The sequence below is a fragment of the Capricornis sumatraensis genome, chromosome 8, assembly GCF_032405125.1.
Source record: "Capricornis sumatraensis isolate serow.1 chromosome 8, serow.2, whole genome shotgun sequence".
Taxonomy (NCBI): domain Eukaryota; kingdom Metazoa; phylum Chordata; class Mammalia; order Artiodactyla; family Bovidae; genus Capricornis; species Capricornis sumatraensis.
The window spans coordinates 1673155-1740483 of record NC_091076.1 but is presented as its reverse complement, the minus strand read 5'-3'; the positions used below and the strand labels follow the sequence as shown (position 1 = coordinate 1740483).

The following is a 67329-nucleotide window of genomic DNA, read 5'->3' as shown; positions in this document are numbered from 1 at the left end:
CCTCGGGGTGTCTGGGACTGGAGTCACCCCCAGCTCGCCGGCTGGCCCAGCAGTGATTGGAGGAGTGGACCGTCCGCCCAGCTGGGGGGCGGCCGGTGCAGGGACGGCCCACTGGCCGGTCAGACTCCGGCCTGGTGGTGCTGCCCCATGGCCCCCTCGGCCCAGGCGGTGGCCACCACCATGGGAACTCCCGCGGCTGCCCAGGGGTCCCTGGGGGACAGTCATCACACTGGAGATGGTGACAGGCAAAAGACACCTGGCGGGCCGGGGCTCCGCCCAGAGGCTCCGGTCTTCGGCGACTTGGGCTGAGGAGGGAAGGGGCCCCAGTGTTGGTGATCCAGGGTGTGGGGCAGGCCTCCACCCGTGGCTCCTTGGCCCGCCCGACAGTGTGGGCCCCCTGGCACGGGCACTGGGCGGGCAGGCGGCAGGGTGCAGGGCCAGCGAGGCCTCATGGAGTGGGGCTGCCTCCAGGAAGGACCAGGCTTCTGGCTGTGCAGGGCCCTGGGCTCTGCTGGCCTCCCGCCCTCCTGCCGTCCCAGCCAGGCTCCTGCAGGTCTGCAGACCAAGTGCAAAGATCTGAGCTCCGCAGAGCCTCCACCCGCCCCCAGGCGGAAGCCCCCGGGGCTGGGCCGAGTCTGATGCTTCTGCTCCGAGAGGTATCCGCAGTGGGTGCCCGGCAGCCGCAGCAGGTGGCAACAGTCCCCCGGGCTGTCCATCTGCGGCTATCAGGCGGCCCTGGGCAGGTGGGCCCGGGCAGAGACAGGCTGGGCTGAGGCAGTCAGGTCTTGCCTCCAGCTGTGGCCAGGATCCTGGGCTGGGTGTGCCTTTGCGGAGAGCTCTGGGTCAGCCCTGGACAACCAGGAGGGGACTGTGGACGTGGGTGACTTTGGGGCTGACAGGGGCCTGGAGCCGAATGCAGGGGGTTGCTGCCCCCCCACCCCTGGGACGCGATGCTGGGCTGGTGAGAGGTTCAGAACCTCGGCGGCTTCCCCCTCTGTCCTCCCAGGACTGGACGGCCCGGGCTGAGAAGAGCCATTTGACAGGCCTGGCCCCCAGGTCCATGAAGTGGGGGTCGCCCTCCTCCCCGGGCCGTTGTAAAGAGAGGTACACCTTCTCTCTGGGACCTGCCCCTGGTGGGGGCCCCGCCTTGTTCCCGGAAGGGCACGGGCCTGAGCCCACCCAGGCCCTGAGAATCCCAGGAGGGGCCACCTGCCGCCCTCCGGCCCCCGGGTAAGCACTCTGGGCTTGAGGCTGCCTCTGGGGATGGACAGCTGTTCCCCAGGTACGTGTCCCGTGGGAAACGATGGGGTCCCTGCATTCCCCAAACTGGGCTCTGCTATGGGAAGGAGCGGAGCTCAGGGGGTCCTGCGGGGGCCCGGGGGTGGCCTGGCCCTGCCGGTCCCCCACTGGGAGCCTGCGTGGGTGCCTGGTGAGCGGGGGCCCGGGCACAGCCCCTCCCCCACAGCCTGGGCCTCAGTCTTCTGCCGTGTGAGTGAAGGGCCAGTGTGCGTCCGTGTGTGTGCGCGTGGGCACACGTGTGAGTGGGCACGTGGTGTGTGTTGGCTCTGCCCCGGATCCTCAGGCCTGGCCCCGGTTATCATCATGGCGACAGTGGAGACGCGCAGCCGTGAGGTGGCCCTGGGCTGGGGTCCGGGGGCGCCCCGACCTGTGCGAGGCTGGGGGGGCTCTTGGGCCCCCTGTGCCCCACCTGCTCCTGGAAACAGGGGTGACCCTGTTCTGCCTGGCCCCACGCCTCCCCTCAACAGGTCCTCCGCCCCCTCCCGGGCACCTGTTGACCTCTGACCCCTCCCATCCCCCTCCCAGCACCCAGGAAGCCAGTGCCTCCTCCCCGTTGCTCTGGGCCACTGAGTCCAGAAACGGGGCCAGGTCTCCCCCGTGTGGCCACCAGGCCGCACTGCAGGGCAGTCCCCTGATCCAGCCTGCAGCCCTGGTCACTCACTCCCTAACTGTATGTATACATGTGTGTGCCTAACTGTATGCATACATGTGTGTCTAATTGTACGTATACACGCGTGTGCCTGTTTGTATACACGCGTGTCTGTCTGTATACACGCGTGTGCCTGTTTGTGTGCATGCACGTGTGCACCGAGTTGTATGTAGACATGTGTGTATGACAGAGACAGGGAGACTGTCGAACTGGCCCCAAGCCAGCTGGGCTGTAGCGACAGGACACAGATGGCCCGCCCTGCGCTAGCCGGGCCTCCGCCCAGCCCGGCCCAGGCCCCCCCACATGGGCCAGGTGGGCACGCGTCCCTGCAGCCTTATCACCTGGGTATGAGGATGGACGCCACCCACCCCAGCCGCCGTCCCACAGAGGCAGGACACCGCCTCCCGCGACGCCTCCTCCCCCAGGTAGCAGAAGAAGCTGGTCCGGGGGGTCCGAAAGCTGGATCCCACCCCCACTCCCTGGCCCTGTGGACCCCGTTTTCTCACCTGTCAAGTGAGGGTGATGACAATGGAGCCCCCAGTGGGCAGTGGGGCCCTCAGACTCCCAGGGCTGGTGGGGGGGGGAAGGGGGGGAGGCGGGCAGCCGTCCGAGGACCTGCCTTTGCTCAGATCAGGTCAGGCTCGGCTGGCCTGGCTGGCGGGGCTGTGGGGGTCCCTGGGCAAAAGCTGGTGGCCTCCTGCTCCTTCCTGAGTGTCTGGGGCTGCTTCTGACTTGTGCTGCTGACCCCAGCCTGAAAGGCAGCACCTGCAGGCCGCCAGTGTAGGGGGTTGGGGGCCCCGGGAAGACTGCAAACCCGCCTCCAGCCCTAGGATCTGAGATCTGGGGACCTGGCCTCTACTGTGGTTCAGCCCAACGCCCGTGGCCTTGAGCCCCAGAAGAGCCCAGACATCTCCCTGGAGACCTCCGGGCAGGGCTCCCCTGACACCCAGGCCCCTGCCAGAGCCTCCCGCGCGCGGGGCTGCCCATCTTTCTGCCCAGACACCCCCGCCCTCTGCGGCCCTGGGTGGTGGGCCAAGAGGGAGGCCACGCCGCAGATGGCCACGAGGGGGCAGCAGCGCACAGGGCACGCCCGGGAAGGCGGGACCAGGAGGGCGGCGGCTGATCTGCTGGACGGAGGATGCTCCTGCGGCAGAGCCTGGGCCCCAGGCCACGAGACTGCCAGGTGGGCAGCCAGGCCCGCGTGTGAGGTGCTGGGGTCCACGGCACAGGCTCCGGGTGGACTGGGGGCCCTGGGAGAGCCTGAGGAGCCCGGCCCAAGGCCCTCACCCAGCGCGTGCACACACGTGCCCACATCCTCCCCAGAAACCGCCCACCAGCTCAACCGCACAGACCCCAGTGTGCACGCAGAATCCCCCCAAGGACCAACCACACACTCGCCCCACACAGACACACCCACTGCACACACCTCTCATATACTCACACACACCAACTGCACACACCCCTCATATACTCACAGACACGCCCACTGTACACACCTCTCATATACCCACAGACACCCCACACACACACCCCACACAGACACGCCCACTGTACATAACTCTCATATACCCACAGACACCCCATACACACCCCACACAGACACACCCACTGCACACACCTCTCATATACCCACAGACACGCCCACTGTACATAACTCTCATATATCCACAGACACCCCATACACACCCCACACAGACACACCCACTGCACACACCTCTCATATACTCACACACCCCACACACACACCCCACACAGACGCACCCACTGTACACACCTCTCATATACTCACACACACCAACTGCACACACCCCTCATATACTCACAGACACGCCCACTGTACACACCTCTCATATACCCACAGACACCCCACACACACACCCCACACAGACACACGCACTGTACACACCTCTCATATACCCGAAGATACCTCCCACACACACCCCACACAGACACACGCACTGTACACACCTCTCATACACCACAGACACCCTCTGACACACACCCCTCCATGGACACACCCACTGTACACACCCTTCATACCCTCACAGACACCCCCCAAACACACCCCTCTCGCTGGTGGGAGAACGTCGTGCCCAGAGGGGCCTCCAAGCTCCTGGAGGCCGTGGCTATGTCCCCAACCCCAGCCCACCACTGCTGGAGGGCGCTGGAGCTGACGGCCACGGGTGGGCCCAGGTCCTGCTGGGCCACAGGCCCGAATGCCCCACGCCCGCATCTGCTGTCCCTTCCCCTCCCCTGGGCCTGCTGGGAACCTCTTGCTGCCGCTGTCTTTACTCTGGGCAGGAGCACGTGCGTGCACACACACCCCCACACCCACCCACCCCCCAAAACCCACCCCCACACACACGCAGTTCAGGAAGAGGATGGCAGGGTCCAGGATCCCACAGCTCGTTTGCCCAGGGGTAGGAGCCCGGGGCTGAGGTCCAGAGGGTCACTGCCCCCTTGTCTTGGACGGTCCCAGAGGGGGCAGTGTCGGGGAGAAGGGCCTCCTGGTCGACCTCTTGTCCTCCCTGGCACTCAGGGCAGCAGAGCCTCGCTGTGGCCCAGAGCTGGCGACAGCCAGCGGGCCTGGGCTCAGTCCCTGCCCCGAGCCCCCGGCTCCCGGCCGTTGCCGTCTGTTCCTGCTGCTCGCCTTGCCTGCCTGGGCCTCTCCTGCCCCCACCGGCCCCCGCCCCCGGCCCCCAGCCCCTGGCCCCGGCCCCCACCGGCCCCCGGCCCCCGGCCCCCAGCCCCTGGCCCCGGCCCCCGCCGGCCCCCAGCCCCTGGCCCCCGGCCCCCGCCGGCCCCCGGGCCCCGCCTGCACTCCGTCCTCTGCGGTGCTCCCACTGACCTTCCTCCCGCCCCCCTGCCCCCCCCCGCCTGCGGCTCCTGGTGGAGGAGCAGTGTCACCTGCCAGGATGACACAAACCAGGGCCAGCGGGTGGAGGGCCGGGGAGCGGAGCGGCTCCGAGGTGCCTGCAGGCAAGGTCGGGACGTGAATGGGGAGGCAGCGCCACATGGCCCGTGCCCGCACCAGTGGGACGGCCGGGGCTGGGGGTCACTAGGCGCTGTGAGCCGACTCAGAGCGCCACCCTGTCACCCGCCAACTCCCCGCAGCAGCCCCCAGGGCCCCTGCAGTGGGGCCGCGGTGGCCCTTTCCTGAGTGGCATCAGAGCTGACAGTCCACGCCTGGGAGGGGCCCGCGGGCCTGGGGCCGAGCCCACGCCCGCCTCTCCCTGTAATACAGGCAGACAGCCCTCCCCAGCGCCCCTCACCCTCGGTGGGCAGGGACTGTGGCTGGCCCCGCGAAAGTGAAGCAGAAGTGGGGAGCAGAGCCTCTGCCCGCCACCAGCCCCCATGAGCTCCACTTGCCCGGGACGGGGGGACCAGTTGGCAAGACACCCCTCCCCTCATCAGGCAGGGGCGTGTTTGCAGGTGCCTGATCTTCCTTGCTCCTGCAGGCAGGAGTGGGAACTGGAGACAGGCCTCCTGGGCAGGGACCCTCACCCCACAGGGGCCTTCACCAGGCGCAGGCTGGGCGGTTCCTTGCAGGAACACCCCTGCCCGGGGCTCTGGCCCACTGGCCATCGCCACCTCCTCCCTGCGATGCAAACGTTCCCCTTGGGTGTGGAATATGGGTGCTGGGATGGCGGGGAGCCCTGGTCTCTGGGTGGGGGGCCGTAGAGAGTGGGATCGGGTCAGCTTGGAGGGGAGCCCCTCAGCCAGGGCCCTCCATGCCGGGGGTTTATTAGGAGCTCCCTGGGCTCACAGTCAACACCAGCATCCGCTGAGCCCTGCGCCTGGGCCCTGGGACAGCCCATCGCCTCCTGCCTTAAAGAATAAGAAGCAGGAAGAGCTGAGGGCCAGCGTGCCCCCTCCCCCAGGGGGGTATAGCACCATCCTGAACAGGGGTGCCTCTCTGCGCCCTGCGCATGGGGCATCCCCGGAGCACCCCAGTCTACCTGGGCCCCTGTGGGCTGTTACACATTTGTCTGTCTGCATTAGAAGCATCTATTATTTTCTCCTTCATGCATTTCTGTACCTTTTCAGTTTTTCTAATGAACACGGATTGTTTGTCATCAGGAAACATGAAAAGAGGCAAATGTGTAAAAAAGAGGGGATGGGGGAAATCCGGTCCCTCTCTTTGCCCCTGCGGAGGGGCCCGGGGCCCAGGGCCCAGCTCTGAGAACCTGGGGAGCTCGGTGCAGACCCAGGCAGGGCCCTCCTCTCCCCGACCAGCCCTGGTGCCCACAGCTCCAGCCCACCCAGGTGGCCCAGGAGGGAAGCTCTGGGCTTTCTCAGCACCCAAGGGGCACCGCCAGCCTGGGGTGGGGGCTGGATCTCCATGTCCCTGCAATGATTCCCTGGAGCGTGTGCGAGGACTCAGCAGCCAGGCTCCACGTGGCCCTGGTGCCGATCCTGGACTGATAAAGGGGAAGATAGCCGCCTGCCCTGACCGTTAATGCGCAGCTGTTTCCGTAGATACTGGGTGAATGTGCGTCATGAGATGGGCGATTTCCAAGCCTTCTTAAATGGCAGTTCGGGTGAAACCAGCCCCTCACCCTCCAGGCAGCGGCCGCGAGGGGCGTGCTCCCGCACCCTCTGGGTGGTGTGCGGGCACGCTGGGCCGGCTCAATCGTGCAGGCGGGTGGTGGCGGGTGTGATGCCCTGTGGGTCCTGCTCTCGGATGGCGCTGAAGACTCTCGAGCTGGCGTGGGGCGCAGGTGGGCAGGGCAGCCGCGTGGGGGCTCAGCCTGGGCCGCTGTTGTTCCACTCTCGTTCACTTCACTGTGTAACAGGAGACAGCACGTCAGTATTTAGAAAATCAATAAATGGTCCCGACACTTTTAATGGAAAACGCAATAAATAGAAGCTGAGCCGGACGGGCTGGAGCAACAGAGCTCTGCGCCCTGCCCGCCGAGCTCCGGGCTGTGTCCGCCCTGGCGGGGAGTTGAAGCCCTAATCAAATCAGACCTGGTGCCTGGAGGCTGGCAGCCCACGTCCCTGAATCCAGGGAAGGGCCCATCCTTCCCTCTCTGCCCCCTTCTGTGACCCCAGACAGTGGCCCCTGTGAGGAGAGAAGGGCAGGGAGGGGCTCCGTCACCTGGCCCCTGGGGAGCCAGTCTGGGGCTCTGTAACCGGGGAACCGCCTGCCCTGGGACCCCACTCCACTGTCAGGGGGAGCCCGTCTGGGGGGCTCTGCACTCCGGGCGGTTCTTGTGCGCCCAGATGGGGTGTTTCTCCCGCAGGGGGAAGCCAGGCTGCCAGGGTCCTGCCTCCCTGACCCCTCACTGGACCCCCAGGGAGGGAGAAGGGTCCCACAGCTGCCCAGCTCCTGGGAGTGTGGCCAAGGGAAGGATGGCTCAACCCTCCCACTGACCTCTGGCCATTGCCCTGGGCTTGCTGATCGGATGTGAACCTCCAAATGGGCCAAAGAAAGTGAGCATGGAGTCAGCCCCTCCCCGCCGCCCGCTCCGGCGCCTCTCCTTAAGCCCTCTTTCCCCTCTGTATGTTGGAATAGGGCATCCAGGCACCTCACAGAATCCAGAGCAGGGTGCCGGTGGACAGGTCCCTCCCCTGAGACTACAGCTGTTGCGTGCGGAAGGACCCTTGGGCGCCTGTGTGTGCACACACGTGCACATGCCTCGGTGTTAATCTCCTTAGCAGCTTATCACAAGGAGCAGGCCCTCTGAAGCTGGCCCCGGGCGTCCCCCCAGCACTGATCTGTGGGCCGATCGTCAGGCCAGCCCACATCCTCCCTTCCTCTGCAGCTCCGAGGCCACCGTGTGTCAGCGGCCCCTCTGGGGACCTGAGCAGCTGGAGTCTCTTTCTTCTCTGGAGTTGGTGATTTCCCGGAGGACCAAGCCGGGTGGAGGTGCTGGGTCCCTGGTGATTTGGAGAAATATTGTCAGAGTGGTCCCAGTCTGTGTGGTGCCCACCTCCTCCTGCCCGGAAGCCCCGGGAGGGACGGCTGAGAAGGCCGTTTTGCGGGGCAGCTTATACAACAAGCACTTGCGGTGCAACTGAAGCAGGTCAGCGCGCATGTCCACCCTTACTGATGTTCACAATCACCCGGACATTTTGCTTCTGGGTCCAGGGAGGCCCCTCCTCTGGGCTCTGAGGATGGTGGGAGGAGACAGGCAGAGGAGAGGGGACGCTCTGAAAAGGCATGGCTGGGCGAGCCTGGGGGGTCGGGGTTGCCATGGCAACGGGATCACGCTGCCTCGGACGCGCTGGGAGCCACGGGAGGTGCTTGAGAGAGAGAGTTGACCAGACGTGCTGTGGCGAGACCACCAAAGCCCCGGAGTCAGACTGTGGATGGGGGCGGCTGGGCGGAGCCGAGAGGCCTGCAGACTCACTGTGAAGGCGCTGGCCCGCCGATGGGGCCGCATGGGTCTGGGCCTTGCCCTGCACACACCACGGCATTCGCCTGTGACCCCAGAAGCCTGTGGGCATGCGGGGAAGGAGACCAGCCCCCAGGCCGAGTGCTCGGAGCCCCAGGAGCGGGGCTGGGCTGACGGGGTGGGAGGCGGAGCCCCGAACGCCGGGACCTCATCTCGGCGAGAGGGGGCCGCGTGGGGGGGACAGTTCTGTCCTCGTAGGTCCCCTTCCGGGCACAGGGGAAGAGCACACACAGGGGTGAGCACACAGACCGCCCACGGCCTGGAGGGCCAAGGCCAGGCTTGGGGGCTCCAGAGCCCGGGAGACCAGGAGGCCAGGTGCCGACGGAGCTGCAGCCACATGGAAAGGACTTCCCCCCAGAGGGGGTCGGTCGGCATCGCTGACCCCCACCAGCACCCCAAAACGAGGTCCTGTGCTCCCCAGGCCACCTTGCCGCTCTCTCCACGCCCACCCCAGCCCCGCCCCAGCTCCGTCCCTGAGCCCCTGCTTCCCAGGGCAACTGGCGGGTGGACCCAGTTCCTGCAGCTTGTTTTGGAGGGGTTCTGACATCCTCAGGGAAGCAGAAATGACTCGACCCGAATCCCGGCCTACTGCACGAGCCCCTAGACAGTCTGAGGGCTTCTCACGTTACTGAGGTGGGGGATGGCTGCCTCCCTCCCCCTCCAGAAAGTGGGGCCCTGCCCCTCCCTCTTCAGGGTGCCTGGTGTATCTCAACACTTATCACTCTGCCTCTTGTGACCCCTGACCCTTCTGACGATCAAGACATCAGCGTCCTCCCAGGAGGTCACGGCCCCGTACCCCCCGCCCCAACCCCAGACCAGCAGGTCCTACCTGTGGTTTGCAAAAGAAAAGCAGCCGAGCCTTGACTTGTTCTTGTCCGAATGCCAGGCGGCACGAGTCGGTGAAATTGGGGGCCTCTCATGTGGGTGCCCAAGGGGCTGTGGCTCCCTCTTGAGGGGTCTCTGCCCCACTTGGGGTGGGGCTCCCAGGTAAGACCCAGACTGCAAAGACCATGAAGGGAAAGGCTGACCCCTCACATCAAAGCCAAACCCTCCTGGTGAAGAGGCTCCATTAACCAAGTAATAAGCAGACAGGTCCCATCACTCCATGGCAAATAGACGGGGAAACAATGGAAACATGACAGATTTTATTTTCTTGGGCTCCAATATCCCTGCAGCTGGTGACTGCAACCATGGAATTATAAAATGCTTCCTTCTTGGAAGAAAAGGTATGACCAAACTAGACAGCATATTAAAAATCAGAGATATTACTTTGCCGACAAAGGTCGTTGAGTCAAAGCTATGGGTTTTCCAGTAGTCAGGTTTGAATGTTCAGTTCAGTTCAGTTCAGTCACTCAGTCAAGTCCGACTCTGCGACCCTATGGACTGCAGCACACCAGGCTTCCCTGTCCATCACCAACTCGTGGAACTTCCTAAAACTCATGTCCATTGAGTCAGTGATGCCATCCAACCATCTCATCCTCTGTTGTCCCCTTCTCCTCCTGCCCTCAATCCTTCCCAGCATCAGGGTCTTTTCCAAGGAGTCAGTTCTTCACATTAGGTGGCCAAAGTATTGAAGCTTCAGCTTCAACTTCAGCATCAGTCCTTCCAATGAGCACCCAGGACTGATCTCCTTTAGGATGGACTGGGTGGATCTCCTTGCAGTCCAAGGGACTCTCAAGAGTCTTCTCCAAACTACAGTTCAGAAGCACCAAGTCTTCAGTGCTCAGTGTCTTTATCTTCCCTGGTGGCTCAGATGGTAGAGCGTCTGCCTACAATGTGGGAGATTTGGGTTCAATCCCTGGGTCAGGAAGATCTGGAGAAAGAAATGGCAACCCACTCCAGTATTCATGCCTGGAAAATCGCATGGATGGAGGAGCTTGGTAGGCTACAATCCATGGGGCTGTAAAGAGTCAGACATGACTGAGCTACTTCACTTTCACTATCAGTTTCTTTATGGTCCAACTCTCACATCCATACATGACCACAGGAAAAACCATAGCTTTGACTAGACAGACTTTTGTCAGCAAAGTAATGTCTCTGCTTTTCAATATGCTGTCTAGGTTGGTCATAGTTTTTCTTCCAAGGAGCAAGTGTCTTTTAATTTCGTGGCTGCAGTCATCATCTGCAGTGATTTTCTGGCCCCCCAAAAATGAAGTCTCTCACTGTTTCCATTGTTTCCCCATCTATTTGCCATGGAGTGATGGGACCAGATGCCATGATCTTTGTTTTCTGACTGTTGAGCTGTAAGCCAACTTTTCCACTCTCCTCTTTCACTTTCATCAAGAGGCTCTTTAGTTCTTCCTCACTTTCTGCCATAAGGGTGGTGTCATCTGCATATCTGAGGTTATTGATATTTCTCTTGGCAATCTTGATTCCAGCTTGTGCTTCATCCAGCCCAGCATTTCACATGATGTACTCTGCATAGAAGTTAAATAAGCAGGGTGACAATATACAGCCTTGATGTGCTCCTTTTCCTATTTGGAACCAATCTGTTGTTCCATGTCCAGTTCTAACTGTTGCTTCTTGACCTGCATACAGGTTTCTCAGGAGGCAGGTCAGGTGGTCTGGTATTCCTATCTATTTCAGAATTTTCTACAGTTTGATGTGAGCCACACAGTCAAAGGCTTTGGCGTAGTCAATAAAGCAGAAGTAGGTGTTTTTCTGGAACTCTTTTGCTTTTTTGATGATCCATTGGATGTTGGCAATTTGATCTCTGGTTCCTCTGCCTTTTCTAAAAACCAGCTTGAACATCTCAAGTTGTCAGTTCACATACTGTTGAAGCCTGATTTGGATAATTTTGAGCATCACTTTGCTAGCCTGTGAGATGAGTGCAATTGTGCGGTAGTTTGAACATTCTTTGGCATTGCCTTTCTTTGGGATTGGAATGAAAACTGACCTTTTCCAGTCCTGTGGCCACTGCTGGGTTTTCCAAATTCGCTGACATATTGAGTGCAGCACTTTCACAGCATCATCCTTTAGGATCTGAAATAGCTCAACTGGAATTCCAATATCTCCACTAGCTTTGTTCATAGTGATGCTTCCTAAGGCCCACTTGACTTCTCATTCCAGGATGTCTGGCTTTAGGTGAGTGATCACGCCATCATGATTATCTGGGTCATGAAGATCTTTTTGTACAGTTCTTCTGTGTATTCTTGCCACCTCTTCTTAGTATCTCCTGATTCTGTTAGGTCCATACCACTTCTGATCTGTATTGTGCCCATCTTTGCATGAAACGTTCCCTTTGGTATATCCTTTGGTATTTCCTTGAAGAGATCTCTAGTCTTTCCCATTCTGTTGGTTTCCTCTATTTTTTTGCATTAATCACTGCACACACACGTGTCTATGTGCCTGTGAGCACACGTGCATGTGGGCATGTGTACTTGTTGGTATTTGAAAGAGAGTCTGCTATCTGTATAGTTCAAATTAAAAACGACGACACAGATGTGGGCAAATGGGAGCCTTGTGCACAGCTGGTGGGAATGTACAGTGATGCGGCCGCCGTGGACAGCGGGATGGAGGGTCCTCAGAATGTTAGACATGGAATCCCCACGGGACCCAGCAATGCCGCTCCCGGGCCTGCTCTCGAAATAAGTGCAGACAGAGTCTCAAGCAGATACGCGCACACCTGTGTGCACAGCGGCTTCATTCACAACAGCCGAGGGTGGAAGCAGCCCAGGGCCCTCTGCAGGAGACAGACGCACAGAGCGTGCCCCACCCGTGCGATGGACACTGTGGCTGTGTCAGGCAGTTGGTCGTGCCGGACTCTCTGCGGCCTCATGGACTGCAGCCCGCCAGGCTCCTCTGTCCACGAAATTCTCCAGGCAAGAACAGTGAAGCGGGTTGCCATGCCCTCCTCCAGGGGACTTTCTCAACCCAGGGATGGAACCTGGGTCTTTTGCATCACAGGCAGATTCTCCACCATCTGAGCCACTAGGGAAGCCCAATGGAACATTCAGTTCAGTTCAGTTCAGTCGCTCAGTCGTGTCCGACTCTTTGTGACCCCATGAACTACAGCACGCCAGGCCTCCCAGTCCATTACCAAATCCCAGAGTTTACCCAAACTCATGTCCATCGAGTTGGTGATGCCATCCAACCATCCCATCCTCTGTCGTCCCCTTCTCTTCCTGCCCTCAATCTTTCCCAGCATCAGGGGCTTTTCAAATGAGTCAGTTCTTTGCATCAGGTGGCCAAAGTATTGGAGTTTCAGCTTCAACATCAGTCCTTCCAGTGAACACCCAGGACTGATTTCCTTTAGGATGGACTGGTTGGATCTCCTTGCAGTCCAAGGGACTCTCAAGAGTCTTCTCCAACACCACAGTTCAAAAGCATCAATTCTTTGGCGCTCAGCCTTCTTCACAGTCCAACTCTCACATCCATACATGACTACTGGAAAAATCATAGCCTTGACTAGATGGACCTTTGTTGGCAGAGTAATGTCTCTGCTTTTTAATATGCTGTCTAGGTTGGTCATAACTTTCCTTCCAAGGAGAAAGCATCTTTTAATTTCATGGCTGCAATCACCATCTGCAGTGATTTGGGAGCCCAGAAAAATAAAGTCAGCCACTGTTTCCACTGTTTCCCCATCTATTTCCCATGAAGTGATGGGACCAGATGCCATGATCTTCGTTTTCTGAATGTTGAGCTTTAGGCCAACTTTTTCACTCTCCTCTTTCACTTTCATCAAGAGGATTTTTAGCTCCTCTTCACTTTCTGCCATAAGGGTGGTGTCATCTACATATCTGAGGTTACTGATATTTCTCCTGGCCATCTTGATTCCAGCCTGTGCTTCTTCCAGCCCAGCATTTCTCATGATGTACTCTGCATATAAGTTAAATAAGCAGGGTGACAATATACAGCCTTGACGTGCTCCTTTTCCTATTTGGAACCAGTCTGTTGTTCCATGTCCAGTTCTAACTGTTGCTTCCTGACCTGCATACAGGTTTCTCAAGAGGCAGGTCAGGTGGTCTGGTATTTCCACCTCATGGAACATTACTCAGCCTTAAAAAGAAGAGGAATATTGACACCAGCTGCAACATGGTGAACCTTGTAGGCGTCATGTTCACTGAAAGAGGCCAGACACAGAAGGACCCCTCCTGCCTGCTTCCTCTTCTGAGAGGTCCCTGGAGGAATCACATCCCTGGAGACAGGACTTAGGTATGGGCACCTGGGGTCGGGCAGGGGCGGCAAGTGAGGGTTCAGGGCGGAACGTGTGGCCGTTGGGAGGAGGAGTGATTTCCAGAAGTGGCTGCAGCAACTGTGTATCACAGCGAATGGACTTGATGTCCCTGAGCTGCGTGCTGAAAATGGTTGAGACAGTAATTCTTGTTTCATGTGTATTTCACCACAATTTCCATAAATAAATAATTACTTTGCAAGCACAGTAATATAAAGGGCCTTTGGGATGGCAGCTGGGAGAGTGTGGGAGGTGGGGCTGGGGCGCACCCCCGGGACAGCAGGAGGGGTGGGTGGGCTAGAGGTGTTGAGACAGCGGTGGGGAGCCTGGTACAGGAAGGGAGGCTGGGGGTTCGCTGGCCCACAGGCCCCTGGCTGGTGGGGGGCTCCAGCCCCTCTACTTTGACACCTGGGGCCTGATTGAGCCCCTCACCCCCCCAAATCTGTCTCTTCATTTAACAGAAGCGAGGGCCCCGTGGTGCAGGTGCTGCGGAGACGAGCAGCCTGGGGACACCAGGACCACCCTCCAGGGGAAAGACACAGACTTATGACAATTAGTCACAGAAAGAGACGGCACAGTCACGGCCGTACAAGTGCTGTGGTGGCCGGGGTCCAGGAGCATCCCCTCGCCTGGGGAAGCAGGAGGGGTCCCGCGGCTGTGCCCGGAGCTCCCCAATCCTGCCCCTGCAGCCCAGCCCCCTCTCCAGGAACCCCCAAGGGCCGCCGTACACAGTGCCCCCCGTCGCCTTGTGGTGGTCCAAGGCAGGGGTCCGGCCTCCCCTGGGGTCAGCTGAGGAGAGGTTTGTGCCCAGGGGCTGGGCCCAGCCCTGGAGCCGCCGAGGGGGCAGGAGGGCAGGGGCCACTACGAGCGGTCACAGGGGCTGCTGGGGATGGTGGTCTGCACCCCTAGCCCTGCCCCGCTCCCGGCCGGCTGGGCTGGGAAGGGGCTCACCCAGCTCTCCTGGGCTCGGTGTGGCCTCACCCCAGCCTATTTTCTGAGGCTCCTCATGGCCCTCCCGCCCCTGGGGAGCAGCCAGGCAGTCAGAAGGACTCAGAGGAACCCCCACCCCCTCATCAGGGCTTTCTGAGGCCCAGAAATCAGTGGAACTCTCAAGAATTTGGAAATCTCTCCCAGAAACCTTGGGGTGAGGGGATGTGACCCCCCCTCTCTCCCATCCTCTGGCACCCCACCCCAGTGGGGCGACCCCTGGCTGCTGTCTCCGTGGAGCGTGGGGGGTTTCCCTCTGTCCCACTTCCCCCAGCCATGCTGGGTGTGGGCCAGGGACACGAATGCCCCCTGCTCCCCACTCAGGACTCGGCCTGGGGGCTGGAGGCCCCGGAAGTTTCACACACGCCTTGTCAGGACCCTCCACGGGCCTCTCCCAGCAGCCACGAGACCCCTGACGGAAAGGGCCCTGGTGCAAAGGCAGGTGGGCATGGGAGTGGGCAGAGGGCCTGGATGGAGGAGAGTGTGGCCTGCCCGCCCCGCTGGCCTCCCCTGGCGGAGGGGCAGGCAGGGATGGGGTGGCAGCCTCGGCTTTTGGGGGCTCTGCGACACCCACCCTGGTGCGGAGTCCCAGGCCCAGGGCGACGTCCCCAAGCACACGGGCTTCGCCCCTGTCCACCCACGCTGCAGGGGGAGCCGGAGCTGCCTGGACACGTTCATTTTATAAAACACAAGCTTAGATCCAGGTGAGCCAGCTCAGTCTCTGCCGAGCTCACCGTGGGCCCCAGAGGCATCACAGAGGAGAGCAAATAAACCCTGTCTAAATATCACAGCCAGCCAGGTCAGCGGCACGCGGCCTGGAAATGTCAGCCGGCGGCGGGGGCTCCTCTGAGCCGGGATTAGCCGGAGGCAACTGGGGGGGGGTTGGGTTGAGGCGGGGCCCCCTCCCACCCAAGACCCTGGCCGGAATCCGTGCAGAGGCGCAGAGGGTCACGGCCGCCTGGCCCCTGCTTCCAGCCCCTCGGGTCCCCAGAGAGAATGCGCACGGCAAGGGTGCGGGCCTTGGCCCGAGCGGGGACACACAGGCCCAGAGAGCTCAGGGTCAGGGGCGGCGGGCAGTCCCAGGGAGAGGTCTGTCCATCCGAGACACCAGCGGGGAGGCCGGTGCAGAGGGGCCAGCAGGGGCCCTGTCCCAGCCGTCTCACTGAGGTCTCAAGTGCACGGCTTCTCTGGGAGTCCCGGGCCCCCTGCAAAGGCCCCACCCTCCTGGGGGGAGGTGCTGTGTGTTTGGAGAGCCAGCAGGCCACACCCCACACCTCAGTTTCCCCACCTGGAGCGCCACATGCTGGTAACCAGTTCTGGGCTCTCAGAGCCAGAGGGAGCTCACAAGAAGGGAAACAGGAATTCGTGGCTGGACTGTGTCTCCCAAAGGACCGGGGAGCTTCCTGAGGCCGCCTGTTCGGGCAGGAGGCAGGCAACACCTCTGTCGTTGAACCCAGAAGATGTCCGGGTTGGGAATGAGGGGGGACCTCAGAGCAGCCTCCCCGAGTGTCCCTGAAGCAGGACTTCTGGGGAGGGAGCTGCCCTGCCATCCCCTCCCCTGGGAGGGAAGGCAGTGAGGCTGGCAGGGGAGGGGTGGAGTCAGACACAGGCAGCCCCGGGACCCCAGCCCAGCTGCAGGGAGCACCGGGGAGGCCTCCCATGGGCCCGGGGGGATAGGTCTGAGGGGGGCCCAGAGAGGCTGGAAGCCTGGCACAGCTGGGTGGAGCAGAGCCTGGGACACTGGCTGCCCAGACGTCCTGCCGACAGGGTCAGCTGCTGTGGCCTGGCCCACACTGACCACAGCACGGCTGTCTCCTCCCACGTCTTGGCCACGATACTTCTGCTGATACAGCCCCAGGTCACGGTGAATGAGGTGGTGCTGGGAGCCAGGCTCTCCCCACAGGATGTGCGGGAGGCTGGGGGGCGGAGACGCGGGATGGGGCAGCCCCGCGCCTTCGAGGGCTCTGGGTGCCCGAGCAGCCGCAGGGCCAGGTGACTGGACACAGGCCCGGGCCCCAGGGCGGGAGGGACTCTGGTCTTGCTGTTAGACCTGATTGCTGTCAAAGCACAGCTGCCTGGGCTGACTGATGCCAACTGAACTCGGCTCTTCTTGCTTTTCTCCGGCTAATTTGTCAGAGGGCTGAGAGGACCAGGGGAGGGGGCCGTGGGGGAGGGCCCCCGGGCGGGCTGAGTCACTGGCACGGGGACAAGGCGGAGGGGGTCTGAGATGAGAAGGGACCCGCAAGAGCCAACAGCATCTGGCAGGACCCGGGGCCATGGCTGTGACCTGCGGTGAGGGTCTGGAGGGCCGTGGAGCCAGGGGCCGCCCTCTGTGCCGCTGACCGCAGCTGGCCAGGCTTGCTAAGCCTCTGCTGCACGCCGTGTGCACACATGCTCACCTGCAGGCACTTGCACAAGCGCGCACGCACACACGCGTGGACATACAGGCCAGCAGATCCGCAGGTGCAGCTCCCGACTGGGACGCACACCGGCAGCAGCGTTTCGGCTCCTGGTCCCACCTCGCCTGCAGCTCCGCCCCGCGGCGCCCGTGCTCAGCGCTGGACCGATCTCTGCTGGGAGGGTCCCAGGATGGGGACCCTGGGGAGGTGCGGAGGGCTCCTTGGGAGACGTGAGAACACCAGCGCCCGTGTGGGTGGGAAGATGGGGTCTGGAGCGTGAGGGGCTGAGCCAGGACCTCTGCTCACCCCCTAAAGACATCTCCAGCACCAAACCAGGGCCCTCCTGCCAAGGCCAGTCCCAGCCATGAGAAGACACAGGAAGGGAGCTCAGAAAGCGGGCAAGAGGAGGGTGTGCCTGGCAGGCCAGGGGCAGCCACTGGGCCTGAGGCCCTGGCTGGGATGGGAGCTGGGGGGTGGTGCTCCCGAGCGGCGGGGACACGTGGCCCACTCTGCCGGCTCTCTCCCGACTTCCAAACACCCAATTATCCCTGGGCGCCTCGCATCGACCGGCGGGGCGGCCAGCCCCGGGCCCGGCTCTGCCGTCCCCTCTCTCCCTGCGACGCTCATCAGGGCTAATTGCTCTGACATTTCAGCGCTGACAGGCCCGGGTGCCAGGACATCACGGACCTTCTCCCCGTCTGGGTGGCGGTGGGCGGCTTTTCCGGGCCTGTCCCCGGGAGGGGTCCGGCAGGAAGAGGCTGGAGGCGGGCAGGCGGCTCAGGTGGGGTCTGCCCCGGACCCCAGGGGGGGGTGGGATGCAGGCCTCCGTTCCTGCAGCTCTAGGCCACCGGCCCAGGCAGCGGGGCACCCGAGGGCCCTCGAGTCCCAGAGGCGTGTGCGCCATGTCTGCGCGCGTGACACACAGCACTCGGGGGCCCAAAGACCACCTTGGTCACACCTTGGAAGTGACCTTTAGCCCCCAGATGACTGGGGACACTCTTCCTGGTGGCTCTCCGGAAGGCTCCTGTGCTTTCTATGGGGGCCCCTGCAGAGCCCCGGGATGGGGACCCCCAGAGCTGCGGCCCTCTGGAGAGGGTTTAGGGAGGAGAGGAAGGGCTGGGGTCCCACGGCGCTGACGCCTGCGCCTGGGGGGTCAGCCCGAGGCCTCGCGCTGGCCAGCGGGCAGGAAGTGGGGCTGGGTGCTGCTTGCCCTGGCCCTGCCCCCCGCCAGTGCCCGCCCGATGCCAGGAGCGGGTACACTATCATTACAGGCTATTACCTCCTCCGGGGCCTCGCTTGTTGAGAAAACACTCCAGCTCAGCGCCTCCTAATTGCCCGGCAAGACAGCTGTGATCACCCAGCGTGACTGCGGGGGTGGGGGTGCTCGGGGAGGTGGGTGGTTGCAGCAGCAAGGGCCGAGGCCCAGAGCCGGCTGGAGGGAGACCCACGGTGGTGCTTCGGGGGGCTCCGGAGAGCTCTGGTGCCACAGTGCTTTAGGTCTCCGTGCAGCGAGCGGCAGAGGGAGAGATGAGGAGGGTCTTATTCAGAAAGGACGCTGGTGAGGCTCACAGCTGGGCAGGCGAGAGGTGCCGCGCCCAAGAAGTTAGCAGGCGACGGTTTTCTAACCCAAGGGAACGTGGGGAAGGGGAGAAGACCACCCTCCTCAGTTGGGAGTGGACGTCACGCCCCCATCTTTAGCTGCTCCTCCACGTCGGGCAGCTGCTCCACTTCACCCTCCATGGCCCGCCGGGACTGTTGTAGCACTGGGAAAATATTGTTCCAAGTCTCAGTGCATTGAGGGTCTTTGCTTTGAAATGTCACCTTTCCATAAGTTATTGTTTCCTATGTGTGCAGAGAAGCATGTCCTAGAGGTCACTGACGTCCGAGCTCACCGGCGGGATGCGGGTCTCCTGATGACGTTGTGTTCCTGTCTGGGGGCATCCCTCACGCTTGTGAGGTTCTGTTGTTCAGCCAGCCTGCCTGCTTTTGCGGTTAAGCCCACCTGCTCTCTTAAGTTACTATTGACTTAACGGGGGTATCCCATAGCCTGTTCTTTATTTACCATCCCCTAGTGGGATTAGCTGTTTAATTACCGACTTTGTCCCTTCACTTCACCCCTGTCGGAAGGGTGGAGACCTGGCCTTGTACCACATCCCTGTGCCCCTCACCTCCACACCTCGCCTCTCTTCCCAACTCACCCCCAAGCCCGGCCTGCAGTGCTCAGCTCTCTCCCGCCCCGCGGACGTGTCCAGGCTGCAGGGCTCCCTCGTGCCTGACCTCCCCTGGGGACCCCTGTCCAGCCCCACCCTCCTCTGGGCTGGCTGCCTGCCCAGCTTGGGTCCCTTACATTTCTCCCCTTGGGGCCGAAGCCCCCTTAGCCCCTGGGATGGACACCGCTGAGTCCTTAAAAGAGCCGTATCTCAGGAGATGGGAAACCTGGGCTCGAGACTCACTGTGTGATCCAAAGAAATCGCTCACCTCCGTCTTCCTGTCTGCAGAATGGGCCTGTGAAGGTACAGACCCATGAGCAGGCAGGAGAGCAGGGTGCAGAGCCAGGGAGGAGGTTGGCGGGGGCAGGCTTGAGCGATCCTGGGTCCCCTTAGCATCCGGGACGGGGGAGGGTGCTGCACACAGTGGGGGTCACGGCTAAAGGACAGGGGGCGCCTCTGTGCTCTGGCCTGGGGGTGGGGGAGGGCAGGTGAACGGGAACGGCTTCCCAGGACAGGAGGGCAGATGGACACGTGGTCAGGTGTGGACTGGGGGCCAGAGGGCCCGACCTGGCTTCTGGAGCGTGTCCACTTGCCTGCTGCCAGGGGTCTCACCTAGGGGTCACCTGGCCCCAAGGCAGGCCCGGAAAGCTGGCTCCACACAGCTTCCACGCAAGCACTGGCTCAGGGCGGCAAGGGGATTAGAAAGAGCATTCGTATCGGCAGAGACATTTGCCGAAAGGTTAAGTCCACGCCCGGAGGCGAGGCCGTGCTCCTCCCGTGCAGCGTCTGGCGGACATGTCACCTCCTGGCCCGGGGCCCCCGCTGGGCACACGCGTACCAAGGGGGGACACGGCTGAGCCCGCGGGCTTCTGGGGGAACAGGGAGCCTGTGCAGGGCTGCAGCCTGGTGCTGCGCGTGGAGGCCGGCCACCCCAGAGACCACCGGGGACCTGGGCAGGGCGGCTCTGGCCTGCGGCAGTAGGGCGCCCACAGCCTCCACCTCGTCCCACCGGGGTCTCGGGCAGATCCTTTCAGCTCCGCCAGGAGCGCACATCCCCGTGGAGCCGCCTCTGGACGGGGCCCTGGGGGCTGAGGCCACTGTGACACGTCCTCCCGGAGCGCAGGGTCTGGGAAGTGAGACAGGCAGCGGCCGGCGCGAGCGACGGGGACACAGTCACGGGCCAAGCCAGCAGGGCTCCTGCCTTTGAGGAGTGTGCGGAGGGGGAGGGATCAGCCAGGAGAGCAGAGAAGGGAGGTGGGCACGCGTCAGGGGCAAGAAGGGGCAGGCACTGCAGAGTGGATCGTAGCTGAGCCGGCTTTGTGGGGTGTGTAGGAGCGCGCCAGGAGAAGAAATGGGTGGGGGCAGCATTTCAAACGGGGCACCACGGAGCCCAAACTCTTCTGGAGCCGGAAACGGGGATTTTGGGGAGTGAGACCCACAGCGGGGAGGTGAGGAGGGTCGCTCAGGAACTTCCAAAGGGCAACGGGGAGTCACAGAAGATTGTGGAGCAGCAGAATGTCACGGTCAGACCACTCGGGGAAGCTCGAGGAGGCGAGGGGTGTGGCTGCCACTGTGATGAAGTGGGGTGCTTCCTTGGGGCCCGAGGGGTGCCAGGGAGGTGGGTGGAAAGCACTCGGTCACCAGCCAGGGATGGGCCTGCAGGAGTGGAGAAAGGGAGTCCAGGGCAGCCGGCTCCTCTGTGTCCAGAACGTCGCCCTGGGCGGCCAGATTTGAGAAAGTCCGCCTCCGGAGGCTGCCCGGTCAGGCACACCAGCCCCCCAAGGCGGGCCTCCCTTGCTCCCCACTGCCACTTCCTGGAGGCCCTGGCACAGGCGAGCCTTGCGGAACCCACAGGGCCCAGGGGCACGGGGAGACACCCGCTCCAAGAGTTCCCTTTTCAGAGAGATGAAGCCTTCCTGAGGGGCCCCGGAGCCGCCCGTGGTTGGGGAGTGCTCACAGCCAGGAGGCCCTCCAGCCCACCCAAAGCTGAGTCTAAACGCGCCTGGGGACGGGCCAGGCTGCAGCGTAGACACCGCAGTTCTCGCGCCGGCCTGGCGCTGAGGTGCGTCCCACCTGGTCCCCTGGCCTCTGGGGTGGGGGGGTGGTCCCACCAGAGGGGCCTCATGCCTGGAGCTCAGGAGACGCTGGGCGGGAGCTGTCCCGGGAGCCCCGTGGTGCAGGGACTCCCCCGAGAAGGGCCGCAGGGGCCAGAGCATGGTGCTCATGGCTGGGGTGTCCCCGAGGTGGGGACCCCCCCCCCAGGAGAAGCAGTCAGAGGGCCTTAGGGGGACACTGGAGGGCCAAAGGTGGGCTGGGGGGTGGGGCTGGGAGATGGCCGTGAAGGGGCAGGTGTGACAGTTATTAGAGGCTGCATGGCCTTGCCTCCCTCACCTTCCTCCACACTGGAGGACAGGCCCTGCTGGAATGTTCTGGGCCCTGCTGGGCGTGCTCGGGGGTCCGGGCACAGCGGGCTGGCGTGGGGGCAGAAAATGCTCCTGCCGAGGGCATCGAACAGAAACAGACCTCAGGACCCCGCTGGGAAATGTGGTGGGGTGAAGATCTTCCGGAAAAGCAAATTGCCTCCGGACAGCTGTGGTCTGAGCCTGCGTATCTGGACCGGTGACCACCAAAGGTCACGGTTCTGTGTGCCGGACACCCTGGGGTGTCTGCAACGCCACCTCCCTGTGCAGCCGCCCGCCACCCGCTTGGGGTGGGCTGAGGGGCCCGGCTGCACCCCGCCCTGCAGAGCACGCCCCCGGAGCCCAGATGATTCAGAGGCGGGCAGGCCACCCGCCCGGGGGCCTGCGACAGTGGATGCAATTAGATTTAATGGGATAGAGCCCTTTCTCGGCGGCTCCGTGCTCCGCGCCCACCCCGCCTCCCTCAGGCGGCAGCAGCGGGAGGGAGGCGTGGAGGAGGTGGAGGTGGGGGACCTGGGGGGCTCTGACGTCAGCCCAGCCTATAAAGGCCGCCGGGCAGAGGGCTGCGGAGACGGAGCCCGGACCTCGCCGGCACCATGCCCACCCCCAGCGCCGCCTCGCCGCAGGCCAAGGGCTTCCGCCGGGCCGTCTCTGAGCTGGACGCCAAGCAGGCCGAGGCCATCATGGTAAGAGGGCAGGCTGGTGCCCACGGGCCAGAATGAACCTGAAGCCCAGGGGTGACCCCCAAAGTCTGGCAGGTGGCCCCAGGCTCAGGGTCCACACGGACACCCAGGCCAAGGCCTGGCATCCAGTCCTGGCCACGAACGCGTCCTGTGCCGGACCTGGGCGGTTGAATCTCTGTGGGGGTCCTGCTGGACCCAGTGTGTGTGTGACAGGGTCCCAGGCCCGGCAGAGGCTCATGGGGCGGGGGAGGTGGGCTAACAGGGTGCAGCCCCCGTTCTGCTGAGCTGAAGACAGTCTGCGCTCAGGGCCATTCCCACCCATGACCTGCCCGTCCACCTGTCCACCCACCATTCTTTCATCCACCTCCCACACATTCTGTGTCCCACGTGGACTCTCCAGTCTTGAAATCCCCCTCCCTGTCTCCAGCAACCCTGAGCCTCTGTGGCCGCCAGGAATGGCCCCCAAGGCACGGCCCACCCCATGGGAGCCCCGAATTCCAGGGAGCCTATGCTGGGAAGACACACTGGGCCAGCCCCCTCTCTGAGACTGCAGGACCGGGGGCTTCCCGGGCTGGAGGAAGGGTCTCCAGTTCACTCTCAGGGATGGGCTGGGATGATCGGCTCGTTTACAGAGCTTTAGTGAAAACGTGGGTGGAGTTCTGGAAATTTAATTTGCAGGCACTGTCTCAGGGGACCCCCTGTGCGGTAGAGGGTTGTTCCTTTTTCTAGGGGTCCCAGGGAGGTGCCCCCCACCACGGAGGCCCCTGACTCTGTCCATACCCTGCCTGAGGTCGGCTGGGGGGAGGGCTCCCCCAGGCCCGGCTGTGTTCCGAGACCCGAGGGTGCCAGGACCGTCTTAGAACTTCAGCTCCAGGTGGTGAGCCCAGAGGGGCTTCTGTGTTCAGGGGTGGACGAGGCAGACACACTGACCCCGGGGGCTTGTGATCTCAGGGACAGATGGTGGGTAAGGTGCTGTCAGGCCGGACTAGAGGTGGGGCCACGAGGAGGGTTATCCCAGACCCCCGGACAGCTCCTGACCCACCGTCTCCCGTCCCCTGACCTGGTCAGGTGGGCGCAGAGGCCGCCCTCGCCCCTGGCCCCAGGCGGGGCAGTGCTGGAGCCGGGCCCGGGGCTGCGGGCAGGCCGAGGGTGGGGGCAGCTGGCACACTTCTCCCCACAGTCCCCGCGCTTCGTTGGGAGGCGGCAGAGCCTCATCCAGGACGCACGCAAGGAGCGGGAGAAGGCAGAGGCTGCGGCCTCATCCTCAGAGTCCGCAGAGACGGGCAGCCTGGTGGAGAGGGACGGGAAGGCGGTGCTGACGCTGCTGTTTGCCCTGCGGCCCACCAAGCCCCCCGCGCTGACCCGGGCCATCAAGGTGTTTGAGGTGAGGGGCGCCGGGGGCCATGGGGGCCTCGAGGAGAGGTGCCCCTCCCGCCCTGGGGGCTCTCTGAGCCCGGCCTCCCGCCCACCCTGCACCCACCACCTCACTCTGGGTGGGAGGCGGCGTGGGTCCTGCAGGAACTGCCGGTCCCCACGCCTGCAGGAGGCCTGTCCCCGGCGGGGCGGGGCTGAGGCAGCTGCTCTAGTCCCAGCAGGTTGGGCGGGGGGCAGGGACTGGCTCTCCCCACAGACGCCCGAAGACTGGACCGCAGAGCCTGCTCAAGCTCCCGCATGGCCGTGTGGCCCGAGGGCCTGGGAGATGGAGGCTCCCTGGTTGCTGGCGCCGCCCACCTGAGGGGGAGGGGACCCTTCCTACCATCCCTCCCCCCCCCCACCCTGCTTGGCGGGCACCAGAGCCCCCTGACCAGGCTGCAGTGGGGTCAGCGCCCACCCTCAGCTGCGGGGGTCTGGACAGGGCCTGGACGAGGCCAGCAGGGAGGGATGTCAGGCCACCTGCGGGTGGCCGGGGGCACACAGAGGCCCCGTCCGGAACGCTGGGTCTGGGGGACCCTGAGACAAGTGCATAGGCCCGGTTTTCCAGACGAGACCTGCCAGGGCAGCAGGCGTCGCCCGAGTCTGGGTGGTGGTCTGTGTGCTCCTGGCCGCCTGGGTCCCGGGAGGGGCGGGGCAGCGACATGCGCCCCCTCCTCTGTCTCCACTGGTCCATCTGCGTCTCTGTCTGTCCCTCGCTCACCCCCTCGCCCCCAAGACATTCGAAGCCCACCTCCAGCACCTGGAGACCCGGCCGGCCCACCCGCCGCGGGCGGGTAGCCCGCCCCTGGAGTGCTTCGTACGCTGTGAGGTGCCTGGCCCCGTGGTGCCCGCCCTGCTGAGCTCCCTGCGCCGCGTGGCGGAAGACGTGCGTGCCGCCGGGGAGAGCAAGGGTGAGGCGGCCCTCGGCCCCACAGTGGGGCCGCGCGCCCCGGAGACGGGAAACCGCAGGGACCAGGGCACAGCCGGGGGTCCGTCCCTGCTGGCCCGGGGTCGGCAGCCTCCTGCTCAGCTGTCGGGGCCTGGGTCACCTCCAGTCCCCACCCCCATCGATGGAGCGGGAGGCTGCGGCCGCGGGCCTCTCCCCGTGCGCCCAGCACTCACTCCTGTCCTTCCGCCTCCCACCCCCTCCCCCGCGACCCCCCGAAGTCCTCTGGTTCCCGAGGAAAGTGTCCGAGCTGGACAAGTGTCACCACCTCGTCACCAAGTTTGACCCTGACCTGGACTTGGATCACCCGGTGAGCTGGCTTCCCCAGGGCTGATGGGCGGTGGGCGTGGGCCTGGCTGAGGAGGGCGGGTCTGTGGGCTGCTGCTCGGCCCCCCGCGAGCCCCGGCTGGGTGCAGGCCCCCAGCGCCTGCGGGGTCACCAGCTGCGTCGGGGCGGGGCGGGCGGCCCCCGACTGCGTCCATTCCGCCGCCAGGGCTTCTCCGACCAGGCGTATCGCCAGCGCAGGAAGCTGATCGCCGAGATCGCCTTCCAGTACAAGCAGTAAGGGACCCCCTTGGGGGTGCGCCCTCTGGGAGCCAGACCCCATCCTCGGGGCCCACACTAGCGCCCCCTCCTGGGAAGGGGCGGGATGTCCTTGCCAGGAGCACCACCGCCTCTGCTGTCCCCCTGGTCGCAGCAGGGACATCTCGGCCCAGAGAGATTAAGCCGCGCACCTCAGCCACGCAGCCGGCGGGCGCTCAGCCTGGGCCCCTCCCGTCCACCCCCACACGTCCTCCCCGAAGGGGCCTGGACTGACTGCAGACCCCTCCCCAGAGGCGACCCCATCCCCCACGTGGAGTACACGACCGAGGAGACCGCCACCTGGTGAGAGCCCGTGGCAGAGACGGGGCAGGGCGGGGACAAGGGTTCCGGGGAAGACCCACGAATCCCCGTGGGAGGCAGTGGCCTCCAGGAAGAAAGACTAAGTCCGAGTGGAGGAGGGACTTCCCGGGACCCCCCACAGCTCCCCCCAAACCCCCCAAAGCCGCACCAAGTGGCCGGCTTCATGGGCCAGAGAGAGGCCTGCAGCGTGAGACTGCCGGGGCCTGCAGGGGGCAAAGCAGAGCCCTCGGGGTGGGGGCGCTGCTGGGCGCAGGGAGGCTGGGGAGCAGGCGCCGGCCTGAGCCCCTGGCCCGCAGGAAGGAGGTCTACTCCACGCTGCGGGGCCTGTACCCCACCCACGCCTGCCGCGAGCACCTGGAGGCCTTCGAGCTGCTGGAGCGCTTCTGCGGGTACCGCGAGGACCGAATCCCGCAGCTGGAGGACGTCTCCCGCTTCCTGAAGGGTGCGGTGCCCGCGCGGGGCCCCCGGGGGCGGGCAGCGCGCCCGGCCACGCCCTCCGCCCCACCCCACCCCCCGGGCCCTGACCGCCCGCCCCCGCCCCAGCAGAGCGGACCGGCTTCCAGCTGCGGCCCGTGGCCGGCCTGCTGTCCGCGCGGGACTTCCTGGCCAGCCTGGCCTTCCGAGTGTTCCAGTGCACCCAGTACATCCGCCACGCCTCCTCGCCCATGCACTCCCCCGAGCCGTGAGTGGCCAGCCCCTGCCCCTGGGCCTGCGGAGGGGGGACGGGAGGGCGAGCCTGGGGTTGGGGGGGCAGGTCGCCCGCCCTGGGGGCCCCAGCCCCACCCACTCTCCGCCCCCAACACAGGGACTGCTGCCACGAGCTGCTGGGGCACGTGCCCATGCTCGCCGACCGGACCTTCGCCCAGTTCTCCCAGGTGTGTCCCGGGGCCTCGGGAGCCCAGCCACCCCCGGGGCTGGCCACCAACGGGCACTGCCGGCCTCTCCCACCCCCCATCCCCACCCCCCAGGGCTACACAGTGCCCACCTGGGCCGTGAGACTTCAGGGGGCGTGCGTTGTCCTGGAACAGAGGGCTGGTGGCCAGGCCCACGCAGGGAGACCACCTTAGCTCAGTGTCCAGGAAGAACCCTCCCAGGGAGCCCACGGTCCCAGCGCCCAGGCTGGGGGCCGTGTCCTGGGCCTTGTGCTGCCACCTGCTGGCTCTCCCAGGAACGTCGGGGAGCAGTCCCCCCTGGCCCCCAGCGGATCCCAGGAGGCTCTCTGCACCCTAGCAGCTTCCAGGAGACCCCGGGGCGGGGGCACAGACACCCCCAGCACCCTCACCGCTCCCCCCTCCACAGGACATCGGGCTCGCATCCTTGGGAGTGTCGGATGAGGAAATTGAGAAGCTGTCCACGGTGGGTTGGGTCCCCTGCAGGGCCCTGGGCTCAGGCCGGGCCCTCTTGTGCAGGCTGAGGTCTCCACTTCTCACGCCGTGACCCCCGCCCCCCCACCACCCCAGAGCCTGGCTCAGCTTTGCCTGGGGAGGGGGCGGTGCTGGGGCCTCGGTGAGCGGGTCAGCTGTGCTGACCACAGCGTTTCCTACCGACCCCATCAGCTGTACTGGTTCACTGTGGAGTTCGGGCTGTGCAAACAGAATGGAGAGGTGAAGGCCTACGGGGCAGGGCTGCTGTCCTCCTACGGGGAGCTCCTGGTGAGAATCCCCCTAGGGAGGGGCCGGGCCAGGTCCTGGCAGGCAGGGCCACCTTGGCCATCCTCCTGGACTCAGGCCGCCCAGGAGGCTGAGCAGGGCGCTGGCCTACTGGGGGAAGGAAGAAGCGGCCCCCACCCCTTCCCACACGCACTGTCCCCAGGCCTTGGGAGGACCCCCGAGGGGGGTGCAGGTGTGAGTCCGGCCCTGGGGCTCCAGTTGCCTCGGGTCCTGAGAGCCCGGCCCCCCGCCTCCCGCCAGCACTCCCTTTCCGAGGAGCCCGAGATCCGGGCCTTCGACCCTGACACAGCGGCCGTGCAGCCCTACCAGGACCAGACTTACCAGCCCGTCTACTTCGTATCTGAGAGCTTCAGCGATGCCAAGGACAAGCTCAGGTGGGCTGGGGCTCCCGGGCAGAGACCCCACCCCCACCCCCCGCAACACTGTGCCTCCAAACTGGGCAAGCCAGTCAGCAGGCCGGGCCTGCTGACCCATTTCACAGGGGAGAAAGCTGGGCTCATCTCATTTACAGCACCCCTCCCGCAGCGAGACCCCCTACAAGGCTGGGGAGGGGAGACCTGCAGGGCTGGCGGCCAGGCCAAGGCCAGACTTTCAGAAGGTGAAGTTTGACTCTGAAAGACAGTTGTGTCTGACTTTGTAAGATGGGTCCTTCCTGGCCTCCTGCCCCCTGAGCACCTGGGGCTGTGGTGGGAGGGGACTGAGGGGAAGGGCTGCTGGGATGGCTGAGGGCCAGGTGGGGAGCCTGGTGGGCAGAGAGTTTCCTGGGCTGGGGGCGCAGTGACCAGCATTCCCCAGGGGAGGGTGGCAGAGCCCGACACACCCCACCCGGTCACCCTTGGGAGGGGCCTCTTTCTAGCCAGACTCCCATTGTCACGAGGGAAACTGAGGCCCAGGATCTATTGAGCCTGGAGTACAGGGGCTGTGGCTCTCACACGTGAGCTTAGGGACAGGGACATAATAGACTCTCCAGAGCGCATGTCTGGAAGCCTTCCTGGAGGAGGAGGCCTGGCTGTGCCTCCCTTGGGAAGGAGCAGGGCGGGATGGAGTGCCTGGTAGAGGTTCGCTTGGAAAAGGCCTGTCCTCCCCACCGAAAATACCCCCAGCCCTTGCAGGATGTCTTGGTCCCCAGACTTGTCTGGGTGGCTGGACGGAATGAGCTTTGGGGGCCCAAGTGGCTCAGAAAAGTCCTGGGGTCTCTGAACCCTCTGTGATGGAGCAGACAGGCTCCCGCCCCCCAGCCCCACCCCACTAGTGACTGAAGGTCCCTGCCAGCTGTCCCCCCACCCCACAGGAGCTACGCCTCCCGCATCCAGCGCCCCTTCTCTGTGAAGTTTGACCCGTACACACTGGCCATCGACGTGCTGGACAGTCCCCACGCCATCCGGCGCGCCCTGGACGGCGTCCAGGATGAGATGCAGACCCTGGCCCAGGCTCTGAACGCCATCAGCTAGACACGGGGCGCCACCCGCAGGCCCCAGTGGGCTGGCCTGGGGCTCCCAGCCTGCCCCCGCCTGCCCACATGAGGGGCTGGCTCACAGGGTGCCCCAAGAGCCCGCAGAGAAGCCCCTGCCAGAGGGCACCTGCCCAGCGCTTGCCAGCTGCGTGTCGGCCTCCTTGTCCCGCCTGCTGCCCCTGTGCTGCGCTGCCTGCTTGCAACCTCAATAAAAGAGAGACTCGGCCCTGAGTGCCCGCCCGGGGTCTGTGTCCGTGCCGTGGGTTCAGCACACAGCCCCGGGCCCCCCTCACACTGCCCCAGTCCCGCTCAGAAGCTCCCCCGGAGCCAGCCTCCTCCAGGCAGCCCAGGGTCACCTGCTCACCCAGAGGACCCCTCAGAGGGCCGCAGGAGTCGGGCTGAGCTGTCCCGTCTCGGTAGGGTGACGGCCTGGAGGCGGGGGGCTGGTCTGGGTTCCAGGGGCAGGGCTCTCAGCTCTGGTCTCTCTGATCCTCCTACCCCACCCGCCTGGAGCGGGACCTGGGAACGGCCCCCACAAAGGACGTGCCAGCAGGGAACTCTGCTGGGCTGGCTCTGGGGGGCCTCTCTGGGCCTCAGTCACCCAGCAAGGCGGGCGGGTGCTGGATTCTCCACTCCATTTCGTTGCCGGGTCAAGACACAGTCTCCAGCTAGGACCTCCAGCTTTTCCTCCAGGACTGGCCCTCGGAGCCAGCAGCCTGGGGCTTCCCGGGAGGCGGTTGGCTCCTTACTTCCTGCACAAGGCAGACACCAGCCTATCTTCCAGGCCCTCTCACTCCCTCTGGTGCCCCCCATTGCCCCCTCCCACTGCCAGGACCCTGGCTCAAAGCTCTGGGGATGTTAATCCCAGAAATTCCTTCGCGTAACGCCCTCCCCTCTCATCCTCCCTGGGGGTCTGTCCTTCCAGCCGCGTCTCAAGTACCTGGTTTGTGACCAGCCCTTCCATAGTCATGTCCCACAGCCTGTGCGGCCCCTAGTGGGGTCACTCCTGGGGTGACGTGCCCCACTGAGACCCCGGGGAAGGACTGATGGCTGGCTCCCCTCCCTCCTGCCCCGCTGGGCCCTGGGCTTTGCCCTCCCCCTGGGTCTTCCCGCATCCAGCCCCTGCCCGACACACCCCTCTCAAAGAGGCCACGGGATCTCTCCTGGCTGCAGGGGGGCTTCCGGACACTGTGATGTCCTGGGAAGGCAGGGCCCAGCCCCTTCCTTGGAGTCGGGGAGCCGACAGGGAAGTCAGTGCCCTGGGGAGCAGGCCCCCCTCTCCAACTATAGACACGAAGCCCCAGGGTGGCCAAACGCTAAATAAGTAAATAAACATATCAAAAAGAAAGGGTCCAGCCGGGAAGAGGTGGGCAGGGGCTCCAGGGAGAGGGGTGGGGCCTAGAGGGCAGCTGGGCGGGCAGGTGGGGGCCCCTGCGGCCTCCGAACTGAAGATGAGAATCGGGGCCAGCCTGAGGGGCCTCACGGCTGTGGGTCCCTGGGTTCAGCCCCTCAGCGTCCCCTGGGAAGCCGGGGGTCTTGCCAGGCTGCTGTGCTGGGGTGGGTGGGTGGGGCTGGGACATGCCCGCTGCCCACCCCACGGCCTGAACCATCGCTGGGGCCTCGGGGGCAGCCCAGGGACACAGGAGGGGTCCCCCTTTCGCCCCACTGCCTGGACTAACGTGGATGATGGGCCCAGGCAGGGCCGGGCGGAGGACTTCGCCCCCAGCGGTGTGAGGGGACAGCTTGGTGTGGATTGGGCCCCTCATTAAGACTCTAATGACCCCACGGCCCCGAGAGGTGCTGACGGCCAAGGAGAGGCTCCCGCAGCCCTGGCAGCGGGGAAATGATCCGGAAACTGCAGCCTCAGCCCCCGGGCCATCTGCCGCACCCCTGGAGGCCCTGATGGCAGGCCAGGTGGCGGGCTCAGGGGCTATAAAGCCGGCAGGCCGCGGCAGCCCCCTGCCCTCAGGACCGGCTGCATTCGAGGCTGTCAGCAAGCAGGTCCGTCCTTGGGCTCTGCATCCGCCTGGGTCCGGGGCTGGCCCGCTGGGGCTCAGGGCATCGGGGCCCAGGTCCACCGAGCAGCAGGAGGATGTGCGCTCTCTCGGAGCACCCTGGTGGGGGGCACCCTGACTGGGGGCGCTGGGTTGGGGGCCCTGATTGAGATGCTGGGTTGGGGGCCCTGGTTGAGGTGCTGGGTTGGGGACCCTGGTTGAGCTGTTAGGTTTGGGGGGCAGGCACTGGTTGAGGGTGCTGGGTTGGGGGCGAGCCCTGACTGAGGGTGCTGGGCGCCCCGCCCCAGCCTCAGCCCCCGCTGTTGCCCAGGTCCTCGCAGCCCCGCCATGGCCCTGTGGACACGCCTGGTGCCCCTGCTGGCCCTGCTGGCGCTCTGGGCCCCCGCCCCGGCCCGTGCCTTCGTCAACCAGCACCTGTGCGGCTCCCACCTGGTGGAGGCGCTGTACCTGGTGTGCGGAGAGCGTGGCTTCTTCTACACGCCCAAGGCCCGCCGGGAGGTGGAGGGCCCCCAGGGTGAGCCCCCGCTCCCCCCGGTCCCCCCGCTCCCCCCGGTCCCCCTGGCCCCTACCCTGGCCTCCCGCTGGTGCCCGGCGGGAAATCAAGAGAGGTTTTTAAAAAGGAAAACCATGTCCTGTCCACGTCCTGGAAGTGACCAGCTCCCTAGGGGCTAAGACAGGATGACCCCCAAGGGGGCCTCACCCCATCTATCCTGCCTTCTTACCCGGGCCCCCTCACTTCCTCTCATGAGGGATGATGCGAGGCCAATCCAGGGGCCGAGGGTCTCGGTGGGCAGCCCTTGGTGGCGATGGGGTGGTGCCCATGGGAGACGCCCCGTCACCCGGAGAGAGGGCCCCGTCCCGGGCGGGCTGGCGGGGGCTGGAGGGGAGGGGGAAGGGCGCCTGGGCAGGGCCCCGCTCCAAGGCCAGGTAGGGCCCCGCTCCAAGGCCGGGCAGGGCCCCGCTCCAAGGCCAGGTAGGGCCCCGCTCCAAGGCCGGGCAGGGCGGGCGGCGGGGCGTCTGCTACCTAACCGCCTCCCCGCAGTGGGCGAGCTGGAGCTGGCCGGAGGCCCCGGCGCGGGCGGCCTGGAGGGGCCCCCGCAGAAGCGTGGCATCGTGGAGCAGTGCTGTGCCGGCGTCTGCTCTCTCTACCAGCTGGAGAATTACTGCAACTAGGCCTGCCCCGCCGGCAATAAAGCCTTGACGAGCCCGCTGTCATCTCTGTGTGGCCTGGCGTCCCGGCGCCCGTGGGGAGGGGGCGGGGAGGGCGGGGCCCCCAGCCCGAGACCCCTTTCTGGTCTCACTGCGTCGGCTTTTCTGAGCTGCCTCCACACGTGCTGGGTGCACGAGGCGGGGCCCTCCAAGGTGGCGCGCTCCCGTCTTCAGGGGTCCTGCTCACAAGGTGGGCTTCACAGGGCACCTGCCCAGGCCACCACCCGTCACACCCAAGAGCCCGGGGCTGCCCGGGTTGGCCATGGCTCTGGAGGTCAGCGGGTGACCTGGCTGTACCAAGGTCTGGCCAGCCTGCCAGCTGGCCAGGCCAAACCAATCTCCTCCTCTCCTGAAGGCGCCACCCGGGCCGGGACTTGTGGTGGCTGGGCCTGGGGCTGGGCACCTGGCTTCCCGTGGCTGCAGACCACTCAGATGCCAGCCTGGTGCCCGGCTGGCGGGGCAGTCCTCTGTGTACCCCAAAGGCTCTCACCCTGTCACCCCTCCTCAGGGCTACATCAACACCCCCCAGGGCCTCCAGAAGGCCCCGCCCCTTGGGGAAGGCCAGGGTTGTGCAGGCAGGTGGCCGGCCGGACACTGGACCCGGAAGAGGAGGGGGCGGGGGGCTGGGATGAGCAGTGATCTGCCCGTAGGCTCACGCAGGTGGCCCTGTGCGTGCAGATTGGGGCAGGGGTGCCCCGCAGGAGCTGAGGTATGTGGGTGCCTGGAGCGGCCTGGCAGGGGGCAACTGGGGCTGGGAAGTGGGCTGGTCATCGCCAGGCTGCCCTCAAGGCCCTGCCAGCCGGTGAGACCCTGGGGACCACCTGGACGCTCCCCCTCCCCCTCTGGTGCCAGCAGACTCTGTAGAGAGGGCAAGGAGGCCTTTAGGGTCCCGGGGTGCATGAGGCCGTCCCAGTATGCCCTGGTGCAGGATGCCCTGGGTGACGTGGGCTGGGGGCTTGCGGGAGGGGTGTACGGGGGCCAGGCTGTGGTTCACGGTCCCCCGGAGGGGCCTGCCTCCCTGCCGCCTCCTGAGACCCGTCCCAGCCCTGAGACCAGGGACCACCCCCCCCGAGTCTCTTCCACCAGCCCCTGGGCCTGGGTGATGTGGTTTTGAGCAGGAGGGCTGGAGGCCCTCCACACCCCTGGCGGGGACGAGGTCCCAGAGGGAGGGAAAAGTGGCTGCCGTGGCCGCCTGGGCCCCTGGGGCCAGGACAAGGTCAGGCTGGATCTCCTGTGCGGCGCCCCTTGACCGCTGAACCCCAGACGCCCCTGCTTCCCGGAGCCCGCACGCCCCCCGCGGCAGCCCGGCCCACAGACCTTGGCTCTGCCACCCACCCCGGCCCCGGCTCCGCCCCTTCTGGGAACTGGAGGCCCGACCTGGGCTGCCCTTGGGAGCTGGGCCTCACTGGCCCGCGGGGCTGACGGTGGCCGCCCGCCGTGTCCAGCCCTGTGTGTCACCCTGGTGTGGCCACGGGGGGTCCAAGGACCGAGTGCGGCCCCCCCGCACACGTCTGGTTCACTCCGTGTGTCTGTTCCGCATTGCACTGTCCACGCACGGCGGGGGTGGGGCTGCTCCTCCTGTGCTCCTGGTGGGGACCTGGAGGCTGGGGTCAGGCCCCCTGTTGTCCACCCACTAAGGACGTTGGCTGGGGTGGCGGCCTCCAGGCTAGACCCCAGATTGTGTCCGTGCCTGGCACAAGTGACCTGGCACCTACAGCTGGCCGTGTCTGCCTTCTCCGGGTGGCAGCGCATATTTGCTGTCTTGTGTTCCCCGGTGGACCCGAGGATGCTGGGGTGGGCCCCTGCCCTTGAGGGCCCCTGTGCCTACTGAGGGCCAGGCCGGGAAGAGGGAGAAAGACCAGGATATGGTGGCTTGAGGTCCTCCAGAAGGCCCGTGCAGAGCCCAGGCTGAGCCCCCAGCAGAGTCTGTGTCCAGCTAGACTGGGAGTCCTCACCTTGGAGCCCCCTTGACCCTGGGAGGGTGGGCCCCTGTGCACAGCAGGCGGGCAGTCAGAGCGGTAATTTGCAGGTAGAACCAGCAGAGGGCACCAAAGCCTCACTTTTGCGGCACTTCCTTTGCGCGGGCGGCAGTCCCAGTGGTGTCCCCTCTGCAGGGGTCTGTTGCCCCTGCCGCCGCCTACATTACCAAGGGCAGGCACGCAGGGGCTGTGCGGGATGCCCAGCAGGCTGGCTCCCGGGGGCTCTGGAGGCCGCAAATCTTAGGAAGGAGAGACGGTGCCCGAAGCCTCACCCCACCTGGTCAAGCCACCCCTCTAGAGCCCAGGCTCTCTGGGGGAGCAGCTGGATAAGGTGCCGGGTCCCCACCATTCTGGACTGTGTCTCCAGGAGAGTCTGACCCTCTGGCTTCAGAATCAGACCTGGGCCAGGAGGCTGTGGGGGTGAACTCCCCCTCTGCCCTCTTCGCGGCTGAACAAACTCAGCCTCTGCTGAGAGTCTCCTGGGCCTGGGGGAATTGAGGCTGGGGGCAAGGGGGTGGTTGTCGCCGTCAAAGCATCCCTTGCTCTGCTTGTAGCCACCTCGACCCCTGGAGCCAGAGGCTCACGCGAGACAGGGGCTTTGAGGATAGGAACCGGGGCCCAGGAGGCCACGGGCGGGGGGTCCAGCTGGGTCAGGGTTCTTTCTCATGTCCAGGTCCGTCTGCTGCCCAGTGCTGGGAGCAGAGAGAGGCCAGTTTCAGAGAGGATGTTGGGGGCAGGGGGTGGCCAGGGGTCCGGGAGCTGTGGAGAGAGCCAACAGAAAAGCGGGGGGGGTGGGCCCCCTCCCTCGGTGCTGTGGTTTCTGGCTTCAGCGCAGGGTGGCAAGGTGGAGGCCCCTCCCCACGGCCCCCTCCGCAGGCAAGCGCCAGCCCCTACGCCTCAGGTCCTCAGCTCACCTCCCCCCGGGCGGTCCCCCGGCCCCTCCCCGCAGGGGCTCAGATGCCCCACTCTGTACCATCTGCTGCTGTCCGGGATCTGACCCAGGCAGCCCATGGAGGGGTCCCCGATGCGGCCCCCAGAAGCTGGGCCTGGGATTCTCACCACACAGTGCCCACCCTCCAAGGCGCAAGGCTGAGATATGGGATCCTGGGGCCACCCTTGGGCCCTCAGGGTTGGGGTAGAGGTGGGTGCGGCCTCCTAGGCCCCCCTCACCCAGAGATGCTCAGACCCTAGGTCATCCGTTCCTGGTGGAGCCCAGCTCTGTGCTTTGCCAGAGACGAAGATGGGCCTCCAGGCCCCCAGCCTGGGGGTCCAGAGCGCACGAGCCCCGGGCGGGCCCACCCTCCACAACCCTCAAGGCCAAGGCTGCTGAGCCATCGGAACCTCGCGGCGGCGGGAGGGGCGCATTCCGCCCGCCTCACTCTGACCCCCTTCCCGGCCCATCTGTGTTTTTAGAAAACAGAGCCGGCATCCCCAGGTGGCCGTGCAGCCCAGGGCTGTTCACACTGCGTCTCAAAGCACACGGCTTTCTTCAAAGTCCGGCCTCACTTCAGAGCTTGACCCCGTTCCAGCCCGGCCTCCCCCGGAGCACCCTGCCTGCCCCCCACACCCGAGGCCCACTTGCCCGGGACCTTGGAAGTCCCCTTCCCTCTCTGGGCCTCAGGTCCTGAGCTGGGGTCAGGCTCGAGAGGAGGCTCGGTGGGCAGTCAGAATAGGGCAGGGAGGAGGGGAACGTGGGGGCCCAGCTGAGCCCAAGGCCCTGAGCCCACGGCCCGGGTCTCCCTGGCCTCCCGACCCCCGAGGCCCTCCGTGGCCCCCACGTTCCCCACGGTCTCTCAGCCTCCACTGCTCCCCTTCGCCCTCTGCGGTCGCTCGGTCTCCTTTGACCCCCTCAGCCCTCATGGCCTCCCCGGCCTTCTCCGCCCTTTGTAGCGCCCCCCGAGTCTCCGGCTCACCTGCCCACGGAAGGCCTCCAGTGTCAGGGAGAGGGAGGTGGTGGAAGGCGGGCTCCCTCCTTGAGGCCTAGGTGACGGGTCTGTGTTTGGCTGCCTGCTGGGGGTGCTTCCTGGACCCAGGTCCTGCTTTGGGGACAGAGAAGCAGAGAGGCCAGGCTCAGTGGCAGAAGAGCTAGCAGGGAGTCAGGAGACCGGAAGGTCCAGCGTGCCGCCCTCCCGCCGCACAGATCGGAGGAGGCAGAGCAGGCAGGCTGGGAGGCTTCCTGAAGGAGGTGTCCCATGTCCCCAGTCCGGCGCCTTGACCTTAAGATCGAGTCCACGCTCGCTCTCACTGCCGCGGGTGCAGACCAAACCTAGGGATAGCCGTGGGGCACATACAGCTGGTCCTGCCTTCCCTGGCTCCAACTGGGAGCTGTGTTCATGCAGAGATGCCGTCCTCCAGGTCTGGGCACAAAGATGGCCAGGTTGAGGTCTGGAGGACACAGGGGGCCAAGTCCTGCGGGTGCCCCAGCTCCCCAGAAGCCCTCACCGTGCTGGGGCCAGGAGGACTGAAGGGTGAGAGCTGGCCAGCAAGGCAAGCTGGGCTTAAGTCCTTGCTCTGACTGTGTGGTTTTGGCACAGTTACTCAGCATCTCTGAGCCTTGGCTTCCTCATCCATCAAAAGGGAACCCATGGAGATTCTCCCTGCTGTGGCTGAGGGTCCAGCGAGGTGACACGTGTGAGTGAGGGACCCCCAGGCCTGTTGCTGTGGCGACAGCAGGCCCTCTGAATCGCATCCTCGGCTCCCGCCCAGTGGAACAGGCCATGGCCTCAGACGTTCTCCTCAGCCCCAGCACGTGCCGTGTTGGTGCCTGTGGGCCGGGCGTGTGGGCAACGCATGCCCAGGGCGGGCGGCCCACGCAGGGCATGTGCTGCGGCTCCAGACTCTGCATCTCCAGCAGGTTTCTCCCTCTCTCTGGGCCTCAGGGCTCCGCAGGCCCGCTGCTCCTCCAGGCAGCAGAGGCAAGAGGCAGCTGACACACTTTCCACGGCAAAGGAGCCGGCTCCAGGGCTCCCAGGGTGCCCCGTGGGTGCGGCTGCCAGGCGGACCAGCCCCCCAAGGGAAGAGACCCAGGGCTCGGGGGCCTGCGGGGCCCACATGTCTTGAAATGAGGTGGAGGGCTGGTTGAGGGAAGGAGAGCGCGTCCCAGGGGGCCTGGGGGCTCCTGTGTGCCTGGGCCAGACTTCTGTGTGCTCAGAGGCCAGGGCCAGACTCCCTCCCGCCACACTCCAGAGCCCTCTGAGGTGGCAGGTTTCACCTGCAGGGGATGGAGGAGATGACAGGTGTCCCAGGACCAGCCTGGCAGTGACTCAGCTACCGACACCCAGGAAAGAATGCCCGTGTGGTCAGGGGAGTCTGGGCAAACGTACCTTCGCACTGAGACAGCGTAATGATGAACGATGACACACAGGTGTCCGTAGGTGGACTGGGCTGGGCTCCGACCTATGGGCATCCAGGCACCAGCACATCACCCTGTGAGGTCAGAGGGACACGGATGCCTGGGGGCGACAGGTTCGCCCCTGCAGCCTCTGGGCCCCCTGCCACCCTGTCCTCCCCCTGTCCTCCTGCTCTTTGGCCCAGGGCGGCCTCACCCTGGCCTCTCCGGCCGCCTGCATGGAGGTGGCCGGGTCACCTGGTTCCCGACGGTGCGGGGGTCTTGGGACACTTAGTGATGTTAGGATGTCAGGATGGGGGCTCTGTTACCCCTGCTCTTGGGTTTGGTGAAGCGGCTCCTCTGTTAGCCTCCTGGCAATATCGATTTCTAGAAAAGCCAGGTGCTTTCTAATAAGGCTGTGGTTGCATCTCTCGATGTGGCCGCGAGGTGTCAGGCTTGGGTCAGGTTTGGAAAGCAGTTCAGGGAGCGGGAGTCAGACGCCAGAGTCAGCCCCCCACTGCCGCCCCCCGCGCTGGTTTCGGGGACCCTGCCTGAGGACGCGGCTGGGGGCGGGCTGGGTATCAGATACCTATCTTATATCTATCTATATCTATCTGATTGTATTCAGGTATAAACACAATGCAGTTTTCTCTAATTCCCAGAACACAGTGGATGTTTCAGGAAGGCGTCCCGGGCTCAGCCGCTTGGGTCACCCACCTTGCCACACCCTTGGGGTTGGGGAACCCTCAGGACCTCCCTCCACCATCGATTCTGTAACGCCAGGGCGGGGCCCTGATGAAAGCCTCAGATCTGAGTGCAACGGTGCAAGGCCCACCTGAACCCCAACAGTGCAGGGGGCCTCTCTCTTGTGGGAAGAATGTTACTGGTTTGCCCCCCAGCCCCCTTCCCAGGGTGCCCCAAGTCACCCCTCAAGACCTTTCGGGCTTGCGCTGTAATTCTAAAAGTGGCCACGAGGTGTCAGCATGAGGCCACTTAAGCAGCCAAATGGAGGCAACTTGCAGAAGGGAATGATTTCTGAGAGCCTTTCAAGTCTCTCCTGCATAAACAGGATCTGACCAGAACCCCAGGCCGGGGTAGCCCCCTCCCAGGCCTAAGAGACAGTGGAGCAATGAAGTTTCTGTCGTGAGGTGTCCCCTGCACCCCAAATGTGCCTCTTCCGTCCCACTTCACTGTCTCCCCGTAGGCCTTGTGGTCCCACCATAGATGGTAAATAGGTCAAGCTCAAGGTCACAACCCTCATAGCCGCTTTGCCTCCAGTCTTGCCTCAGTGGCACCAAGCTCTGGTCAGTCCCCCGTGGGGCCTCCCCACCCGGAGCCCCTTTCTTTGCTTGAACACTCTGGGGCTCAAGGTTCTGATGGAGTAAACTGCCCTGTATGGGTGTGGTCCCCTCTGGGGCTGTGCCAGAAACAGAGGTCTGGACTCGGGGCAGGGCTCAGACCCAGTGCATTGGTTTAGAGGTGGGGACTCCCACATTGCCAGGAGTTTGATCTGTGGGTTTGAGATGCTTCTTCCCTTTCAGCCCCTTAGCTGCCCACCTTCTTGCTTCCTTTTTGTCTTTATTGAATTTGTTACAATATTGCTTCTGTCTAATGCTTTTGGTCTTTTGGCCTTGAGGCATATGAGGTCTTAGTTCCCCTGACCAGGGACTGAACCCACAAGCCCTGCACTGGAAGGTGAAGTCTTAGCCCCTGGACCACCGGGGAAGCCCCCACCTTCTCAATTCGAGGATTCCCCTTTTGGTGGGCCTCGCATGCAGCCTCAGTATCTGGCATGGGGTCAGCCTTTTCCCCTCGCTGGCCCTACCTTAGGCGTGGGGAGCCCCAGCTAAGGCTTCCCATATGGATCTGCAAGCAGCTCCCCTGGGACATCTGGGCGTCTTGCAGCAGACACCACGGGGCGGGGGCGTGTGGCACAGGCTGTGAAAACTCTAAGCCACAGAGTCCCCAGACAGGGCCAGGGTGGCATGAGCAAGTGACTGCTTCACCCCTAAAAAATGGGCACTTCACACACTGACTCCCCTCTGTGTATGATGGGCCTGACTCAGGACCTCTGGTACCCTTGCGTTCCTCACCCGCCCAAGAGCCCAGGGAGACGCCCACCTGCCCTCCTCCCAGAGGATGGTATGGCTCTGGGACTTTTGCGTCTTGTTTAGGACACTTCCACCAGATCTGAGTCCCCCCCGCTCCCCCAGCCAAGTCTGACTCTCTTCCCCACTGAAAGCCCTGTCCTCTCAGCAGATGACCTATCGCTCCAGCTAAGAAGGAAGTTCAGACGAGGGCTTGAAAGATGAAGGGAGAGGAGAGAGTTAAACGCCAGCACAGCCTGGCAGTCGGGGGCACAGGGAGGCTGGGGACCGCGATCTGTGGGGAGCCACACACATCGTCGCCTCCGAGGACACCTTGGTTGTGCCTCCTGCTCCACCTGAAGGCTCAGAGAGGAGGTTTAAGTTCCCAGTGAGACTTGGTCCAGGCCGCCTGGGCCTTCACTCAGCTGTTGACATTTCTGGGTTCCAGGCTCAGCTGGAGTTCTGGCCAAGCTCAGAAGGCCGTGGACCCCAGTCATCCCTCCCAGGGGTGCCTGTGAGCAGGAGGTGTTGCTGGCCACCTGCCACCTGCCGCTTGCTGCAGCACCCTCGGTGTCTCGCACCCCACCTATGGGGTGTGGAGGGGGTGGCGTCAGATGCCACCAGGGGAGAGAGAAAGGCCCCAGGTGAGCCCCCTGTCTCTGGAAGAAGGACGAACCTGGCCGCCCTGTGTTGCAGCTGCATTGGGAGCACCTGAGGAAAGATTTTTCTGACTGTTCTGGAACCCTGATTTTTCCCCAAGATGCCCCGCCCCCATTTTACCCATGCCACGCCCACTGGCATGCCCGGTGATTGCCAAGTGTCAGTCAACGGAGGCCCCGCCCACCCTCAACCCCCCTCCGCAGAGCCCCACCTCCCAGCTGGCAGCGAGTACTTCTGGCTAATGCCCATGCCCACTAACGCCTTTCTGCCAGGCTAAGGGTGGGCCAAGTCTCCACCCTCTGATGCGCCATGCCTTCACGTGGGAAGGGGCCAGAGCCGGCTGCTCCAGCAGGCCCAGCACCACCAAGTTGGCACAATTCTACCTAAATTTGGAGGGGTTTGGGGAACGGCGTGGGGTGGGAACGAGGTGAGGGGCACACTCTAGGTTCCGCTGGCATTTGGGCAGGTGCTCCGTGGTGGAGAGGCTCTTCTTCTGGGGGCCATTACAATGCATGCTCTAAAAATGCCCTTCACTGTCTCTCCAGCCTCAGTCTCATCCCCCTCCTTTGCCTCCCAGTCAAGCCTGCTGGAGGGTCTGAGCACCCCCTGCCTTGGCAGCGACTGCTACTATTGGCCCAGCCAGCGCGCCCGCCAGTTCCAGCAGAGAGCCTGGGGCACCAGCGACATCCCGGTCCTCTTTATCCACCACCCCAGGGAGCTTCAGCAACAACGCAGCAATTAGAGCGCAGGCGCCTGGGCGTCCCTCCCCCGCACGTTCCCCTCTAGGTGGTAAGAAGGCTGCCTTCTGAGTGCTCAGGGGTAGGGGGCTGGGGGCAGTTAACAGGAGGGGGAGGGCTTGCGCTGCCAGAGGACTCTAGCGAGCTTCCACTTTGGAGCAGACAGGACAGGTGGGGAGGGAGCCCTTCAGGGCAGCTGCCCAGAGCCACAGGGCCTTTTGCATGGAAAATACACTTTCCTTCTCTGAGCTGGCAAAATGGGAGGGGTGGGCTGGAGCATAAGGCCACTGTCTTCAGCTTGAGGGCACAGCTGCTGTTGGAAAAGTAAAAGAATTTTCCTGTGTGAGAGGTTCCCTCTGGCTGCGACCCGCCTTACCGGATCCCAACCAGAGACACTGCAGGGGCGCTGAGGCCCGGGGGTTTGGGAGTTATTTTCATACCACGTAAAAAGTAAAGCTTCCCTCTGTCCTCACTCCCTACACCACCCCTTCCCCCAGAGAATCCCACCATGTAATTGGAAAGGATGGTGAGAAGGACGATGAAGGGGCGCTGCCCCTTGAGGCCCCAGAGCGGGATCTAAAGAGGAACGTTCCTGACAGTGTGCCAGTTGCCCTGCCCCCCCCCCAGCCTCCCCTGCCCTGGGTCATTCTTGTTTTGTGCATGGAGTGTGCCTCCCCTCCACCCAGATTCCCCGTGTGGCGTTTGTGGGGAAGGGGTTCACTTCCCCACAGAAGCACAGTCTCCCACCACCCTCAGCTGCCTCCCCATGGCAGAGCTGTGTGTGCCTGGCTCCCTCCTTGCTTCCGTTCAAGGTGGGGATGTGCTGGGGCAGAGGAGGCAGGCTCTGTGTGCAGCCACTAGCCCCCAAGCTCAGGCAGAAGTCCGCCACAGGGCGGGGCAGCCTGTCCCATGGACGGGTCCGTGGGCACCTCTGCAGGCCTGCCCATGGGGAAGTCCAGCTCTGGGGAACTGTGGACACTTCTCTTCCTCCCTTCTTCAGAAAAGGCAGAGCTGGGTGGCCAGAGGGACAGGCAGGGGAGCCGTCACCCAAACCCTGACAAGGTGACCCGAGGGCCTCTCCACCTGACAGCCAGTGGAGGGGCAGGGGCCAGGGCCCTGGCTGGGTGTGTGCACGTGTGGATTTGTTTTAAAAGACACCATCTTAAGAACACCCCTCTCTCCCCCAGGGGACGAAGAGTCACTGTTCACCTTGAGGACGAGGAGGTGGCCTTTGGCTCCCAGCCCCAGGGCCCCACACCCAGGCCAGGTCAGCCCTTTGCCCAGGCTGCCCCCCGGCCAGAGCCCGCAGCAGGCCAGAAACCCCAGCCCGGGAAGTCAGCTGCTGTGACCCGTGGCCCTCAATCCCCACCTGCTCAGAACTGAGGCCCGTGGCCCCAGCCCGCAGAGGTGAGTGCTCCAGACGCTCCCAGGCAGGACCGCGTGCCCAGTCAGTGGCACAGGCTCTGGACAGGGGCCTGCTATCCTCCGGGGCTCAGAGCCCCCTCGGGCAGTTCCTGTGGCCATCACCCCTTTCCCAAGGAGTGGGGCCTCCAGGGGGCTAGGGTCATATCAGGGTGACACAGCAGGAATCTGGGTTCCGGTGGTCAGCTCCCGGGGGCTCAGCTGCAGGCAGGGCAGGCCCCCTGCTGCCTGGGCCGAGTGGTCCTCAGAGGCGTGCTCCTGGTAGGGCAGAGGAAGGGGGAGCGGGCCGCCCAGGGGAGAGTCAAGGGTGACTGGTGAGGGCAGAGCTGGAGGAAGGAGCGTGCAGAGATCTCCAGCAAGTTGAGGGGGGATCCTGGGAGGCCCCGGGAAGCTGGGCTCAGCTGGGCATGCCAGACCCGGCCCTCCCTGCCCTGGGCCACTGCTGTGGGGCCTCACATGGGTGGTTTGACCTCTCTGTGTCCCCATCTGTCAAAGTAGGGGGACAGTCACAGGGTGGTTGGTTACTGTGCGAGGTAATGAGAGAGGCTGCCGGCTGGGGGAACGGAGGGGGACAGTGGAAAGGCTGGGGGGCGGCCAGAGCCTCCTCTGACACCGCTGGATGGAGCCGGGGTGGGGGCAACAGGCTGAGCTGCCCCAGAGCGGGCTTGATCCAGGGTCTCCGGAAGCGGAGGAGAGGGGGCTGTGTTCCCGGTCCTGACCCCGAAGCCACAGAGGTCACTCTTCAGGGCTTGCTGTGGGGGACCCAGCAGGTGCCCCCTTGCAGGCCGATTTGCCCACCGGAGAGAAAGAGAGAGAGAAACCGAGAATGTTTTTCAAAGATGTCCTTAGTTCAGACACTACATAAATTGGTACAACAGCGGTCACGCCTGGGTCCTTGCAGCTTGGGGGCCGGGTGCCCCACACTCCTACAGCCGACGATGGTCCATTGGTCAGGGGCTGGCGGTGCCTGGGGCCTTGGGTGACTGGTGCTGCCGTCGGGTCCTGGCCTTCTGTCTGGCTGGGGCCTGGGTCCCCGGGCTTCCAGCCTTGCTGCTGGGAGCAGGCGCACCCCTCTGACATCCAGGGCAGGGTCTTCACCCGGGCAGCGCCCGGGCGCCCTGTGGGGGCTGAGGGAGGGGGCGCTCAGGGGACTCCTGGAGAATAGGCCGGGTTTGTAAAATGCTGGGCTTGGTCCCAGGGAGGTGGGGAGCGGCCAGCTTGGAGCCAGAGCCGGGGAAGGAAGCGGGGAAAGGGAAGGCAGGCTGCAGGGCGAGCGGGAGCAGGGAGCCGCTGCCGAGCCGGAGCCTGGAGCCAGGTCGGGGTGCGGGGCTGGGCTTCCTGGGGTGAGTCTGAGTCTTCGGGGTGACTGTCCTTTTGGAATATGGCTGGCACATGGCTGGGGAGGGGGGCGGCGCAAACCAGGGCTGCTGCAGAGCTGGAGGGAGGGGCAGGTGATGGTGCTTGGGGCCAAAGTTTCCACCAGCCAAGCCCTGTGCTGGGGGAACCCCCAGCCCCACAACATACCAGGGCTGTGCCCTTCCTACTGTGGTGGGGGACTAGAAGTTGGGGCGACCTGGGCGGCTGGTCCGGGCTGGGGATGGCCAGTGCCCTTTCTGAGCCCCACGGTGACCGGGATCTGCCCCCAACAACCCTACCCCTTTAGCCGCACTTGTGACTAAATAAGGCGAGGGCTCAGCCTGCAGGCCTGCACAAGGAGGAAGTGCCTCTGTGCCCCCTCCTGGCCCGAGGCCGGCCCAGCACCCCAGGGTGGCCTCCTACCTCCAAGGTCCAGGCACGTGTCTCCCAGCACTGGGCCGCAGCTTCTCCAGGGCTGGCGCCTGTTCAGGACTGAAGGCAGGGAAGGGTCCCCAAAGGGCCCCCCCCCCACACCGGCAGGAAGATGCCCAGAAAGCCCGACTGGCACAGGCCTTACCTCGGCCCCCCTGCGGTCCCCAGCCTGGGAAGCAGGCCTGGAGGAGAGGTGGGAAGCCGCGAGCAGGGCGAGGGAAGTGGAGACCCTCACCCAGGACTTGAAATCCGCTCTGGGGTCCCAGGGATCTGAGGTCTGCAGACAGACACTAAAAACACTCCTCATCCCCAAATGACAACTGCCACATACTGGGGAGCCACCCTCCCAGGCTTCCCTGGGAGGCCCCCTTCTTGCCCTCCCTTCTATAGGCACAGGCCTGACCGGCAGGGCCTGGGGACTGCAGAGGGCTGGTGGGGAGGGGGCGGGGCAGTGGTGGGTGGGGGAGACAGGCCAGATGTTCTTGGAATGGACACGGGGTGATTGACGTGGACTGGAATTTGAAGGGGGAACATTCCCCACGTGCCTCGGGCTCCGGGTGGGAAGTGGGCTGCTTTCTTCATGGTGTGTGTGGGGGGGTCCTCCCCATCTTGCCAAACTCCTCTGAAAGGGCTGCCTCAGCCCTGCCCAGTCCCCACACCTGTCCAAGGGCATTAACCCCTGCCTCCCCAGAGGGTCAGGTTTTGAGGCGCCTCCTTTCTAGCTGGGGCCCCTTTGTGGGGTGACCGTGGGGGCAGGTGATGGCTGGTGTGCTGGCCCTGAGACCCCATCACCCTGCTGCCCCCAGCAGCACCCCCTTGCTGGCAACACCCTCAACCCACAGATGCGCAGGGGGTGGCCGCCCCCCACCCGCAACACTGCCTAATTCCAAAGGGGTGATCCGGTTCCCACCAGTGTGGTGGGGCTGGGTAGGGTTCAGCACTCTTGTCTTAAGGAACTCGACTTTCACAGCCGGGAGAGGGAGGCTTGCGGTGAACGTTCTCTTAGAGAAAACGAAAGGAGACCCCGACCCCAACCACCATCATTCCTGTCTCCCCGCGCCCCCCCGCGCCCCCATTCTCTTCCTCTTCCCTAGGGCTTCAACTCTCCCGCGTTATCAAGCCAAAATTGGGTTCGCCTTCGTCGAGGGGCCCGAGAAGGCCCGGACGGCGCTCGCGGAGCGCCGGGGGCGAGCGGGGACGGCCGCCGGGGGTGCTCCGGGGCCCCCCAAACCGAGCCGGGGACGAGCCTGCCCGCGGCGGTCGCCGGGCCGCGGCTTCGCCTAGGCTCGCAGAGCGGAGCGCGTGGGGCGCAGCGGCGGCGGGGAGCCCGCGGGCCTCCTCGGAGGCAGCCGAGCAGGGAGCCCAGAGCCCCCCGGAACGCCAGGGAGCAGCGCCCCGGCGCTCCCCCGCCGCCCCGGGCTGCCTCCCTTCCACCCGACGCGCTGCCGCACGGAAGCGCTGTCAGGGGCCAGGAGGCAAAATCGGGAGAAGCGACGTGCCAGCCCCGCCGGGCGGCGGGCGTCCCAGGGAGCCGCCGTCGCCGCCGCCGCCGCGTGCAACCCGCGCCGCGATCCCCGGGGAGGGCGCCCCCGCTCCGCGCGAGTCCCCGGGGCGGCGGATCCGCAGCGGCGCGGTGCTTCCCTGGCTTGGAGCTCAGCCTCGCAAACGAAGCTCTCCATCCCCAGGGTCCCAGACCACCGAGCGGCATCTCCCGCTCCTGCTGACGGCAGGCGTTATTTTATTTTATTTTTTCTGGGCTTATTCAAATTTAAGGTTTCCTCCCTGACCCCTCCCAATACATTCAGCATTTCTCCAAGTAACAGGATTTTTTTTTTTTTTTTTTGGACATTAATTTCTGGGGACCTGAAAACACATAAGCCCCTACTGGCTTTTCCAGGTTTACACTAAGGCCTGGGTCCCCAAACTTACTGAGTGTTTTCTCCCACCCAGGCTCTTAACAGTTTAACAGTTCCCCCCATCCCACCCCCACCCCCAGGTTCTACAGAGTTACACAGTGCCAAACCCTATTCAGAAAAATTTAAACATTAACTCCAGGTCCTGGGCTCAGGCTGACTCCCCAGGATGAACCGGGTGTTTTTTTGGCATTAAGGCATCTTTCCCAAAGAAGAGGACTCTTTTCCTGTGTCTCCATAATTTTGGTCGACAGGGGCTCCCAAGCTTACTGCCCCTGTCCCGGCTCCCCCTTGCCAAAGCCCTGTTCCCCCGCTTCATTAGAGTTTAGGACATAATCTGCTGAGTTCTACAAATGTATTGGCCCCAAACTAGGTTATCTAAATTTTAGGTAAAGAATCCCAGGTCCCCTCACCCCTGCCACCCCCTCACAACAGACGGAGCAGTTTCCCCAGGACCCTCAGAGTTGGAATGCTGCTGCCTGTGCCTCACCAAAATTTACGCATTAAACCCAAAGCACAGTGGCCCTCTATTTGAATCATAAACAGTGTGTGCTCTCATTTCCTGAGTTCCACCAAATTGAGAAGATGGTTTCTGGTCCCCAAAACTCACCGAGCAATTTTTTTGGTGGGTCATAAAGACATGGGGCACTCATTTCTGGGGCTCTCCAAGCTTCCTGCCACTAATCAGGTTCCTTGAAATTTAGACGCTGTTACCCAGGCCCCCCAAACACACACAGCACTTATCCGAGGTGTGCTCAGTTGTGACCATGGGTCAGGCCGGTCCCCCCAAATCACGTCTCTCTCAGGTCCCCGGGGTCAAACCAAGCACAAAACAAACCCTTGCACAGAGCCTATATCTTGTTTTACCAAGCTCTTTTGAGTGACCCAGTAACCAAATATTCTGAATATTTTCTCCGCCTCATAACATTCTGAATATTAAAAAATTCCCTGGGCCCCACGAGCTTACTGACAAGAATCCGGGTTTCCTAAAATTCAGAACTGATCCCAAATTCCAGACCAACCGATACTGGACCTTTTCCCGGTGCCCTCTGTTTGGACACCCTGGGCTCTCAATATTAGGCATCACCCTCTCTAAGCTCCCCAAACACATTCAGTGTCACAGAAAGGCACTATTTCTCGGGTCCAGAGCATTTCTCCAGGCACTCACTGAGTCACCCCAAACCCAGTCAACACTTCCTGGGTCTCAGACACTGCCCATCTGCTGTAGACCACCAGGCCCCACCACCTAGGAATTCTTAATCGTTTCCCCCTAAAACTTCGATATTGACCCTGTGTTCTCCTGGGGACTTTGAAAGACTCCTTTGGAGCCCCAGATTCAAAAATTATTTTCTGGGGCCTCCGGATTGCGATGCTGCCTGCTAGCCCTCCAAAATAAACTGAGACTTTTTGCCCCTTCTCCACAAAACAACTGAACTTTTTTGAGCACTGATTTATGGGTCCCCTGATTTTATGATCCTTACCCTAACTCCTAAATTTAGGCAATTTTCCACAGGCCTCCCAAAATGAAATTGCCCAGATACCAAAAAATACCCCCAGGTCCTGGAAATCTCAGGTATCCTAGGCCTGCATCCTATAAGACTCCTTGCTATTAACCAGGTTCCCTGAAATTTAGATATCAGTCTCTACTGAACAATTTCCATGGATCCCCCACACTTGGGCCAATGCTTCCTAGGGGGGTCCCCAAATGCAGACAGTGCCCAGGAAAATATTTTTTTTTCCTGTTCACCAAAAATAAACTAATCGAAACCAATTTAAAAATTAAAATATTAAAAAGACATTGATTTTCTGCCTTCTCCAAATGTACTGATCACACCCTAGGTTGCCCCAAATTTAGATTGTGTTTCTTGAGTCTCTCAAGGACATTGAGAATTTTTCCAGAAGCCACAATTATGGAAGTTATTCTCCTCGGGCGCTGCAGGCGTCCACTGACCTGAATCTCTGTCTTGGAAATGACTCTCCACTCCTCTCCACTGCACCTGGATTCCCAAGGCCCACCCACTGGTTTTCTTCCCCGAATTTTAGACCCTTTGCCCTTTTGGAACCTCCCAAGTTCCACACTGAGGATTTTGCTCCGGTCATGGTCATCCGCAGACCTACTGCCCTACAAATGGGGCCGCCCCACGAGCCTGCTGACCTGCATGCCTGGGTCCTCACAGGGTAGACTCGGCTCCCCTGTCCCCCGGCTGCACGGAGCGGCCTCCCCGGCCCCCAGACTCGGGCTCTTTTTCTGGAGTCTCGAATTTAGTCACTAATCACAGCTCCTCACCCCGACGCACCCTCCTTTGGGTCCCCACTTCAGGACCTTCGTTCTCTTCCTTGCAAACCAGGCGGCTCCGCACTGCGTTCCCGGCAGTTGGGCATTGCTCCCGGCCCCAGCGCGGTCTCTGCAGCTTCCGCGGCCCCCGCACCCCGCGGGCACCGGTTCTGGGCCTCTCCGCGTCTGCTACGAAGTCCCCGGAGCTCCTTGGATGCGGGAAGTTTCTCTCGTCCTCCTCACACACATTCGGTCGGGCAGCTTGTCCGCCAGGACGTAGGCAGGGCTTCTCCCGCGTCCAGAACGACTGGGCATTGCCCCCAGTTTCCCCCAAATTTGGGCATTGTCCCCGGGTCTTCCAACGGACTGGGCGTTGCCCCCGGACGCTGGGCACTGCCCCGGGGTCTCGCTCACCTTCAGCGCGCCTACCGCCCGCCGCAGATCGCTCGCTCGCTGCCTCGACTCCTCCGCGCCCGCGGACGCAGCCTTCGGCCTCCAGCCTCGCGGTGAGCTCCCCGCCGCCTCGCGTCCGGGCCTGGCTCCCAAACCCACCCGCCGCCGTCCCGCTGTCCCGAGCGGCTGCTGGAGACACCGGCATGGGGCGCGGGAGCCGTGCGGCGGGCCAGCCCCTCGGCCGCCCTGCGCGCTGGGTCGAGCCCCGGAGACCCGCGCCGCTTTCCTTTGCTCTGTGCAAAGATCACAACGGGGGTTAAGCGCCTCGGCGACCTCCAAGCGGGGCCGGCAGGGCGCAGGGCACAGGAGGGACGCGGAGGAGAGGCGCACCCCCGCTCAGGCGGCGCGGCGCCTCCAGCCGCCCGGGCGCCTCCAGCCGCCCGGCGGAGGACTCGGGTAGGCGCGCGCCGAGCGCGGGAGACGTGATTGATGGCGGAGCGAGGGGGCGAGCCGGCCTCTGGCTTCCGCCGCCTGCAGCCCCTTCCCCTTGGAGAGGCGCGCGTGGTCGGGGCTCCTGGGGCGGGCGGGGCGCGGGGACTCGTGCGTGGTTTTGACTTGGTAAAAAGAAAAAAATCACACCGGCTTCTTACATCGTCCAAACCCTCTAGGAGATGGTTTCCCCAGACCCTCAAATGACCGTGGTGGCCCCCGGGGCTGAACCCGAATCTACGCAAGTCCAACGCATAGAGGACGGGGGAACCATTATCCGGATATTTTGGGTGGGCCCCAAAGGCGAGCTGCTTAGACGCACCCCGGTGAGCTCGGCCATTCAGGTAGGATTTGAACGACGTTTCCCGCCCTGCTCGTCTCGCCCCTGGCACACAGGCGCAGCCCGGGCCGGCCCCATGCCTGGCCCAGATTCGGGCCTGGCCCGGCTGACCCTCTCCACGTTCCGCACCTGGCGTCCGCCGAGGCTCCTCCCCGGTTCCCGTGCGGCACCGGGGGGCGCTCGGGCTCCGGCTGCAGCTCGAGGTGCTGCGCCTGCTCGGGCAGGTGGAGGCTGCGCGCCTCGCCCGCGCCCAGAGACTCCCCACTTCCCCAGCAGGTCCCCGGCGGGACTCGGGGACCCGCCACCTGGGCCCGCACACACAGGGCACCCTCGCCGCCTAGCCCCTCGGTGGGGCGCGGGGATCCGGCCGTCGCTAGGGCATGTGACGCCGCCCACCCTGGTCGTCCCGGGTCCCCCGTGTACTGTGTCGGGACTCTGGCACCCCGGAACCTGAGACAGGGCCCCCAAACACTTTAGAAGAGTGATTCTAGATTTCTTTCGAACTCTGAGGATCCCTGCCCCCACTCCAATCTCGTCCCCGCGCACCCCACAGCCCCCCCCTCACCGCTGCCCCCCGGGACCCCAAGCCTGGCCCCCCCTTGGCTCGAGTTGCAGAGGCGGTTCGGGGGCGGGGCGAGGACCCCTCGAGCGCCCATTGGCGCGGGCACTCGGCCAGCGGGGCCCGAGCGGGCGCCGAGCCGCGGGTGGCTCGACTATAAGAGCCGGGCGTTGGCGCCCAGAGTTCGCCTGCTCTCCGGCGGAGCTGCGTGAAGCCAGGCAGGCCCCCGGCCCCCCCCTTCCGGCCGCCCTCGCCTCCTGGCCCTCGCCCGCCAGCGCCTCCACCCGGCTGGCGGCCCCGCGTCGACGCCGTCCGCTACGCTGCTGACCCCCATCTCGGGCGCCGTCGGCGGGGCCGCGCTCCGCCGGCCTGCGGATTCCCCGCCGCCTCCTCTTCGTCTACCTCAGCGCCCGTCCCGCTTCGCCCGAGGAGGCGGCCCCCCCCGCAGGCAGTCCGGCTCGCAGGCCGCCGGCGTTGCCATCCCCCGCGCTCCCCCCGGCCCTCCCCCGGCGCGCAGCCCGGCCGCTCCCCCTCCTCGCTGCGTCCCGAGCGGCCCCGGCGCCGCCACCGCCACCCCCCCCCCGAGGCCCGGGCTCGCGACGGCCGAGGGCTCCGTCGGCCCAAGCCGAGCTGGGCGCCCGCGGCCCGGGTGACGCCTCCGCTCCGCCCCCCTCAGCACCTTCCCCGGCCCCCGACGTTGCGCCCTTTCCTCGGCTTCTCTGCGCTCCCCGGCCCCTCTCCGGCCTCTGGTCCCGGCCCCCTGTCTTCTTCCGCAGCCTTCCCTTCGCTCCCTCCCGTCCCCCCCAGCTCCTTGCCTCCAACTCCCTCCCCTTCCACGCCCGCCCTCTCGCCTTCGCCGTCCCAAAGTGGATTAATTATACGCTTTCTGTTTCTCTCTCCGCTGCTCTCTCCCGCTGTGAGCCTGCCCGCCTCTCGCTGTCCTCTCTCCCTCTCGCCCTCTCTTCGGCCCCCCCTTTTCACGTTCACCCTGTCTCTCTCACTATCTCTGCCCCTCTCTGTCCTTGATACAACAGCTGACCTCATTTCCCGATACCCTTTCCCCCCCTAAAAGTACAACATCTGGCCCGCCCCGGCCCGCAGACAGCCCGTCCTCCCTAAAGAATCAGACAAAATTTCCCCCCCCCCCAAAAAAAGCCATCCCCCCGTTCTGCCCCGTCGCACATTCGGCCCCCGCGACTCGGTCAGAGCGGCGCTGGCAGAGGAGTGTCCGGCAGGAGGGCCTTCGCCCGCTGTTCGGTTTGCAATACGCAGCAGGAAGGTGGGCGGCTCCGGTGCCGGCTTCCAGGTAAGCGGCGTGCGGGCCGGGCCCGGCGGGGCGGCGGGGCCCGGGCAGACGGGGCTGGGGTGCTGGCGGTCGCGTCCCCCGGGGCGAACCCCGCGCTCTCCCTCGCGCCGCGGAGGAAGGGGCGAGGGGTGGGGGGCGGGGGAGGGACTTGGGGAGCGCCGGGGGAGGTGTGAGCTCTGTGCACGCCGACTTCCTGGTCGCCTTGCGGGTGCAGGGGGCTGTTACTGAAAGTTTGTGATTTGTGCCGTGCGAGGGCAAAGGCGGGCGTGGGCGGGGGGTGGGGGGGGGCGGCGGCCGTGTAATGAGAAGGGGCGCAAATCTCAGAAACCCACCCTGGTATGTTGACTCGTTGCCAGCAAGACCGAGAGAGGAAAACTGGGTGGGCGGGGCCAGGATGGAGCGAGGGGGGCCGAGTTGGCAAGAGAGTCCTGCCAGACGCCACATTCCCTCCGCGCCCCCCCCCACCGCCTCCCTCTCCCGGTCCCCGACATTTCCAACCAGGAATCTGGGTGGAGGGGGGCTGGTCCAGAGCTCAGAGGGGCCCGGAATGGACCGTCCGGAGAGGGTAACTGCCCCTGCCCCCGTGGGCAGATGGAAGTTTCCATACAAGGAGGTGGAAAGCAGCCCCCTCCGGAACCGCCCCCCCCCATTTCCTTGTGCCGAGATGGGCTGGGGGTGCAGGAGGAGCCCCCCTCCCCCGCCCTGGTACTTTGCTAAGAGACGCTAGGGCTAGCGGTTGGGGGTGCAGGAGAGGAGGGGCTGGCTGGGAGGACGGAGGGGGCGGGAGCGAAGGGGGCGGGGGGAGTGGTCAGCTGGGAGCGGGGTGGGGGCAGGGTGGAGCCGGGGCTGGGAGGAGCCGGCCCAGACATAAAAGCTGAGGCACTGACCAGCCTGCAAACTGGACATTAGCTTCTCCTCGGAGGCAGCCTTCCAGACTCCTCCTCCTCCTCATCCTCCTCCAGCCCCAGCGAGCCTCCTGTCCAGCTGCAGGTAACAGCGGCTCTGGAGCCAGGACCCCGCTGCGCTGCGGCTCCCGCCCGCCGCAGCCCGCTTGGCTCCCGCCCGCCGCGCCTCACTCAGCCCCCCACCCCTCCTCTCTGCCTCTGCCCCCCACCCCTCCTCTGCCCACTGGCTCACCTGGCCTGCGTGGCTGCCTGCCTCCTGTCCAGTCTCGGCTCTCCGCTGGTGTCCTGGACTGGACCCCACACCAAGTGGCTGGGCTTGCAGAAAGATGGAGTTGCCGCTCGGACAGCAGGAATTCCTAGCTGGCCAAATTTGTTTTCAGAATTTGGAGGGGGCGGCCGTGGGGCAGCGGGGAAGCAGGCTGGGGTTTCGTCCAGCGAGGGGTGGTGGGCGAGGTGGCCGTTTAGATCTTCCATGGAGCTGGCCCCTGCTCGTCAGGAGCTTAAGCGCGACTGAGTTTCCTCCTCAGTCCTCTCATTTCCTACACGATTTATTGCACCAAAATTCCAACAGGCAACAACCTTGCTCCAGGCTGGGAAGTCGTGTGCGGCTCAGCGCCCGTGTGTTCACTGGGTGCAGTGTCTGGGACGGACACATGTGGGCAGCCCACCCGGGCCCTTGCTTGAGTAGCCCAGGGTGCCACGGCTGAGGGGCGCCGGGCCGTGACTGTCCTCCCAGAAGGGGCTTGGAGCTGGGCCTGCCGAGGACAGGCTGGGAATGCCTGCCTGGGGGGCTTCCACCTTTTGCAGAGGCGGAAGTGGCTGCTGTGTCTAAAGGGAAGCCAAGATCCTTCCCTTTTACGGGGCCTATTTACCCCAGTCTTCAGCCTCGAAGCCTGGAGAGGGGGTGTGTCCTGAGGTGCATCTCTTGCCCCAGATGGGCCCTGAGGGAACCTGGTGTCTGGTCCCCCCCGCCCCGGGGTGGGGTGGGGCCTGACCTGCTCTCTTCAGCTCTCCGATTGGGGTTTGGCATCCCAAGAGGGGAGCGGCTCTGGTGTTCCTGGAAGGACTTTGAGGCCCTTGGCCATTGGGAGTGCGATGCAAGGCCTGGAAAGAACGCTTTTGGTTTTCATGTGTGTTTTGGGGACCCCAGGGAAGACTGGGGTCCAGGGACTAAGAGACGCCGGAGAACGAGGCTCCCGGGAGCATGGCTGGCACCCTGTGCCAACCACCAGACCCTTGACCTTTGCTCACCAGCAGGCCGAGAAGTTGGGAAAGGCCGTCTGGGAGGGAGAGGCGTGGGGCCGGGACCCCCCGCCGTCGCGTTGGGAGGGAGGCTGGTCCTCCTGGCGCCCTTGCCCGGCTACGCCTCTGGGGTGCACATGTTCTGTGCTGGGGTGGGGCCCTCTGCCATCTTGGCTGGTTCAGGGAGGCTCAAGAAGTGGCCACTGCCTTGTGCTGGCCCCGCCCCCATGACTTCATAGGATGGAGGCCAGGTCCAGTGTCCAGCACTGGCCCTTGCCGCTCTGGGTGTGGCCAGGCCTCGGCAATAATACGAGGGGAACAGTGATCCCCACGTGAAGGTACTGACCAGCACTTGGGGCCCATCAGAGAGGCTCCGCCCCCACCCCTTCCCTCCTCGTGGGGTGATTTCTGCATCCCACCAGCCTCAACAGAGAAAGCTCTTGTTGTTCCTGTAATTAAAGCAATTAAGATTAAGGAGAAAGCCAGGCTTTAAGTCTGCAACTGGGCTTGGACTTAGAAGGTGGCTGGGCTTAGGGTCCCAAAGGGAGCAGCCGGCACGTCCTGGCTGAGCCATCCGGGGGCCTGCCGGAGGGCGGGCCGGCCCTGGGCGGGGTGGTGGGCTCACACCTCTGTCTCTCCCGCAGACATCAATGGGGATCACAGCAGGAAAGTCGATGCTGGTGCTTCTTGCCTTCTTGGCCTTCGCCTCGTGCTGCTATGCTGCTTACCGCCCCAGCGAGACTCTGTGCGGCGGGGAGCTGGTGGACACCCTCCAGTTTGTCTGTGGGGACCGCGGCTTCTACTTCAGTGAGTAGCTCCCTGGGGCCAGGGGAGGGGTGGGCGCAGCAGGCCCCGTGTAGATGCTGGGGTCCTCCTCACGGTCCTCAGTCGCCTCTGCAGGCCCTCCAGCCTCCCTGGCTCGGGGGACTGGGCCCAGGCTTCTAGCCACACGACTCACAGTCAAGGGAGAATGGACAGGTGTGTCCACAAGTGGCCAGACCTGAAGCCGCAAGTGCGGGTGGGGTGTGGAGGGGGCTGAAGGCCCAGTTCCGGTGTGGTGGGGGGCGCAGACAACCCTTCCCCTCCAGCTTCTCCCTGACCTGCCCACGGGCAGCTGTGGGCACTGGCTTCCCGCACCTTTTGTCCACGTCTTGGCGATGGGCACGTATCTGTGGACTCTTAGATTTGAGATGGAATCAAATGGGTTGAATGCCATTAAGAATAAAAGCACTTGTCACTGGGGGTGTGAGTGTGCGTGCTGGGGGGCGCGTGGCTCCATCCACGAGGGGGGCCCGCTGCCCTGGTGGGAGGCAGAGGGCTCGGGGCCTGGGCGGGACCCACACTTGAGGGCGGCTCGTGGTGCAGCCGCCTGCCTGCTGGCCTGAGCGTTTTGGCTGGTTCTCATGGTTTCGGACCGGGGACGCCTGGCTGGGCACACGGACCCCTCTGCCCGCCTCCGCCCTGCGGCCCCGTGCAGCAGGGCGTGTCCCCGATGGAAGTGACCTCTCCTTCAGCGTGGGCTCTTGCCCTCACCCCCCGTAGTCTGGGCCTCCGGTTCTTTACTGTCAGGAGAGTAGGGAGAGTGTCCACGTGGTTTCCAGGGGAGATGGGGGAGCAGGGGCAGCCTGGCCCTCAGGGTGGGGCACGTGCGCTCCCTGGGCTCAGCCAGATGCCTCTCCGGGCCGCGGGGGTTGGGGCGGGACACTGCTGGGACAGCCGGGCGAGGGCCGTGAGGCTCGAACCCGGCCCACCACGCCCACGAGGCACCTTCCTCCACAGCCTTTACTTACCCACCCTCTGAAATGGGCCCGAAACGCCCGTCTTGGCATGCCAGCGCTTCGCTCTGAAAAGCACACCCGCTTCTCCGCGCTTCCGAGGCCCCTGCTTGCCCTGGCTTCTCCCGTGGCCTCTCTCTCTGCCACCCTTGGGGGCAGGAAGTGGCACCGCAGCGCCTAGCGCTGGCCGGCCCTGGCACCAGGCTTGCCTCCCTGACGGGTGGGCTGGGCTGAGCCCCCCAGCCCTTTTGGCCCTGCAGCCGGACCCCTTACTGGGGGCTCCCTTCCCGCCCCCCCCTCCACGGACGGCGGAAGGAAGGCGGGGACTTCGCGTGGCCGAGTCTGGAGCCCGCGGTGGGGGGAGGGGAGGGCGGGAAGAAAGGAGGGCGTGGTCTGTGCAGCTCCTCACTCCTCTCCTCCCGTCTTCCCCTTCTTCCTCCCATCCCTGCCGGTCTCAGCGGTGGCGTCTCTAGGGCCACGGGCACCCAGGCTCCTGGTTGGCTCCGGGGTGGCACCTGGGTCCCAGCCGGCCTTCGGGCCGGGACCCCGGGGTCCCGGGACGCGGGGCCGGGGCCCACCTGACGTTCGAGGAGGAGGCACAGGACGCCAGGGGCTGGCTCTGGTCACTCACGCTCACTGTCACCTCTGTCCTTTCTGGGCCCGCCTCTCGCTTCCTTCCTCCACTCCGGGCTGCGGCTGGCTGTGCCTGCAGGGCCACCGGGTGTCCCGTCCCAAGGGTGGGGGCGGGGGGGCTGGCCGAGGACCCCCGCCTCTGCCAGGTGCGGGCATTGACCTGTCCTGCCCTTCCTCCCTGGGGGACCGCCAGGCCGACCATCCAGCCGCATAAACCGACGCAGCCGTGGCATCGTGGAAGAGTGTTGCTTCCGAAGCTGCGACCTGGCCCTGCTGGAGACCTACTGTGCCGCCCCCGCCAAGTCCGAGAGGGATGTGTCTGCCTCTACGACCGTGCTTCCGGTAAGACAGCCCCCCAGCTCCAGCCCAGCCCCGAGGGGGACCCTCCCCTCTCCCTCTGCAGCCCCGTGGGGCTGTCACCTTGGAGCCAGGGGACCAGGGCACAGCCAGCTGCTGAGCTGAGAGGGCAGCCAGGGAGTCCTTTACACTCTGCCACTCTGCCCACTGGGGGCGCTGGCCAGCAGCGCGGGTGGGCACTGGCCTGTCACAGCTGCCATCACACCTGGGGCACCCGGGGCAGCTTAGGCGTTGCCCCGCCGTGTTCCCCGGGGCCTGGGCAGCCCCTGACTCACTCTTCCTCTCCCAGGACGACTTCACAGCATACCCCGTGGGCAAGTTCTTCCAATATGACACCTGGAAGCAGTCCACCCAGCGCCTGCGCAGGGGCCTGCCCGCTTTCCTGCGAGCACGCCGGGGTCGCACGCTCGCCAAGGAGCTGGAGGCGCTCAGAGAGGCCAAGAGTCACCGTCCGCTGATCGCCCTGCCTACCCAGGACCCTGCCACCCACGGGGGCGCCTCTTCCGAGGCATCCAGCGATTAGAAGTGAGCCAAAGTGTCGTAATTCTGCCAAGTGACACCATCTACCTCGCGCCGTCCTCCTGACCGGGACCGCCCCACTAGGTCTCTCTCTGAAATCCCTGTACCGTCCTGTCTGCGGGCTCCCCTGACCCGGCCTCTGTGCCCCAACCTCCCCACGTCAGGCAAGTCCCCCTCGGCCCCCTCCATCTGGCCGAGGGGATCAGAACAACATCTCTAAAAATGTACAAAACCAATTGGCTTTAAATATCCCCCCAAATTATCACCCCCCAAATTACCCCCAAATTATACAACCAAAATTGCAATCATAAACCCCTCAATCAGCCCCCTTGAAATGAATTGGCTTTTTAGCAACACCAGAAAAGCAAACTAGCTTTCCAAAAACTTCTTAAAAAAAAAAAAAATCAATTGGCTGAAAAAAATACTAAAAATAAATTGGCTTAAAAACAATTGGCAAAATAAAAGAATTCGGCCCCCCCCCCTTCCTTCTCGTTCCCTTTGGATCTGGACTTAAATTGGCTTTGATCTAATCATCTAAGAGAAAGGAAGGGACCAAATTTCCAGGTAGGCTTGTCCCTGCTGGCCAGCCATCTCCGCCCCCCTTGCCAGGCCCTCCCCGGGCACTGGCAGTGTGACACCAAAGACCCCAACCTGCTCCTCCTCCAAGCTTCCATCACTGGGACCCTACAGAGCAGTGAGGGGACGCTGTGAGACCAGAGGAGGGGAGCGCGGAGCAGAAACCCCGAATCGCGCAGGTAGAATCGAATTGGCAAAACACCCCCACACTCCAAAATCTGACATCACAATCCGTACCTTGGAAAGCACATGCAACCCTGCATACACACACACACACATACACACATCCATGCACGCACACGCACCCACATAGCCTCACATGCATCCATGCACGCACACACACACCCACACACATACACATCCACGCACACACACATCCATGCACACACACACATCCACGCACACACACATCCATGCACACACACGCACCCACATACCCTCACATGCATCCATGCACGCACACACACACCCACACACACACACATCCACGCACACACACATCCATGCACACACACACATCCACGCACACACACACATCCATGCACACACACGCACCCACAGTCTCACATGCATCCATGCACGCACACACACACACACCCACATAGCCTCACATGCATCCATGCACGCACACACACACCCCCACATAGCCTCACATGCATCCATGCACGCACACACACACCCATGCACACACCCACCCACACACACATCCATGCACACACACACGCACTCACATAGCCTCACATGCATCCATGCACGCACGCACACACACACACACACGCACATCCACGCACACACACACATAGCCTCACATGCATCCATGCACGCACACACACACGCACATCCACGCACACACACACATAGCCTCACATGCATCCATGCACGCACACACACACCCACACACACACATCCACGCATACACACGCACCCACATAGCCTCACATGCATCCATGCACGCACGCACGCGCACACACACACACACACACACACACACACTCTCTAGGGACACCTGTGTCCAGCCTTGTGCAGCTGAGACCGAATTCCATCCCAAATTATTCTCTTGAGCTGCCCCGCGATGAGGTTTTCCTGTTCCGTGCTCCCCTCTGGTCCCCTGGGACGCGCCATGGTGGGAAGGTGTGTCTCGGGCTCAGGCAGGTGGTTCCATCTTTCCGAGAAGAGGATGATCCCCACCTCTTCTCGGCACCTGTCCTGACCCCACAGCCCACAGAATGTAAGTCCTGGGTGCCCCCAGACCCCAGGGGCACCCACGCACCGACCATCGTGCAGAGCGAGGAACGGTTTGGCCAGGCAGGAGATGGCTGCAGCTAAGCGAGACGAGCCCTACCACGTGGCCTGACCCCCTGGGTGTGCTCCTGCAAGATCTGGGGAGCCCTCTCCCCCGAGCACACCTAGGGATCATCTTTGCCAGCCTCCTGGGGAAGCCTCTCAGAAATGAGGGCCCCCCCCCCGGAGGCTGGCAAAGGTGACGGGGAGTGTGGGAAGTCTGGAGGATGGCGGGGTGGGTGGGGGGCAGTGGGGGCTGGGTGGGGGGACATTCCGAGGCAGGAAGTGGTCCAGCAAGATTTCGGAGAGAAACGTTCGGGGGGAAGGAACGGCGAGGCACTTGCAGAGTTACAGACGGGAATCAGAACCCAAATTGACGCCAATTGATCTATCTCCCCTCTTTAATTACTCCTGGGGCATCTTTCCTTTTTTTTTTTTACCCCTCCTTAGCTTTTTGCGCGCTCTTTTATCAGTTTGCTCCCACCCCACGTAACAGGGGGGCAGTGACAAGGACGAGGAACACACAGTCACCGCCGTCACCGCGGCCCTGCCGCCATCCTGCCCTCCGCCATTTATCGCCCTGTTTTTGATTTTTTTTTTTTTTAATCTGTCCCTGTCGCTTGGGTTGAGTGGAGAGTGGAGCCTCTGTGGGGGTGTCGGCCACTGTGCCCCCCAGAGAAGTCAGGGGAATGGAGACGGCCGCTGCCTGGCCTGGCCCCCGGGGGACGGTGGCTGGTCCCCCGGGGGTTCTGAGGGGCGGAGGAGGGGGCGGGGAGGCGTCTCTCCAGGTGTCAGGAAGGTGCTCGGTGGCCACCAAGGTGGGGCCCCTGGCCTGCCCGGCGGGCCAGGGGGGAAGGGGCTACAGATGTGTGAGCGAAGGGCTCCAGCAGGCGGGAGCAGGTGGCCGCCTTCCGAGCACTTGGGGAGGCTCCCCCCGTACCCCTCGGGGACAGCTTGCCCGCCTCCTCAGCGCCCCGTCTTGCCCCCAGGAAGCTCAGAGCTCCGCGGGGCTTCCTGGCGTCCAGGCGGGGTGAGGTTGGGTGGTAGGAGAGGCCGGGAGAGCCGGGCCCCGCAGAGCAGAAGAGCTGCGCAGTTTTCTGAGCGCTGGGTCGCTTGGGCCCCGAGGCCCTCGGGTCTGGTGACACGACGCGGCCACCACTCTCGGCACCTCGGGCTGTGGCAGGGACCCGGGCGGCTGGGGGCTTACCTCACCCCCGCCTCTGCCCCCAGCGCAGTCCCCCTGCACAGCAGCCCGACTAGTGAGCTAGAGGCCCGACACCTCGGGGCCCCGGTGACGGGGCTGGCACGGCCCAGGGGGCGGCTGTGCCAGTCCACCCCAGACACAGCGGGCAGCTCTCCGTGGGTCAGCTCCATCCCGACCCGGGGCCCCTTCCGACCTCCGCGCCCAGCTCGTGGCCCTCCATCCTGTCTCTTCCCCAAGTCCCCCAGCTGTCTTCAGCGGGACCCCCTCTCGGGTCTCTGAGCCATCACGCGAGGACCCCCACGCGCAGAACACCTAGAATCACCATGCCTGCCGCCCCATCCACCGCGCGGCTGTGTTCTCCTCCTCTCGCCCGTAACCTGCTGTTTCTGGCAGAATCCACAGCCTGGGTTTTGTCTTTAACCTTTATCGCTCGCAATCCCAATAAAGCATTTAAAATTATTTTTTCTCAGTCCTCTGCTCTTTCGTTGGGGTACCTGGTCGGGGGAGGGAGGGGAAGTCTGAGTCCTGGGAAGGGGGTGGGATAGGAAGAAGGGGCAGGGAGACCCTCAGGGGGCACCTCTCTGGGCCCTCACAGCGATGGGGTGTAGCGAGAACCACCAGACGGCCTGCTGCCCTTGGCAGTTGGGAGGGGGCTCCAGGGCCATCTCAAGGCCCAGATCCTCAGAGTTCAGGGGTGGGCAGGGTCCTGGGGGCTTCTGCAGGAGCCCACTAATGAGGAGCAAAGAGCCTTCACTGTCGGTCAACCCCAGGGAACTCTCCCAACCTCGGGGGACAGGGTGTAGGGGGTCAGCCAGGCTCTGAAAGCTTCTGGACACTGTTGCCATTGCCAGAGATGGAGACCCAGGGCTGCTCACATCTGGAGACTCATCACCTGTGTGCCCACCTGCATGAGCAGACGGGAGCCCCTGCCCCCAGGACAGAAGCCCCCCCCCGCTTGGAGACTCGTCACCTGTGTGCCCACCTGCACGAGCAGACGGGAGCCCCTGCCCCCAGGACAGAAGCCCCCCCCGCTTGGAGACTCATCACCTGTGTGCCCACCTGCACGAGCAGACGGGAGCCCCTGCCCCCAGGACAGAAGCCCTCCCCCGCTTGGAGACTCGTCACCTGTGTGCCCGCCTGCACGAGCAGACGGGAGCCCCTGCCCCCAGGACAGAAGCCCCCCCCCGCTTGGCCCTGCACCAGCACCCAGACCCCGCTGGCTTCTAAGTGCCCACGCTCCTCGGAAGACAGTGAGGCTGGCCTAGAAATGCTTGAGGGCTGGCCACCCTCCCCCGCTTATGTACCCCCATGCCCTTGGTCAGCAGGTCCGCCGGTGGGCAGAGGGCAGTGGCTGGGCCTGGTGCCGGGCAGCCTCCGGTGGGCAACCAGGGCTCTCTGCCCCATCTGGGTCGGGGAGGCCCTGCACGTAAACCCACTCGCTCCTTCTCTGATATTTACCACTTGGCCTGGTGCTGAGGTGTGGCCTCGGGGGGTCTCGAAGGGTGTCTCCAGGGGTGGCCACGCTGCCCATGCCCACTGAGAGCTCAGTGTGGTGGGGGGGAGCTGCCTGGAGGAGGTGGGATCAAGAATGATGGGAGCACTGTGCTGGATGGGGGAGTGTCATGAGCTGGGGTTGGGGTGTGGACCCAGCTCGGGACCCTCTCCCCAGCACCGCCTGCCGCTGAGACAAGCTCAGAGCTTGTCTCCCACCAGCCCTGTGCGTGCAGCCCAGCGCGGTGTCCCCCCACCTCGGGACCCTCGGGTTGCTGGGTTCACGGGCTCCCTTCCCCCCAGCTCTGGGCAGCCCATCCTGCTCACCCACTGCAGCCGAGTCACCCCCGCCTCTGCCCACACCCCGCTTCCCCCAAGACCCCTGTGGCCTCCCTCTGGTGGGCAGCCCTGGGGGCAGCCAGCCCTGCTCTGGTGGCCCTTCTGAGTAGCCCCAGCCTCAGCTCACTGCCCTCGCCACCCCCACCCCGTTTGGCTGGGTCCAGCCAGGTCCCAGGTGCCCTGGTGTGCCCAGTCTCCCCTTTCTGCCCCTCCGCCTTCTCTGCAAACTCTCAGGGCACCCTTAGGGCTCCATCCATTCATGCCCATGCGCAGCGCCCCAGGCTCAGTGTCATGGAGGCAGAAGCTGGGGTGATTTTCAGGAGGAGAGAGTGACTCAGGAATGCGGGCCTGGAGCGGGCGAGGGTGCGGGCCCCTGGGGGGAGGGTGAAGAACTGGGGCACCTTGGGCTGGGATTGGGGCTGCTGCAGGGGGAGGGGGCCCGCGTGGGGAATGAGATCAGAGACCACCATCATTCACTTAAGGAGTATTTAGGGACTTCTGTCGGGGTGGGCTAGTGGGTTGAATAGTGTCCTTCCCAGAAAGATATGTCCAGTTCTAAGCCCCAGAGTCCTCAAGCGTGCCCTGGTTTGGGCAAAGGGTCTTCGATGTGATGAAGTGAAGGGTCTGGAGATGAAACTATCCTGGATTTAGGGAGGGCCCAGACCCAGGGACAGGATGGGGGAAGGACGCAGAGGAGGGGCCGTGTGAGGATGGGACAGAGACTGGGGGGACGCGGCCACAAGCCAGGAACCCCAGAAGCTGGACGAGGCAGGAAGCAGAAGGACCCTTGCCTGGAGCCTCTGTAAGGAGCCTGGCCCTGGACACCTTGATTTTAGCCCGGTGAAACTGACTGCAGGCCTCTGGCCTCGGGGACTGGGCGAGACTGCATTTCTGTAGTTGTAGGCCATCCCGTTAGTGTCCTCGAGGAAACGAGTTACATGAGGGCACACTTCCAGAGACCAAGGGTTCTGCAGGGACAGAGTGCGGTGGGGGGCCACATCTCCCACCGGTGGGTCCCTGCGCGTCTCCACTCCTGACCACCACTCGCAGGCCAGGTGGCCTTCTGAAACATAGACCGTCCCGCCCCTGGTCTTGGCTTCCTTGCAGACAAGCAGATTCCTCGTGATGGCTTGGCCCGGGGCTGGCTTAGCACGCGTGGTGTCCCTGCCTGAGGGCCTGGGCGCCGGCTGCCTCTGTCCGGATTGGGACCGCTGTCCCTGCGGGCGTCCGGCTCCCTGAGCACCCTCTCAGGAGTGTGCCCTGTGCGCCTGTCCCTCGACCACCTGCTGAGTGAAGAGGACACGGGAAGGGCCCTGGGCTTGAGCGTGAGCCCCGGGCAGGACTGCGTTTGCTGAGCTGGAGGCCCTGGGCAAGCACCTGGCTGCTCACCCCACTGTGTCTCCACGGGCCTCTTCACCTGAGCTGCAAAGTGGCACCTGCCGGGCCCTATGCCGCCTCTCAGTGCGCTGTAGACCCCCGGCCCAGCATGCTCACGGCTGCCACCCTCGCCTGCTCCAGGGCCCTCTGCCCTTCCTTCTAGGCCCTCAGCTACACCAGCCCCTGGACACAGCTGCTTCCAGCCTCGGTCTCTGCTCCAGCCGCTCTCGATGTGCGCCTGGAGGCCCCTGGCCTGCTCTTCCCATAGGGTCCTTCATAGCTCCCACGGGCCCCCGGGCAAAGTGGAGTGCAAGCCTCAGGCCAGGCCTTCCTGGGGTCTTAAGCACCCAGCACGCTCTGGCTCCTCGGGGGTCATGTCTTGGTCCCCATCCCCCCCTGCCCAGCTCCCAGGGCCCCTCCTCTGCCTGCCCCCGCTCTGCCCCCTACCCGCTGGCTCTGCCCCTCACCCTTCCAGCTTCACAAAGCCTGGCTGCTCTGCCTCCTGGGCCCTCTAACCCCCGGCACCCTTTCCAGTGTGCTGCGCTGGCTCACCACTCCCCCTACCCCTGGGTCTCTGGGGCCCGGAGCCGCCCCTCCGTGTAGACAGGGGCCTGGCGTTCAGCCCCCTGCCTGTGTCCCCAGGCCTGCCACACCACAGGTGCATTGTCCCGCCCATTATCAGGTCCTCCCGAGCTCTCCAGAGCTCTCGGGGGAGCCCCCAGGGCAGAGCCAGTCAGGAAGAAGGCCCTGGAGGCTGGGGGCAGGGACCCCATCACACCAACCCCTGGGGAACCCCTCGCCTCCCAGCCCGTCTGCTCCCCTCCTTCAGGGGAAGAGCCCCGCCTTCCCACGTGACCTCATCCCTAGTAACCAGCGTCCACCTGCCTGGCGGGTCCCGGCTCCCGGGGTCCTCCCATCTCCTGTGGCCAGGGCCTGGTGCCCAGTGGGCACTCCCGCGCAGGTGTGGCCACCCCAGGAGGCCCGGCCCTACCTGCCCAGCCCCCTCTGGCCTCATTAGGGTAGCTCCAGCCTCTCCCTCCCCAGCCCAGCCAGCCCCGGCCTCCGCGGCCAGAAACCGCAGAGAAAATGCCTGTTTGTGCCAGTTATGCCGAAAGCAAAACAGTTTGTGGTTTGTGACCCAAATTTTTTGCCTTTTTTTTTTTTTTCAGAACATAACAAAGCTCAAGACAACTCCCCCCACCTCCACCCCCCAGGCAGACAGAAACGATCTGTTTACACTGGCCCTCGCCCCGGGCCGGGCCCTCCGCACTGGGCGGCCTCGCAGAAGGGGTACAGGGCCTGGCCAAGGGGGGCGCCCCCAGGCTGGGGTGCTGGTGGCGGGGGGCACACTGGGGGCTGAGGGTGCGCCTCCGCCTAGCTGAAGAGGGATTCCACAGGGCCCGCACAGAGGACTGGGCGGGCTGACAGGGTCCCCGGAAGCCCCCAGCTGAGTCTGCCATCAGCCCCAGGCCCCAGCCCTTCTCACGGACCCTCGGGGTGACCAGTTCAGCCCATGACCCGCCTGCCCTCCCCGCATGGCACCCCCTTTTCCCCGCTGCCCCTTGTCTTAACACCCCGGGGGTGTGTCCCCTCATCCAGTTCAGTATGGAGACCTCTGCGGGGGGCACATCCTCTGTCTTGGGGGCGGGCACCCGGGGGGGGGGGTGCCCGTGTCCGCGGAGCGGCAGGTGTAGACCTTGGGGTTCCCAGCCCAGACTGGGGGACTGCGAGGCAGGGCTCCTCCCAAAACCCAGCAGGGCCAGGCACGTGGGGGCCAGGCAGGATGCAGGGCGCCCTGGCCAGGGGGAGGGAGCGGACCCCTCCCCACTCTGACCACTGTGCTCCGCCCCGCCCGGGAGACCCGTCCCTGTGTGCAGCTCTCCCCTGGCCCCTCCTCGGCCCGCGTGGCATCTCCCATCCTTCGGTTACCCCTTGCCCTGCGCTGGGGCCAGGGAGCCAGAGCCTGAGGAGAGGGAATTCCTGGGCCGAGGGCTTGGGTGTCCTGCGGGCAGACCCACAAGCACCAGTGGGGCTGAGGCGAAGGGCCCTGGAAGCCCCTGCGCCCGAGGAGGCCCACCAGAGGGGGAGACTTTGCTGCTGACTCCGAGGCTGGAAGGGCGTTCGAGGCAGAGGGAACAGCCTGGGCGGCTTTGGAGCGACCTGAGGTCTCAGGGGCAGAGCCGCTAAGGTGCAGTTCTGGAGACCAGGAGGAGCTTGAGGGTGGGGGTGGGGGTGGGGCTGGAGGGGACAGAGGTCCCAGGGAGCCGCAGGATGGGGAAGAGCTGGGAGTGGTGGCCCAGTGCCCCTGCACCAAGGCGGGCCCAGGCCCCCCACTCCTGGCAGGTGGTGGAGGCGGGGAGGGCCGCCTGCCCTGAGCCCTGGAGACGAGCCGGGTCTGCTGCTGCCAGGCCGGCAGCCCGCGCCCCCTCATCCAGCCCAGCATCATTTTGGGAAGGCCTGGCCCTGCACCTCTGCTACCCCCTCCCTTCCTTGTCATCCCTGGCCTCCCCGAGATCAGGACCAGATGTGCCGCTGAGCAGGAATTCTAGCTATTTGGTTAACCAGTCACTCCAGGGAGTTTCTGATAAGGCGATTTGGTTCTCAGCGGAGTCTGGGAGGGGGAGGAGTGAGAACAAGCGGCTCCCGCCCCCACCCTCCTTGAGTCCCGGGGCCTGGGATGCCCGCTGGCCAGGGTCTCGCCCAGCCAGGCCGCTCTGGGGAAGAAAGGCTTTCCGGGCCTTTCCAGGCTGCCTGTGCCAGCAGGTGGGTGCTAAGGCTGCAGGGGTGTCCGCCCCCAGGGGCCTGGGTGCAGAGCTTCAGTGGGAGGGGAAGGAGCCCACACCGGGGCGAGGCGGTGTGCTCCCTGCTGTGACGCCTACAGCACCCCTGTGAGTGCGCCGCCTCCCAGCAGCTGGTCCTCCCCTCTCTCATCTTTTACCCACTGACGATGGTGCCAGACTCTGAGCCGGGCCCTGGAGCCATGGAGATGGGTAAGGCTCCATTCCCACCCTCGAGACGGTCGTAGTGAATGAGGAACCTGGTGCATCAGCTCACGGGTAACAGGGAGAGCAGGCCTGCAGTGGCGCCCAGGTCAGGGGAGTTACCCCGGGGGGGCTTCCCACCTGAGACCCTGGCCTCCTCCTCCAGGCTGCCTCCTCCCAACAGCCACTGAGCACTCACCCCTGCGCAGGCGGTGGACCAGCCCCGCTTGGAGCTTGACGACCCCAAAAGTCATCACTCAGACTCGCCCCCCGGGTCTTGGGACAGCCTCTTACCTTGTTCCACTCTGCTCTTATGGTGGCTTCCTGGGGCCATTTTGACCCTCTCTCTGGTCTCCCAGCCCTTAAACAGTTAGCTTACATCCCCGTGGACCCCAATACCTCGCCCAGGATCTGGTGCAGAGTAGAGGCTCGGCATGGGCGCCCTGAATGAACAGATGGGTGAGTAGGTGTGTGTGCATGTACGTGCGTGTGAATGCACATTTTTGTGGGTAGGCAGGGGGGTGGGTGGATACACAGATGGATGCGTTGATATATATAGGGGTCGATATATGCAGGAGACGTGGGCTCAGTCCCTGGGTCAGGAAGATCCCCTGGAGAAGAAAGTGGCAACTTACTCCAGTGTTCTTGCCTGGGAAGTCCCATGGACAGAGGAGCCTAGGGGGCTATAGTCTGTGGGGTCACAGGGTCAGACACCACTGAGCAACCAAACAAACCAAACAGCAGCAAAGGGGACTGCGGGCCAGCGGCCATCTGCTGTGCTGCTCTTGAGGCTGCGCCCAAGGGGGACGAGGGGCAACGCAGAGCCTGAGATTTACTGGACATTTGTCCCTGTAGCCACACTACATGCTGACTCACAGAGAAATCCGTCTGCTCTTAGAGTCAGGAACACAGTAGGGACTGAAAGATATTTGTGGATTAAATGGAATTTGAGGGTCTTGTCTAAGTGATCAGGGGCCTTCCTGGGGGCTCAGACGGTAAAGAATCTGCCTGCGATGCAGGAGGCCCGGATTTGATCCCTGGGTCGGGAAGAGCCCCTGGAGAAGGGAGTGGAGCGTTCCTGCCTGGGAAGTCCATGGGCAGAGGAGCTCGGGCAGCCACAGTCCATGGGATCGCAAAGAGTCAGACACGACGGAGCAACTCACACACAGCAAGGGAAATGCATCTGGAAACTGTCGTAAGGACCTAGAGAATCTGAACTCATCAATGAACAGGCTGCCAACTATAAGCTATAAAACCCTATCCTAGGAAAAGGCACAGGGCCCAGAGAGTTTTATGGGCAAGTTTTTTTTTCTTCAGTGTTCAAGATCGGCCCTCTACTGTACAAGACGTTTCAGGCATAGAAGATGAACACGGTTATGATTGATTTTCTGTGTTCACATGACCCTGATACCCAATCAGGAGAGCACACAGAAAAAGGAAAAACCACAGACCAAGTTCACATGTGAAGATAGACACAAAAGTTGTAAATAAAGGAGCGAGCAAATTAAATCCAGCAGTGTGTTGAATTAGAGTGATATACACC

The 67329-nt window shown here is 64.1% G+C and overlaps 3 protein-coding genes across 9 annotated transcripts; all 3 read left to right on the top strand.

The window, feature by feature from the left end:
• Positions 1-22134: 22134 nt before the first annotated feature.
• Positions 22135-28604, top strand: TH (tyrosine hydroxylase). Its single transcript, XM_068978406.1, has 13 exons — positions 22135-22224; positions 23402-23605; positions 24371-24545; positions 24802-24890; positions 25074-25141; positions 25415-25465; positions 25780-25925; positions 26030-26165; positions 26289-26358; positions 26783-26839; positions 27040-27135; positions 27394-27527; positions 28445-28604. Exons 1-13 carry the CDS (start codon positions 22135-22137, stop codon positions 28602-28604), a joined length of 1476 nt encoding a protein of 491 aa, XP_068834507.1.
• A 2344-nt stretch (positions 28605-30948) lies between these two features.
• INS (insulin) lies at positions 30949-31794 on the top strand. The gene is made up of 2 exons (XM_068976099.1): positions 30949-31135; positions 31664-31794. Exons 1-2 carry the CDS (start codon positions 30949-30951, stop codon positions 31792-31794), a joined length of 318 nt encoding a protein of 105 aa, XP_068832200.1.
• A 660-nt stretch (positions 31795-32454) lies between these two features.
• Positions 32455-58608, top strand: IGF2 (insulin like growth factor 2). Of its 7 annotated transcripts, none has more exons than XM_068976093.1 (6): positions 32487-32539; positions 48093-48525; positions 49081-49245; positions 53898-54060; positions 55855-56003; positions 56308-58608. In XM_068976093.1, the coding sequence occupies exons 3-6, from the start codon at positions 49084-49086 to the stop codon at positions 56539-56541; spliced, it is 708 nt and encodes a 235-aa protein (XP_068832194.1). In that variant the 5' UTR covers positions 32487-32539; positions 48093-48525; positions 49081-49083; the 3' UTR covers positions 56542-58608. The 7 variants fall into 7 exon arrangements, with proteins under 7 accessions (XP_068832195.1, XP_068832199.1, XP_068832194.1 ...); XM_068976095.1 differs by lacking the exons at positions 48093-48525; positions 49081-49245 and adding exons at positions 40430-40673; positions 41809-42028 and having other exon boundaries at positions 32508-32539; XM_068976098.1 differs by lacking the exons at positions 48093-48525; positions 49081-49245 and adding an exon at positions 41809-42028 and having other exon boundaries at positions 32473-32539.
• The last annotated feature ends 8721 nt before the right edge of the window (positions 58609-67329 follow it).

Bases quoted from the DNA above. Each gene is read 5' to 3' on its own strand.
- IGF2 (XM_068976093.1), top strand. From the start codon at position 49,084: ATGGTTTCCCCAGACCCTCAAATGACCGTGGTGGCCCCCGGGGCTGAA. The intron at 49,246-53,897 runs GTAGGATTTGAA...TCTCTCCCGCAG, and splicing joins CGGTGAGCTCGGCCATTCAG to ACATCAATGGGGATCACAGC. The intron at 54,061-55,854 runs GTGAGTAGCTCC...GGGGACCGCCAG, and splicing joins GGACCGCGGCTTCTACTTCA to GCCGACCATCCAGCCGCATA.
- TH (XM_068978406.1), top strand. From the start codon at position 22,135: ATGCCCACCCCCAGCGCCGCCTCGCCGCAGGCCAAGGGCTTCCGCCGG. The intron at 24,891-25,073 runs GTGAGCTGGCTT...TTCCGCCGCCAG, and splicing joins ACCTGGACTTGGATCACCCG to GGCTTCTCCGACCAGGCGTA. The intron at 26,166-26,288 runs GTGAGTGGCCAG...CCCCCAACACAG, and splicing joins CCCATGCACTCCCCCGAGCC to GGACTGCTGCCACGAGCTGC.
- INS (XM_068976099.1), top strand. From the start codon at position 30,949: ATGGCCCTGTGGACACGCCTGGTGCCCCTGCTGGCCCTGCTGGCGCTC. The intron at 31,136-31,663 runs GTGAGCCCCCGC...GCCTCCCCGCAG, and splicing joins GGAGGTGGAGGGCCCCCAGG to TGGGCGAGCTGGAGCTGGCC.